The 72,089-nt window shown below is 32.7% G+C and overlaps 4 protein-coding genes and 1 long non-coding RNA gene across 6 annotated transcripts; all 5 read right to left on the reverse strand.

Annotated features, from left to right (window-relative positions):
• Window positions 1–6,063: 6,063 nt before the first annotated feature.
• On the reverse strand, window positions 6,064–10,985 carry LOC104648438 (uncharacterized). 2 transcript variants are annotated; one of them, XR_742448.3, is made up of 7 exons: window positions 10,699–10,985; window positions 9,552–10,323; window positions 9,272–9,466; window positions 9,118–9,194; window positions 8,758–8,986; window positions 7,293–7,946; window positions 6,064–7,207 (listed from the first exon to the last, which is right to left on the reverse strand). It is a non-coding gene; the product is annotated as an uncharacterized lncRNA (long non-coding RNA). The 2 variants fall into 2 exon arrangements; XR_742446.3 differs by having other exon boundaries at window positions 8,758–9,194.
• Window positions 10,986–12,214: 1,229 nt separating this feature from the next.
• LOC101244787 (uncharacterized) lies at window positions 12,215–26,337 on the reverse strand. The gene is made up of 18 exons (XM_004243639.5): window positions 25,576–26,337; window positions 24,238–24,769; window positions 23,774–24,031; window positions 23,338–23,429; window positions 19,384–19,593; window positions 18,880–19,284; window positions 17,573–17,787; window positions 17,382–17,475; window positions 17,247–17,303; window positions 16,711–16,845; window positions 16,538–16,609; window positions 15,437–15,550; window positions 15,184–15,345; window positions 14,968–15,096; window positions 14,693–14,794; window positions 14,523–14,602; window positions 13,238–13,387; window positions 12,215–13,097 (listed from the first exon to the last, which is right to left on the reverse strand). The coding sequence occupies exons 1-18, from the start codon at window positions 26,074–26,076 to the stop codon at window positions 12,530–12,532; spliced, it is 3,876 nt and encodes a 1,291-aa protein (XP_004243687.2). The 5' UTR covers window positions 26,077–26,337; the 3' UTR covers window positions 12,215–12,529.
• Window positions 26,338–31,510: 5,173 nt separating this feature from the next.
• Window positions 31,511–32,452, reverse strand: LOC101244503 (plant invertase/pectin methylesterase inhibitor superfamily protein). The gene has a single exon (NM_001346882.1). It carries the CDS (start codon window positions 32,332–32,334, stop codon window positions 31,768–31,770), a length of 567 nt encoding a protein of 188 aa, NP_001333811.1. The 5' UTR covers window positions 32,335–32,452; the 3' UTR covers window positions 31,511–31,767.
• A 9,500-nt stretch (window positions 32,453–41,952) lies between these two features.
• Window positions 41,953–42,857, reverse strand: LOC101244203 (uncharacterized). The gene has a single exon (XM_004243637.5). The coding sequence runs from the start codon at window positions 42,622–42,624 to the stop codon at window positions 42,109–42,111; it is 516 nt and encodes a 171-aa protein (XP_004243685.1). The 5' UTR covers window positions 42,625–42,857; the 3' UTR covers window positions 41,953–42,108.
• A 2,578-nt stretch (window positions 42,858–45,435) lies between these two features.
• Window positions 45,436–45,849, reverse strand: LOC109120712 (uncharacterized mitochondrial protein AtMg00240-like). Its single transcript, XM_019214727.1, has one exon. It carries the CDS (start codon window positions 45,847–45,849, stop codon window positions 45,436–45,438), a length of 414 nt encoding a protein of 137 aa, XP_019070272.1.
• Between the last annotated feature and the right edge of the window lie 26,240 nt (window positions 45,850–72,089).

Consider the following 72,089-nt stretch of genomic DNA (forward strand, 5'->3'; position numbering starts at 1 on the left):
CAGAAAGTCATTCAACTTTGAATTTTAATTCAAAAGTCACTCAACTATCCACTCTTTCCTCAGAAAGTCACTCAATTTATTAAATTATTTTTAATTAAAATTTATTGATATTAATTATTTATATAACAAATCAAAAATTTTAAAAAATAAATTAAATTATTTAGTGATCCACCCACCTAACCTGACCCATTAAAAAATATGATATGACCCATTTTATTTTATCTTTAATCCTAAATTAATTCCTCTCTTAAACCTTAAATTAGGATTAAAGACAAAATAAAATGGGTCATATCATGTTTTTAATGGATCGGGTTACATGGGTGGATCACTAAATGGTATTTTTATTTTTAAAATTTTTTGATTTGTTATATAAATAATTAATATCAACAAATGTTAGTTAAAAAATAATTTAATAGATTGAGTGATGAGGAAAGAGTGGATAGTTGAGTGTTTGAGTTAAAATTTAAAGTTGAGTGACTTTCTGAGAAAGAAGTGCATAGTTGAGTGAAAATTGAAAGTTGAGTGACTTTCTGAGAGAAGAGTGTATAGTTGAGTGACCATATGAGGTATTAACTCGTGTGATTTTAAATGGTTCCTTTTCTACTCGATCCATGGGAAGCATGAAAAAGTGCAGCTGATTGTAGCTGTTGCGTCCTTTTCTATATAATCCTTGGGAAGGGTGGAAAAGTGCAGTTGACTGTTGCATTGATATTCATATGTGTCAGTATGTTGTGGTACTTTTGGAATAAAAAAGGCAACAAAAAAAATTTCAAAAGAGTAACTCAATTGACTAGGAAATCAAAAGTGTAATAATTTATAACGCCATTTAAATTAGGTTTTCTAAAATGAGACTCGAATCCCCATGAGCCTTGTAAGGTTCAGGCCGCCGTGACCCTTACGAGGCGTTTCTCAAAAAAAAAAAAATTGTGTTTTATTTTGAGGTTTGTTATAATAATAATAATAATAATACTACATAGTTGTTGAATACTATACATACAAAAAATCGAAAAAAAAAAAGTGTTGTCCTTAAAAGGCTCGTGGGGATTTGAGCCTCATTTTAGAAAATCTAATTTAAACACCGTTGCAAAGTGTTGTCCTTTTGATTTTGTAATTAATTGAATTGTCGTTTTGGAATTTTTGAAAAATTTTGTTGCATTTTGGTTCCGGACTCCACTTTGGTGAGGGTCAAACATAAGCTCTGCAACTCAATTTCTACTTTAGATTAACAGTGCAGAATGTGCAACTTTTATTAACTCAGTAGTTCAGTTCTTTGATGAACCTTTATGATTTCTGTTGCAATGCTCCTGGTGATGTTGATGGGACTGTAATTGTTGCAGTGTATTCCCTGTTACAAAAAGATTTTTGCTATTGGGTGCTTGCTTTCCTTTAGGAAGGGCTCCAATTGTGATGTAAACTCTGTAGCAGAAAGACATTTTTTTTTATCTTTATATTGTTTGCCAAAGGACAATCCGTCAATGAAGCTGTAAAAATAGTCACATAACACTTGGGTTTCACTCCATACAAGTCTTAAATTCATGCATCCTTTTTTCTTCTGTATATAAGAAGAGTATCAAAATTTGACATCTTGTTCAACGCTGGATGAATAACAGATTATCCGCAATTTGGAGAACTAGACTAACATATAATGAGTGTAAACAACTCTAATTTTTGGCCTGCTAACTATTGTCACTCCATTTCGGATAGTTGTTAACTATTATTTCATAATATAATGTATCGTATCATATATTGTATTATAATTTAAGTAACTATAAAAAGAAATATTGTGTTTAAATTATCGAAAATGACCTAAAATACCCTTAAAGCATCAAAAAAATAATACAAAACTATCATTCATACACATATTGACTCCAAAATATCCTTCCAATCCACTTATTGGCTCCAAAATACTATTGTCATCTACCTTTTGGTTCAAAATTAACCATTTATTTAACGATTTTAAATTTAAACTATTGAAATATTTTTTCAATACATGACTCTCAACTATTTGTTATAATTTAACTTATTAATATAGTTTATAAATCAATCTACAACACACCCAATCGATAAGCCCGAGTTTTTGACCAAAATGAGCTATTTTTAAAACCAATTCACCAAAATAATACGTTTTTAAGTTTTTTCACAAAACTAGTATAAACGTACTTTATGGTAACGTTTTAGGATATTTTCATTATAAAAATTCAACGGACAAAAAGTTAACGGATTGGCAACGTTAAACGCATAACCGTAACTATGAGTAACGTTTTAGGTGTAAAACGTTACTCAAGAGTACGTTTTTGGAGAATCCAATCACGGGCCACTAACTCCAATCCTGCAAAGGCGGAGTCAAATCATTCAACTATAAAACGTTACTATGAGTAACGTTTTACACTTAAAATGTTACTTTGAGTCCCGTTTCTTAAGAATCCAATCACGGGCCTTCGACTTCTGCAAATTTAGAATATATTTAGCTATAAAACGTTACTCAGAGTGACGTTTTACCTTAAAAACGTTGCTATCAATTACAACACTCTGTTAACGTTATATTCCTCCATTTTTCAAACTGACCAAAGTGACTATAAATAAATGTTGTTGTAATATTTTGCATGTTCAAATATAATTCAGCAAAATTTTTCCTTGTGTGGTCCATTTTAAAAATAATATTCACAAAATTTCATCAGGTATGAATTAAATAAGTGAAGTTTATCCTTTGTTATGTTCTTATTATAGCTTTAAAATTATCTTTCTAATTTAATAATATTATTTTAAAAAATATTTTATCTTTATGTGTAGAATTAAAATGACGAGCTTTGAACATAATGTGATGGTTGCTTTGTATTGGGGTGGAGAAATAATTACGGATATGAACGGATTTAGGTATACTGGATGTGCTAGAACGATTATTAGCATGTCGACTTTAACTACCTACATTGAATTGGTTGGATTGTTGCATGAGAAAATGGGAACATATAGTGAAAATATTCATATGGATATTTCTGAAAAATTTCTATGTTCAATTCAAGGTAACAATACAAGGTTCATTGAGTTTAAAATTGAGAATGACCAATCTTTGTTACAATTTCTTTTCATACCTCAAAGATTTGCGGATAAGATTGATATAAATGTTTTGGAGATGTATGTAAAGACTGTATCGACAGATCAAAATGTTGCATTTCAAGTTAGTGGTCATCATGGTTATCACATGAATTTGTTGGCTCAAAATTATGGCCTTACCACGATCAATCAACCTCATTTTGTAGAACCGATTGTTCAACCACCATTTCAACAATTGTTGATGCATGATCATCGATCATTTGGTGAAGGCTCAAGTAGTCAAATGCATATTGATAATATTTACATGGAATATGAGGCTAGGTAAACAACAAATCTTTATTTTATTAAATTTTAGTCTAACAATTTAATAAGATAATGTTTATTGTCAGTATACACAAATTATCTCTTATAAATAGAAGAAATAATATTTTAGAATATTTATTATCGCTTTTAAAACAAGCTTGTATATTTATAATTTTGCTAGAATTTGACTAATATTTTTTTACAGAGATATTAATATCAACGTTGATCTATATAATGATGTAAATGCTGAAATTAGTGATGAAAGTTCGGAGGAAGATGAACCTCTGAAAGATGGTGATGAAAGTGAACCTGATGAAGATATCGATGATATTAGAGATTTTTCTCAAAATGGTGTAAATCTTCATAATCATGATCAGGATGTGTCTCATGACATACCCTATTTCAGGACATTAGAGAATGAGGAAGACATTTTCATGTCTACATGTGAATTTGAGATGGAATGTTGTTCAGTTTGGTCTGAGCAAGCAAAAAAAGATTTTAAAAAAGGTATGCTTTTTAGTAGTAAAAAAAAGTTGAAAATAGCTGTAACGATTTGGAGTTTACACAAAAATAAGGAGTTCAAGGTGGTAACATCTACCAAAAGTCTATGGGTTGTGAGATGTAAGTTTTATAATTTATTGGGTTGCATGTGGTTTCTTCGAGGACGACAAATTGGAGATAAATTTTGGAAGATAGGAAAATATGTTGAAAACCATAGATGTGAGACTGAGGGGCTTTCTAGCGGTCACGCCAACCTAAATACCAATTTGATTGCATCACTACTTCTAAATCAAATTAGAAAAAATCCCAAGTTCTTGATGGTAGATGTCATTTCAAAGGCTCATGAAAATTTTGGTCACTAAGTGACATATAGAAAAGCATGGCTTGGACGTCAACGCGCATTTGAATTGGTGTATGGTGACTTTAAGAAATCATTTAGTGACCTACCTAAATTTTTTGCAGCTTTTCAACAATTTAACCATGGAACAATTGTGGAATGGAAACACGAAGAGTCTATGAGTTCATCGGAGGTAAAAACTTTTAAATTTGTATTTTGGGCTTTCAAGCCATGCATTGATGGATTCCAAACATGTCGCCTAGTTATTTCAGTAGATGGAACTCATATTTATGGAAAATATGAGATCAAATTATTAATTGTTGTTGGAATTGATGGAAATGATAACATTCTCCCTTTAGCGTTTGCTATTGTAGACAAAGAATCAAAAGAGGCATGGAAATGGTATTTTAGAAATTTGAGTGCACATATGCTAAAAAGTAGACAAAACGTATGTGTTATATATGATAGGGCAAAAGGAATCTTGACTAGTTTGCAGGAGTTGCAGAGATTTCAAGAGCCTCGAGTCTTCCATCGATTTTGCATAAGACATCTTAAGAGTAACTTTCAATCTAAATTTCCAAACAAGGACCTCAGCAGATTGATGTGGAGGGCTGCTTCACCCCATCAAGTAAGGAAGTTTGAGTCCATGATGTGGCAAATTAAAGAAGAAAATATCGAAGCACATGCATACCTCATGGAAATTCCCTTGGATAAATGGACTGTTAGACATGATGATGGAAAAAGATGGGGAGTGTTGACAAAAAATCTTTCAGAGTCATTCAATGGAGTGTTGAAAAAAGCATGAGGTTTGCCTGTCACTGCTATGATTAGACTTTCATTGGAGCAAACTATTGAACGGTATACCCGTAGGTCTCAAATAGCACACCAATTTGCAGAGCAAAATGAATTATGAACCGGGAGATTGAAAATAAAGTGGGAGAAGAATTATGAAAGTTCAAAGAGGCACTTTATTTTTTTATTGGAATATACCCATAGGAGTATACGAGGTTAGATCTATACAAGTTGATGGTACTGGTGGTAATCCTCATTGTGTTTCACTAAATGAAAGAAAATGTGATTGTGGAAAATGGGTTAATCTGCACTTCCCGTGTTCACATGTCATGAAGGTAACTGATAGAATGGGAGGGCTAGCTAGAAATTTTGTTAGCGAGCATTTCACAATAGAGAATTATGTTGCAACATATTCTGGGTCATTCTCACCAATTGGTCATGAGTCATATTGGCCATCTCCATGTTTTACAATGAGAAGTAATGAATTCTATCGTCGTCCTAATCGGCCAAGGACAACTAGAATACATAATGAAATGGATTGTAATTCTACAGTGTATGAGCGAGCTTGTGGATTATGCAGGCAGACAGGACATGATAGGCGTCAATGTCCCAATCGTAATTAAATTTAAGTGAATAATTGTGGGTCAATGTCTAATGGTGTTAAATTTCTTTATGTTATCTAATGTAATGTGAATTTTTTCAGATTGCTAATAAAGGAAAATTATTAATGTTAATTTCCATTTATATTAATTTCCTTTCAATTATTAGTGCATAAATTTATCTACTACATAAGCTTAAATCTTAGAGGAAAAAACTAACTTAACTTAGAAATTCTCAGATTATTAACTTAGAATCTGCAGCTGAACAAAATTTCATATTTGTTGCCAACCTTGGTGATTCCCGAACAAAATTTCATATTTCATATTTCAATTATTAGTGCATAAAGTTATCTATCACTTTTCACAAACTTGAAGTTACATTAAGGAATACTTGAAAAACACAAACTAAATAGAAAATAATTGAAACATTCATGTATTCATAGAACATATTGTTTTACAAAATAATGACTAGTAGCTTCATTCTTCACAAAAAATCTCTACCATTCACCAAGGGTTATCCAGAATATCAACAAGATGCGTCAAACTAAGAAAAAATGATTAAGAAAACTTTGATGAGTTACATTCACCAAGAATCTCAATCTATACTGAAAGCACAAACTCAGTGGTACAAGTTAGCACGTCGAGTTTCATTATTTTTATATATTTCCAGAATTTACAGATGTTCATTTGGCTGCCCAAATAACTTTTGCTACTCTTTGTCGTGTCATCAGAGACTCTAAACATCTTACAAGAAAGTTGATGTACAACAACAGTTAACTGTTTGTTAGACATGAGAATTCAATATTTTTAGACATGGGAATTCAATATGATACGGAAGCTTATTCCTTTATGCATCATTTGGACAGTTTGGCAACAAAGGAACAAGAGACGTTTTCAGGGAAAGAGAAGTTGATTACAAAATTTATTTTGCTGGCATAAAAATGATACTGTAATTAGCATAGATGACATCCCAGACTGGCTAGATTAAGTTTCTGGTTAGTCTTTATACAAATCCAAATTTTTGTACTTGTCTAGGTCTTGTAGAAGACTTGATGTACAGCAGCAGTATGGATGGAAACTTGATGTACAGCAGTATGGATGGAACAATTTCTAAAACTTATATTTGCTAGCACACAAAAAGCAACAATTTCCAAGATATCTAAAAGGCTAACGACGCAAGCATTCAAATAACTTGGAAAAACTAAAGAATTTCAGTTTTCCAAAAGGCTAAAACTCGACGCAAATCAATTTTTCAATATCTATCGAGAGGTGAAACAACACAAACATTAAATTAACTTGGAACAATTGAAGCATTTCAGATTCGGAAAATCAGCACTATCCCAGGTCCAGCAGATATAAAAAAATCAACTATAAGAACGTTTCTTCTTGAAAGATCTCAAGTTTTGCAAAGTTTCAAAGCAAAAGAGAACTGTCATTGTAAGAAAATATGATTGATTCCTTAGACACACACAAAACTAAATTTCCTCATACTCCAAAACATGGAAGAAACAATAATTTAACAAGGAGTACCAAATTTGGATACCTGAAACCTTTTAATTACAGTTCTTTGTTTCTCGTTTCTTGGTTTTTTTTTTTTTGCCATGCTGGTAAAGATAGTGACTCCCTGACAAACAAGAATAATTTTCAGTTGTTCGACTAAACAGAGGAGTATTTATGTCAAAAAAATAAAATAAAGATGTTAATAGTACCAGTCCCACAACGCTTAGGAAAAATCCTACGCTTCTCCTTCACTGATGGTTCACCACATTCGTTTGCATTCTCCACTTCATCGTTGGAGTCCTCTAAATGATTAACAACGCCAGGGGTCTCAATGGACATTGGCAGCCCAGTGATGAATTAAAGTTGGGGGCATTCTCAAAATGTTGAGGTCGAGAACCACCAAATACATTCTCAAGTGATGAAAAACTAGAATTCCTTAATATTTGTGATGCCGTGTATGGAACAATATCAGTATTTGTTGGTTGATACGTCATACCTGATGCCCCGGGAGTGAATTCTTGAGTTTGGCCCCTTGAAATGGAACCAAAATCACAAGTTGTGTGATCATCTTCGAAGACTGATTCATACATTTCAATAGGCGCTCGTCCTTTCTCAACAGCACGAGCCCTCCTACCGGCAACACCACCTTTTCCTCGCCTACGAACCGGATGATGTAAATGATCATCATGTACCTCATCTCTTCTATAATCGGCTTGTACATTAATCCTAGCATCCTTGTGCACATATGTCAAGCACTTTTCTCCTTCATTTCGGACCATTGCACGAAATATGTATAAATCCTCCATTAATGGTTGATCACCAAGGGTTTTTTCTCTATCAACCATGGAATGAATATGACGCACCTACACAAAGATCAATTTTTTTTCTTACAAATATTTTCCATTCTTTTTTCTAACAGATGCTCAAACAAAGATCAAACTAAAGCACTAATTTTATATTTTTTAAGAAAAAACATAGGTAACAATTTTCCAAAGCAATATTATCCTCAAAAGATAAATCACAAACACACTAAATCTAAGTCATGGAATAAGGTATATATTCAAATGTTGCAATATCACACCATCTTTTTATGTCAAAAAAGTAAACAATCAATTTTGCACCACAAACATATTCTTAAAAAAAATGGCACATTAACTAACAAAACTGCTAGAGTGAAAGAGGTATGCCCTACCACTACACACACAAAAAAGAACAACACTTTTAAGCCCATAACAAGATGTCTACTCTGTCTTTTTCTTCTTTCCCTATTCCCAAAGCTTGAATATAAAGACTCTGTCTTTGCGTAATTTTCAGCATTGGCAGTCTACGCATTCTCAATTCCCGGGCATGTGTATCCAACATTACATTTGAAGATTCAACTATTAAGTATTCAGACAATGGTGTTAGGATCAAGACATGGCAAGGAGGATTTGGGACAGTATCCAACATTAATTTCAACAACATTAGAATGGAAAGTGTTCGAAATCCGATAATTTTAGATCAATATTACTGCAGCACAAAGAGCTGTGCAAATCAGTAGTTTAAGTTAACCATTTAAGAAGTAGCTTAATTTAACCACACACATAGGTAACAATTTTCCAAGTCACATTTTTCAAGAAGAAGCAATATTATCCTCAAAAAATAAATCACAAACACACTAAATCTAATACATACCATTGTTTCATATGCCGTTGAATTGGTCACATAACCTTCTTGTTGTTAAGGACGCTGAGTAGGATTACCAATAACAAGACGAGTAATGCGTCTAAACCAAATAAGGTAAGGGTCGTCATATCGAAGTGGTTGACGATTGACCGGAGCATCACAAACATATTGAAGTCGTTGGTTCCAAAGAGGCAACCATTGTGCATGCTCCAAGTTCCAATATATATTTCGTCTGCCCCTACGATCATGGTGAAAATGTGTGGCGTCAAATAGAAATGAAGTTGGTACCGTTTTTTTAATCCAAATTGTCTCATAACTCGATTAGGCAAGTGAACCTCAACGATATCCAAAAAAAATTGGAGCTCTTACACGCCATATGTCTCGTTCAATTCGACAATAATCAGGAAGACTCTCAATTAAGTCATCCGAATATGGTTCCAAATAAGCTACATAAAGAAAAATGTATGAGTTTCAACTACAATATATACATAATTTTTTAAAGAAAAACAGTATAACATCCTACCTGATCCTCTGTCATGGAATCAAGTGCATCCTTAAAAACTTTCAACACATGCTTAGTGGTATCAGTCCAACTAAAATGTGCAAATCATCTAGTAGCACGTGGACCCCTAGGTAAACAAGCAAGAAAATTATTTTCGATGTCCCTTTGTGCTATTACCTGAGGTCTGAGGACGATTACTCTCTCCCATGCCCAAATCTAAACATAATATATAAATATATAATTATGATATTATAAACTAGAAGAAATATTTATAAAGAATTGATGTAATTATTAAGTATACCTGAAGCAGTGGTAGAAAGCCAGCTATCTCATTTTGGTTACTCTGTGAGGCCTTACAGAGAAAGCGATACAAGCACGCTAAGGTCGCACTACCCCAACTATAAGAGCTAACTACATACATAAGCTTTAGATAGTTGCCAGATGTATCTGCCATCATCATACCAGCAATCATCCAAAACATGTAACATCTAGCCATTTGATTGATCATTTCTTGTGTTGTCAAGTCAGGTAATTGTAGTTGCTCGAGCATATGCGCATTAAGTGCAGTTACCTAGAGGCTACTACGGTTGAAGTCTTGAGGACGTGGAATAAAACCTAACAATCTTTGACAAATATTTTGTCAATCCCCTATGGTCCTTATCGACTCATCACCAAGTACTGGATCACCATTCACAGGTAAGCCATACAACACTTCTACATCTTGCAAGGTGATTGTCGCCTCACCCGTTCTAAAGTGAAATGTATGAGTCTTGAGACGCCATCTCTCTACTAGTGAAGTGATCAAGCTACGATCAATAGAAAGTCGATTTGATCTATAAACACCATATAGTCCTGATAATTCCATCATTTCTAAGACTCGTGGATGAATGGGATATTTCTTTACGAGGTCGCAAAATTTTCCATCACACCTCCTCGTATTTAAAATCATATTAACACTTCCATTCCATATATCCCGTGACCTATGGGTAAGTTGTTGAGTTAGTACCGATGGTTCAAGTGGACCGGGATCCAATCGATATGCACTATAACCAGTCATATACGTATCTATTAAACTGAAAAATCCATATGAAAGTAAATTAAATATAATTGTTAGTCCAAAATATAACAACCAAATCAAAGTAATGTACTGTCACCAAATGCTTTATTAAAATATTGAAAAATAAATTCAATTTCAGTAGAAGCGCATTGCAGGTCAACCTATTATAGTCTTCCTTCCATTTTCATGTGAACATTTTTTTTCTTTGTTTTTCTTTTCATTGTTTCTCTTTGCATCAACAAGATGCATGAATTCAAAATAAAAACAGAACATGCATATTAGAATTTCTTGAGTGATTATTCCATATAATCAAAACGATATAAATACGAGAAGGTAGAAATTCTAAAATTCAAGCATTCCATCTACTAGTTTGTAAGGGAAAAAAACATACCTCAAGGCTCTAACACAGGAAATTAACTTGATTCCAAGCTTTCCAGAAGATTGATAGCCGCAATTTATCGTGAAACTCTATATAACAAGATTTCCCCAAAATTGATTTGGAAAAACTACTGCTACCGTTTATCCACAAAATGAGGTTTTGATCCATTCATTGTCTTCCTGTGTTTTTGTTCTTTCACGCCTCCTCTTCGTCCACAAATTACCGATCGAAAATGGAATATGGAGGCTTAGAAAGTGACAATGGCGGCTGCCAATTTTTTTTTTCCAGAGAAAGGGCTGAAAGGGTGAAAGGGGTGAAAGGGTTTGGCAGCCACATAACATTTAAGTTAATAACAAAGTGACGTCGTTTAGTGAGGATATGGTGTTGTCACGTTTTAATATAAAAACGTTACCGCCAATAACGTTTATTAAGTTAACGGTGTTATTTTTTTTAAAATCAAATAAAGCCTAAAACCTTACCATAAAGTACGTTTATACTATTTTTGTAAAAAAAAAATTAAAAACGTATTAATTAGGTAAATTGTTTTTTAAAATAGCTCATTTTGGTCAAAATTTCCGATAAGCCCCATTACTAATGCAACTACGGAAAAGCTACTGCCAATGATTGTTTATAAAAATTTGAGACGAAAATGTCTATAGAAGTAGATTATCATACATTCAAGTCTTCAATCAAAATATATTATAATTCACTGTCTAACTAAAAAAACTTATAAACTTAAAAGTTTGACTATGTTCATCTTAATTATTCATTCGTCTAAATTATGTGATGTTGCTTAATAGATAACTTTTTAAAAAAGAATATATTAAAGCTTAAATATTTAAAACAAATAATAAATATATATAAAGTAATATTTAAAAAAGCGCATTAATTGATTCGGAATGTACTACTTCTTTACTTTTAGTTATAAAATTCTAATTTAAGCTTGAAAGAGAATCCTATTAAAAGTGTCCTTCTAAATAAGAAGTCTCAACCTAAATTTAATTGAGTTTCAATTCGAACTCGACTAATTTTGAATGTCATTTTCAAGAATCTGTAATTTCGTCGTGTTTCAATAGGGTTTAGGGTGATTTTGATATTAGAATTGGTTTATTAATTGGGAAGGGTTTAATTAGTAATGGGTGAGTATTGAGTTGATTTATAAATGATATTAATAAATTAAATTATATCCAATAGTTGAGCACCAAGCATTTTAAAAAAATATTCAAATGGTTTAAATTTAAAACCGTCAAAATAAGTGGTTAATTTTGAACCCAGAGGTGGATGTCTATTTTTGAGCCAATAGGTAGATAAAAAAGATATTTTGGAGCCAATAGATAGATGAAGGATAGTTTTGTATCATTTTCAATATTACGAAGGTATTTTAAACCCTTTTCCGTTTAAACTAATAATACAATACAATGGATAACAACCATCCAAACAAGGTGTAAAAAGAAACCCTCTTGATTGAAACTGCAAAATATCAAATACAATCAAAAAATTTACTGGTATAATACAGAAGACTCGGATATACTTTTAAGTCATTGCATATTGCAATAATGTTATATATTACCAATAACTCACCAATTCAAGTAGCTTGTATTGAATGCATTTGCATACGTACACTCTATTTCCTACATACAACCCTATCAAAAAAAACAAATCACCTGTTGAAGGTGATATATATGGATGAATTAAATGAAAAAGGACACGAAAGAAAACATGGGTGTACTGGATATCCAGAATCCCCAACTACAAACTATGGCACAAAAACTACCAAGCCTCTGGACAGAGCTCTCCCTCATGACGTAGTATCATCAAATCAGACTTCGACTTCATCCTCTATTTATGATCTATTTTTCTTTTTAGTCTTAGATCTCTTCACGGACAGCACAGATGATGCACTCTTGCCTTCAAGCTTCTTTGTTAGCTTCACAATGCTTGACATTCCTTTTCGTGCTGCTGCCCGATGTTCAGGCCTCCGGCTCATCATCTTGCGGTCAAGGGGCCAGTAGGCATACGGCTCAAGTCTGTCTTTCTTCTTGACATCACCACCTGCCTTCTTGCTCGCATACTCTGTTCCAGTGTAAGCCCATCCTGATTCAGATGTTCTCCTCCGTTTCTGAGTCTTCCTTGAGCTCTCTGAAAAGCGACTCCCTGCTTTGCTTCTTACATCTAAATCATCAGAAGCTGGCTTAACTCTTTTTTGCTTCTTATCTCCATCGTGAATAATCAAACGGCCTTCAGAATCTATTTCTGCTTCATCTTCTGATTCAGACTTCCTCTTGAGATTGCCAGATGCTCTAAGAGCTGACCTGGTCTTCTTCTGGTCAAGTAAGTCAAGTGGCTCATCATCTAATTGATCAAACAGATCTTCCTGCAAACTCTTGGCTGCTTTCCGTGTTTTCTTGGACCTGGAAATATGACATACACCCATTCATCTTACATGTGAAATAGTTTAAAGCTACAAAGCATCATTCATTTCCTTTAAACTAAATTACGTTTGACTTCCTACGTACTGTAGGACATAACATCTTAAAACATTCAAACTCACCGTAATAAAGATGCTTTGGAGTCTGATACTAATGTAGCCTTGCTCCTACGACCAGCAGTAGTTTTCGTGTCCATATATTCTGCATCACTGTTCTCAGATTCTCCATCATCAAACTCAGAAAATATTTTTGTATGATTCCATCTGCTTAGCCTGTAACAGGATGGAAAAGTTAATACCACAGGTACTATAACTAGTTGACAAGATACCAAGGCATTGAAATGACTTATTATCCATGTGATACAAACTACAAAAGACTGAAGACCAAAGAGTCATTGTCCATCTTAACTGGGAATGATCTGAAGATTCATCATTAACACAGAGACGGTCAAAAATAGGCAAATATTTGTTTCATGATAAAAAATTGTTCCAACCCAGCAAAGGTACATAAAATACTCCAATATGTTTTAGTCGCTTCACCATGCATTAGGCATCCAATATTCTTGTGTTCATCCAACATTTAGGGATGACAATGGGGTGGGTTGAGTTTAACCCGCAAAATTTTTAATCCACCTCGCTCCGCTCTGCATAACAACCCTTTTCATTTTCAACCCGCCCCGCATAATTATTTTAATATTTTTTCTAGAAATTTATAAAAATAAATTTCATTTTTTAATTAAGCTGTATTAATTTAATAGATAATGACGTAAAAAAATATTTGGGCACTAAGCATTAGTCTTCGTAGGATTCTGATGGAATATGATTCTGCACAAACTACACTTGTAATTCAGTTTTGTTCTCTTATCATTTACCTCCATCAATTTACAGTTGCTCTTTCATTTGTTATTCATAGCCTTGAATGGTCTTTGATTTATCTTTAAGATTGGGTAACTTGGCAAAAGCGTCAAGTTAATTCCTAAAATAGTTACTTTCTTCTTTCATGCATGATCATTTTGCTCCGAATGTTTTTAGAAGTTCATAACGTAATAATGACTTAAAAAGTTGTGTTAATTTAACAGATAATGTAACAAATTGTATTATTTTTTATTGAACCATATTCATAAACTATCTTGAATAATTTAGTAGCTTTAAAGAAATCGTCTTAATAAATAATGTTCTATCACTCTACATTTAAAAAGTTAAAATTAACTATGAACCCGCATAAAATCACAAATATCTGCAACCCACCCCGCCCCGCATAGTTTTAAAAAGAAAAATTCAACCTATCCCACATAGCCTTAAATCAACCCCGCCACACATATGCCCCGACCCATTACCATCCCTACCAATATTCTTGTGCATATTCTTCTTAACTTCAGTATGTAGGTATGGAGGAAAGGAAACCAACCTTGATGTCGTTGCTTTTGTCATACGGGATCTGCTTTCCTCAGAATTCGAGGCGAGGCTCCTCTCTCTTCGCTCTTTGATCTACATTTTCATCAGAAGAATAAATAATTCATCTGAACATTTAATATCACACTAGCATTTTCACAGGTTCTAGTCCAGATCATAACTAACCTTTCTTATGTTAGTAAGGAGTTTCATGTGCTCTTCAGGCATCACCTCTTTTACAGCATCCAATCCACACTTCTTGATAAGCATTTCAATAAGCAGTTTAACCTGTCAAACATAACATGCACCCAGCCACCTTTCAATCAACATCTAATCTTTTCATAACAGGAAAGAAATTCCACAAACAAAATTAGAGAAGACCACTGAAAATTGAGTAATTGCATACAGGAACCAAAACCAACTCAAACCACAAGTTTAGAATTTAGGAGAAAAGCAAAAACCTTGGCTTTGAAATGGTTCTTGGTACTATTTTGCCAACCAAGAAGGGCCTCTACCATGTTCCTTAAATGTGCTTGCAATCCATCGGCCGTCGATTTTGTGACCAGTACCTTCAACAGCCCTAAATTAGCCTGCATTCAAGACAAGTTTCAGCTGACATCCATAAGATGGCGGGTGAACATAATTCGAAGAGTGTCTTAATGCAGACAAAAACACACCTTAATTATTTCTTTGTTCTCTCTTTTAAGGAGAAGAAATGTTGATGGTAGGACACTGTAAGCAGCAGAAACAAGGTCTGAAAATTCATAAGCCAGTCGAGCAAGGCCTTTAACCGCTGCACTGATCATATGAGGTGTTTCCCCGGCAAGACCCCCAGCAATCTGCCAGCGGAACATCAACGACAATGAAGCTTATGTCAAACTGAAAGATCCTACTCCATTACATAAATTCATCAGATTATAATTGTCATACCATATTAAAAAACTGATGCAGGTGCTCCTTTCTGCCACCTTTGTCTTCATCTGCACAAGCATGGCCAATCTTGACAAGAATCTCGTACGCTCGGTTCCTTGTTTTCTTGTTAGCCTTATATGGAACCATCAAATAACTCAGCACATAAATCAAATAATTATGATGTAAACAATATAGCTGTCCTTCCAGTTATGCAGCCAAGACTAGTTAATGGTGAGAAATTATTGCGCTATGAACTTCTGAAAAAACTCTGACAAATATGATCATGCATGAAAGAAGAAAGTAACTATTTTGGGAATTAACTTGACGCTTTTGCAAGATACCCGATATTAAAGAGAAATTGAAGACCATTCAAGGCTATGAATGACAAATGAAAGAGCAACTGTAAATTGATGGAGGTAAATGATAAGAGCACAAAAATGAGATTACAAGTGTAGCTTGTACAATCATATTCCATCAGCATCCTACAAAAAACTAATGCTTAGCCAGTGTATTTTAGAATGTCGTTTCACATGTAAATACTAACTCACAAAGAGCACGCGTAGGTATAGGCTAGGTACTCTTAAAAGTTTGACAACATGAATAAAACCTAAAGAAAGGAAAGTAAAATTCATGATGATAACATTGATTATAGCTAGCAACTTATTGCCATAAAAATTTGCAAAGGGCTCAAAACTGATTTTGATAGAGTATGAAGTTTAGAATATTAAATAAAAGAGAGCATACAATTTCCTGTAGAGTCCTCCCATAATATGCCATTATGCAAATAAAAATTCACTGGAATTATCTTTTCATTTAATTAATAGCAGCACTCTTGGTTGAGAAATAGAATGTCAATATATTGAACTATGCACTTTCTATAGTCAAGGTCCCCCACAAAATGATTCATGAAAATTATTTCACGGCACTGTTTATTGCAAAACAAGCTTAGAGTTTCCATACGTTCCATTTAGCCAGTCACCAAACTGGTTGGTACCACTTCACAACTATGGGAGAAAATCATGGAGGACAAATTGGCAGATTAACAGCTATATAAATTAATATGGAAAAGAAAATTGGGTAAACTCTACAGTGAAACTCTATCACAATTAATAAGTATACCTCTTTGAGTGCAAGCAAAATTTCAGTCATAAAAGAAGTAATACTGTCACGCCTCCTCTGTTCTGATTCATCCTGTAGAATGCAATAAACCGTTAAAAGACTACGCGAAATTCAGTAAGAATTTGCATAAATCAGAGGCATCTTAGTATCATCCACTTGAGGAGAATCCTCACCTTCGTAACATGGACAATCAAAAAGTATAGGCAGTCAAGTCTGTGACGCTTGGCTGGAAAATGACATGCAGGTAGTGCTTCAATCATCAAATTAAGCAACTCTTCGGTCTTCGTGGAAATAAATTCATCACAGTCCTGTACACAGAAGTTGCAAAACTTATTAGCCACAAAATAAATGTGTCAAAAATATAATTAAGAATCATAAAAGAGGTGCTTTAACATTATAGTTCAGATTACTTGCTTCAGAACAAGGACAAGGGCATAAATAACTGTCATGCCAAATTCAAGTATTCAATCTTGGAATTTAATTCAATTGGGTACCATCAAATGACTGCATTAACATGAAAGGCCTAAATCGCCTTTCCTCCAAATATTCTGAACCATGATAATGATATTTTACAAAGCTTACTCAACTAAAAAGTTATCTTGAAATCATTTCTAAGTTTTGATATAACCGTCCAGTCTTAGATATGTTGAGAAGAATTCTGAGAAGAAACTTCAATAATAACTTCATGATACTTTGGGAAAAAACTTACCTGAAGGATCATGGAGAGAACTTTATATGCCTTCTTCTGGATCAAGCCTTCCTCATCCTGTGCCTCATATTAGTTAATAAACTTTCTACATGAAGAAGCTAAAAGTGCAGAAGCAAAGCCACAACTGCTACCAACCTTTAAAGCAGGCTTTAAAGCACCAAACAGCACACCAATTTCTTGAGCGTTTAAACCAGGCAAGAATGAAACTGCCAGATCAAATAACTGTGCCCTAAATGGTAGAAGCAAGAGATATGAATGGCATTAACACAAAGGAAAAAGGGCTTAACGGCAGAAGGAATGAAACAAATGTGATTTAGTCATCCTACCTCTCTGACAAAGAACTTTTACTGGATGAGTCATCAATCTGCATTGAATGCGATTTTTTGTCCTTCCCTGCCTCCCCAGCTTCTTGGGTCACCTCCAAAAGCCTCTGCATGATTTTCGTAAATAGCACTCTTACCACCCTTCTTTTTCCTTTGGTTTGGTCGAGACTCTTTTCTCTAACTTTGTCAGCAATAGAGGCCAATACACCAATTGTTCTCTGTATTAAATACACATTATCAAAAAAACTGAGCAAAGAATATTTTCAATAGTTTTTTTCTAAAAAGCAATTCAAATTTTCAGATATTAATTATTTAGAAAAAATAGAATTGCCGATTCACCAATAATGATTTCTATTCAGGCATCATCAAACAAACCACAGACAGAAAAAGAAAAATGTTTAGCACACAATCATTTGGATTCCAATAACAGACCTTGTCAACAGCTGAAAATAAAATAAAATACTATAAGATAGTATTCCTCCAATCAACCATGCGGCAATACTATTAAGGATCTTCGTCGAAACTTATGCAATGTGACAGATAATTAAAACTGCAAATTAAAAAAATTTACACGAACAAGGACAAAGGTTAGGCAGAACCTTACAGAGACCCTTCTTAAATCAATAACACCTACTACCTCCATAACAATAATGTTTTGATTTGGAGTGAAAGGATCGAATTCGCAGTCTAAACTTGGACACCGATTTAAATACTTTTTGCAAAAGAAAAAAAAGATATGGATAACATAATATTAATAATTATTTTAGTTGTAAAATAATGTTATGTTAATAATATATCAAGGTAATGTTAAATTTATTAAAATTTTAATATATTCATGGGCCGAGTCTGGGTTTACTTAAAACACAGTGTAGTAGGTTGATGCAGCTTCATCACAGTTCCCTTGGCTCAACTTCATCCTTTTTATAGGATATACATAGAACAGTTAAGAGATGTAGACTTTTGGAGCCATCACTTGATAACATCATTGGAGTAGAAAAGAAAAAAAAAGTGTGTTTCCTTTCACATCAAGTATCATATGGAAAAGCAATAAGCAAATGTCAGAGTGGTCGATAGCTGCAGACCCACAAACTATTATTGAAAGACGAAGTTCCAACAAGCTTCTTTTGTTTCTCAGATGACACTGAAATAATATGCATTTTGTTTCTCTTCTTTTTTCCCTTCTCATTGTAGTGTTTCTTTAAAGCAGTTGTGACTGTGATCCGAGAATTTATATATCAATTAAAACATCAATAAAATAATATCATCCATCACTATTAAAAAGGGGGTAATAGTATCTCTTCTAAACAAACCTGCAAAAATCCACCAGTATCTTTAGAGGATTTCAAGAAGACATCATAGAGAACAGGTAGCAGTTTCTGAGCTGAAAGGCTCAATGTGTTCAAGTTATTGTCTGCAACTTGCTGGTTGTACCGTGCAATGGCTCGTTCTCTGGGAACGTTTGTTTCAGTATCAGACAGATCAACTGTCCCTTTTAAAATGCTATCATTCTGCTGAACGAGGATCTGCAAACTGGAGCATATTATCCCACAAACATCAGGCTCTTCATGTAGAGCTTTGCGGAATACCTTCTCCAGATCCTTGAAGCTTTCAGCAGTGTCGACAGGGTAATTGCAAAATGAGGGTAACAGTGACCACAATGAGTACACAATTCCATCAATAGTTCTTGCTGAATATATCTTTCCCTCGCGCTCAAGCTGGCAGAAAACATAAGAATGAGCTCACCATGTAAATAAAAGAAAAAGTGTGTGTGTGTGTAGGGGGTGAGGGGGAGTGTGATTTAGCATCAAACATACCATTGCAGACCTCTGCTTCATAGCTCCAACCATTGGCAAAATTGAGTTGGTAAAGAAACTTAAATGCGCACCAACAATATTTTGCTTTAGAATTGGGAAAAGCCAGATGTTGGACTCTGACAGATCTTGTACATCCAGTTTAAGAGGAAGAAGAGTAAGAAAAGATTCAGGTCCCATTGCACCAACAGCTGATCCAACACATTCGTGCAGCTGTTATCAACAAAGCCGTAAATTATCAGCATATTCTATTAGATAAGAAAATGTTATAGCTAAACCTATACTCACAAATCAGATCCCTAAGAACATTAAGGAACTACAGGAAAAAAAAACTCCACAAGGGAAAAGATCCCCTGCTAAGACACAACCTATATTTCCACGGATAATGGTTAGGGACCATGGTCACTCTCTGCCAATATTTTTGAAAGCGGGAGGTTATTTGAGTAACTAGCGAAGCAGGCCACAGGCATATTTTCATGGTTCTTTTTTCCGACTGAATCTAATTTTAGGCGAGAAAGAAGATCCACATAAAGCAAGATCATACTTGTGCAAAATTCCACACATTCCATTACATGACTAATAAGATGCACAAGGTAAACCTTGGAGAATACGAGAACCATTACTGTTTCAAAAACCAGCATTACTTTAAGCCATAAACTGATCATCAAGGAAATTGTTAGCAACAACATATCCAGTGTAATCCCACAAGTGGGGTTTTGGAGAGGGCAGAATGTACACAAACTTTACCCATACCTTTGCGTGGGTAGAGAGGTTGTTTCTGATAGACCCTCGGCTCAAACGAGAAGTTTCCGAAGTATACTGAAGTAGGATCGCAAGAAAAAAAAAATGAAGCAACAAATAGTAATACACATTGAAGAATAAGATACATTATACGATTAGTAAATATTACAACTAATAAGAATGAGACGAGAGGAGGTTGGCCCGCTGCCTTTCCCATATATAGTGTGACAACACTTTTCTACCTACTAACCTTCTACCGTAATCATCAGCCTTCCTGTCATGTTGTTGTGTCATGTCTTTGTCTAATCACCTCCCCAAATTCTTCTTCGGTCTATCTCTACCTCACCTAAATACCACGCTAACACCTCCATAGATACACATCCAGACACCTCTTTTCATATGTTTGAATCATCTCAGCCTCACCTTCTTCATCTTGTCCGCAACGAGGGCCACTCCTACCATACCCAATATAACTTTGTTTCTAATCTAATCTCTTTTAGTTTGCCCACACATTGATATGACCATCTTCATCTCTCCTACATTCATCTTCTGAACTGTATCTTCTTGAATGTCCAAACACTTAGCCACATCAACACAGTTGGTCTAACCACTACCCGGTAGAACTTACTTTTAAAGCTTGGTGACACATTCTTATGGAACAATACCACAAATGCAAGCCTCTATCTCATACACCCTACTCTAATATGATGTGAGACATCATCAGTAATCTCCTTGTTTCCTTGGATTATGGTTCGAAGATACTTGAAACTTCCTTTCTTGGGTATAACTTGTGCATCAATTTTCACTAAACTTGCATTCCAGGTACTACACATAGTCCTACTTCAGCTGAAACTTTAGACTCTAAGGTTTCTCTCCAAACTTCCAACGTGTCGTTAACTCCACTGTGCGTCTCATCAATCAATATTGTATATGAGAATAAATAATCCACGATGCTTTCCCTTGAATATGTCGTGTCAATTCATCCATCACCAAGGCACATAGGAATGAACTAAGGGTGATCCCTGATGCAATCCCATCATGATTGAGAAGGATATTGAGTCACCTCCATTATTTTAACTCCATCGTACAATCTATAGTTTCCCTAATGTAGAGGTGTCCATGGTTTTTAAAAAACCATTTACTAAGTGAAATGATTATTAGGTTTCTCTTACTAAAACAAAAAAACTTTTATATAAATCTGTAGCCATACAAAATAATCGGGTAGGTTTTTTATTTTATAATATGTGGCTCTTCTTCACCAACACTTTGTCATTATCATCCTTGATGCACTTCACTTGGCCTAGGTTACATGCCCTCCTCTATCACCTTGGCAAGCTTATACAACTTTATATACCTGCCTTTGCATTCAAGCTCCTCATACATGAACTCAAAAACTGTCATTTAGTAGTTGTAACCGCTAGCTTCACATCCTTCTCAACCATCTAACCTTCTTGGATACCACTTTTCCTTAGACCCCTCCATTTCACCACTAATCCTTTTTTACTCATTTGGGCTACCCCGATACCCCTAAGTTGCTTCTTTAATCCAATCAACATGTTAGTGAAATCATCCTTACCATGACACTAATGTTGTCAAACATATTATACAAATTTGTTGCATTGAATCACATTTTTGGAAATAATGATAAGGACAATTCAAGGAATCGAGTTGGTCCCATTTGGAAATTGATGGTGTTGACAAAAGGCAAAAGATAAGGCACACCCACTAAACGAACCATCCAAAAATCAAGAGCCGTTATAACAAATGTTCAACACAATCATTGATTATATTTGTACAAATTTATGATTTTTGTAGTGTATCTCAACACTTATAAATAAATTGTGGTTTTTTAACTGTATATCACACTTAAAAATAAATACTGTTATTTCATGACACAGCAATCATCAACAAAAGGAGTTTGTTGATCCTTTCTTTGCTAGGTCTCAACTACTCTTTTTAATTCTCAAGTGTCTCTATTCTGTATTTTTCCTAGTCAATTCTCTTGTTGGTGCAAAAAGGATCAGTCCTGTTTTTTTATCAAGAGGGTATGCCATTTGCCAAATCAAATATTATGTATAAAACATCAGTCGAAGATGTCTCGGAAGAAGACTAAAATGCTACTCCATCCTTTGTCTCTACATTTTATACTTTCTGGAATTTCTGCACAAACTTTACCAACATCTACTAGAAATTACTCATCAAGTTCTATTTTTAACTCATTTACTGAATCAAGTTGATCCAGATAGAAATCCATATACTTAAAATTTTTATTCATTTCCTTTCCTTAGCTACGATCTATCAGAAAACCTGCAATGCTCTCTCATCATATTCTTGTAGTTCATTTTTAAAAAATTCCTTTCTGATCCTATTCTACATACAAAACTTTTGTGTTCATTTGCATCATTTTAAGTATCATGATCATAAAACATTGTTTATCAATTTTTGAGATCTCCATTCAACGCAAGGACTGAGCAGTAACAGTACGCTACTATTTTAATTGCAAAGACCAACTTAATCAATAAACTTCACTAAAGTGAAATGCTTCACTTGGTTAGTCATCAAAAGAGCCTGCTCAACTCAAGAAGTCCTACAGAAGAGAGGAATGCAACTAGTCCCTAGGAGTTCTCTATGCAAGTTAATATGGGAAACAAACAAACACTTTTTCCTACATTGCAAATTCACAACACAGATCTGCAAGTTGTTCCCCACATCAGAGGTTTCAAGTGGACTATGCGAGGACAAACTTCTGACCTTTTTAGTTGCTGGATCAGAAGGGGGTAGCAAGACTAAAAAGAAATGGTGGAAGCTAGTTTTGAAGATAGATCTAACTCCATTCACAAAGTAAAATGGAATTGTTTGGTATCACTACTTTTTTGGTGCAAATAGCTCTATATAGAAGATGTAGATCAAATAATAAAATTAATAGGGAGCTTGTAATTTTGGTTAGGGCTGTAAATTATTTAAGGTGGCCAGCATATCCTTAATACGGAAGAATACAATTTTATCAATGTTTAAAAAAATATTCTCATTGTCTGTCAGATACCAAATAGGAAAAACGACAAACTGTCGCCGAAAAGGTTGAATTGTAAATAGCAGCAATATAAGAATAAATAGGTGAGGGAGAAAGAAAAAGAAAAAAGGACTCCCCCAATGACATCAAGGTTAACACGACAAAAGCCATTTCCATGAATAAACAACCCCAAAAGCAAGGCTCACCTGTCTACGGAAAGGGAAGTCTTCATCTGGCAACTTTTCCATATCAGCCAAACTCTGTAGTGTTCCCTTCAGAAGGTGAGAAGAATAGCAACCTAAAAAGAAGTCAATGAAAAGTAGCACTTTGCTAGTCATTCCTTGGTTGATGTATAGGAAGAACGCAATTAAATCTAGCTCATTACATCACCAATTCCGTCCAATGATAAGTCACTTACAATAGGCATGATCAGTAGTAGAATACTAAGGAAAGAAGCAACAACAAGTACTCAGTTTTATCAAAGTGGATATCATTTTAGGAAGTCCAAATCCATGAAACCTAATTAGAGTTAGTGTAGAAAACTATATATACAAAATAATTTATAGACCATTCAACAACTTGAAACTAAATATTGAGTTTTAGAGCTTAAGATGGCTAATAGATTTTTTAACAGATAATCACCTAGCTTATCAAACATGGCAACCACCACTTGAAATGACATGTCCCAAACTGCTGCATAGTGATAGGTAAGCAAGCTCTCAATTGTGGCACAGATTTTCTCAATGATAGTTGGTCCAGATTTTTTCGCATCAGTATTCGAACTAATTATGTTATCCACACCCTGTTTGATCAAGTTTTCATCAATGCATTCATGTATTAAAATCTTGAGTGCCTCCAGCGCAGCCCTTATAGCTTCCTCATGTTCAGAACCTAGTACATCTGAAAGGCCATAAAGTAAATAAGTAATAATGAAACAAAAAATTACCAAAACCAGAATTGGACAGGAAAAGAACTAAGCTGGTAGGTGAAGTGAAAGACTTTATCCCCTTCTTTATTTTGCATGAGACAATTGAATTCTTAATATCATTATATTCAGAAGTGTGCAATCTACACAAGGTAAGAAAATAGGGGGAAAAAACACCCACCACTAAGAGAGTTGAACACCACAGGGAGCTTAACCACACATAATTGCCTGTTAATTGAATATACTTTTCTCATCCCAATGCCAAGCAAGCGAGCTGTGAATGTCAAAGTATCAGCAGATGACTCATTTGCAGAAACTGAAGTTGCAAATGAAGCCAAGAGGTCCATAAGCACTTCTGGAGATACTTCTGCTGTTGGATGGATACAAAGAGCATTCAACCCATCTGTAATGCGCCTATCAACAAGAGGTTGATGCAATTCCAGCAAAGATTTGAAGTACTTCAAAGTGCTATTCAAGTACTTTGAAGACATAAAAGGAAGACAAAGTTTCAGAGCATCCAGCACGTGTAAGACTTCTTGTGCTCCTTTGGGTCTTTCAGAGGCATTTACAGTTGTTCCTCCTGCAAGAAGAAGGGACCTTTCAAAGAGATTTGTGATTGCTTCACTAGCAGGTGCCAATAGAGGAGCAAGCACAGATGATGACTGAAAGTTTTGCAGGAGATCACGTAGACAATTATGTGACATCTTCCTCACCTATTCAATTGACCAGCCCAAAACAGAAGAAAAATCACTGACAATGCACTTGATCTTCCTGACTTTTGAGTTGAAGCATTACGTAAAGGCAAAAAATAGCAAGAATATTATCCATAATACTATAAGCCAGCAGATACCCATTTTTACATCATAGCTTCCATATTCTCTAATCTCTGCCTTTGCAGGGGATTGGCTTCTATGTAAATCTATGAGGGGGAAATCCTTCATTTGTTTTTATCGTTGAATTCTCTCATTCCTTTTTATGTTATTACACCATACACTTGTTGACAAAATAATCTCAAATCTAAAATCTTAGTTTCTCTATGGAATCCAAATAAAAGGATTAGAGTTGCTAGGCATGGCTGTACGCGTATAACTTTGGAAATACACATTGCATTGATTATTGATCTACAAGAAGATCATCCTGTTCATACACGTCTTCTATGACATAATAATCAATATAAATGTGTTAAAATCATGACTTACGAAAATGAAAATCGATCAAAATTGTAAATGACTAGATTCTGTAAACATGCATCCTATTGCTGTATCATTACATAAGAAGCTACTAAGCTTGTGCCAGCAGTCTGTTACTTAGCTGAGAAATCCATTTTGCGCTTTAAAATAATTACTTTTACTATGGTCTGCTGCTCTACCTAAGATAAAGACCGAGTCTTTTCATGTAATGAAATTTCCATAATGTTAAAGATGCGCTTGATAGGTTAACCAAAAGAAAGGCATGATACTAGAGGGGAATGCATCAAATTTCTTATCAAAGCTATTAAATAAAGAAGAAAAGTAGTGACCTTTTGCCGATCATCTGTTATATACCCAATAAACACACCATAAATTTGAGCAACATCAGACCAGTTCCCCTTGGCTCCCACAATTAGCAAATGCACAACACACTTTAAGCACGAAACAATCCCTTCAACACCAATAGACTTCAATCCAAGTAGTTGAATCATAACATCAGATAAATATTCATATTTCTTCCTCAACATAGCTTGGTTTATTCTAGGAATAACGAGAGACAAAATCGTGGAAAGAGCATCAACAAGATGGGATGGCGGTCCTTCAGGGGCAGCAGTATATAAGGTTTGGAGTGAGGAACAAGTAGCACCGAAGTAAGCAATTGGCGTGAGAGGAAAACTCTGTTCTCTAAGCTCCTGTGACATTGTACCAATGGCGGTGCAGATGTGGACGTGGTGCTCATTGTTGGAATCGCAAAATTGGGATAATACTATATTGCAGAAGTCATCTGAAGAGTTATCCGGGAAAGGCTGTTCCATTTCAATCCCCTCCATCACTGTGAGGGAGCTTGAACGGCGGCGGCAAGGAGCTTGAACGGCGGCGGCGAAACCTAAAACACTAAACCCTCAAAAATATTCAAGCCAAACAAAGCACTAAACCCTCAAAATTATTGATGTTATAGGGTATATAAAAATATATGAATTGTATACGTACATTACTAGTTAATTAGTTTTAAATAAAATTTTCTTAATAGTTTATATTTTGAAGGAAAAGAAAAATATGAATGATAAGTTGATAACTGACATTAGCCTCCCGTGCGTTATATGTTTTTACATATATATAAGTAAAGTTTTACCTTTTTTATCCAAAAAATGTTTTATCTAATTTTAATTTTTAATTGGTAAATAGTAGAGTTGTTATATGATTCAAATAACAAAAAGAATTGATATTTTAATTCATTTTAAATTGGTAAATAGTAGAGTTGTTATATGATTCAAATAAAAAAAAATGATATTTTTATTAATTTTAAATATTTAAAACATAGTAAATAATAATTTTATTTATTGAAAAGTGACAAGAAGATGAATAAGTATTTTTAAGAATCTTTCAATTTTTTATAAAAATATGATTTATACTCATAAGTTTTAAAAATTACTAAAACTAATTATAAGTTCGTATTACAAGTCAATTAATTTTCATTGCAACAATAACAAATAATATCTATGACTCTAAATCAATGTAATAATTTAAAGTCAATGCAACAAGCATCACTATATACATGTGAAGTAGACAAAGCACGTGACTTTGTCATTCTGATCTTATTGTTCATCATTTTCATCAATAACAATATTATCATTTAAAATTCACTAAATATTTATCACTATTTTGATGTTAAGGTAAAAAATTGTATAATACAATTCAAATAACTACTATAGCTTTTTTTTGTAAAAGATAAAAATATGGGGCAAAATTTTAATTTTCAAAAAATCCCAAATAATAAGATTTGACCCGAATACTAAAAAAAAACTAGTATTTGAAAATTTGAGATATTTATCAAAAATATTTTTCAAATAATAACAAACTGTATAGATAAACGCTATTTATCAAACTTTTTTAAATATTATTTGTCAAATATATGGTCAAACGAGCTCTTACTCTAACTAGTTAAGTTTACTTGTTTTACCATGTAGGTCGCATTAGTTAATAAGTATATATATATATATATATTTACAAATTGTTATATGTTATATTAATAATAAAAAAATTTAGAAGAATAACGAAATTTTGTAAAGATAAAAAGTGTACTCAAAAGATAAAAAGCCTCCGGTAATTCTCAATGGCCCACTGCGTTAAAGCCACCTCGCTGCTTATATATTTAATGGCCAAAATTAATTTATGTTATACTATTTAGTTATCCCTTCTATTTGTCTGTTCGAGCAAAACCTTCAATTTAATTTTGATATTTTTTTTTCCATTCTTTGTGGCTCAGATCAATTTCAACTGAGATATCAATTATTATCAATGCCACTATTTACTTAAAGGTTAAAAGGTAATTGAAATTTTATATAAAAATCGAATCGATTAAATGAATTCTCTCTCAAAATACAAAATAAGATATTCTAAATTAAATAAAAAAAAATAAATTCAACCTAAAAAATACTTTAAAGGAAGTAAAATGAAGTTAAAAAACGATCTATACTTCCAAATCTCAAGTCTGATAGATAGTTACATGAACAAGAGAATAACTGAAAAAGTAAACTAGCATCTCAATTTTGAAGCATAGGGATTAAATTGTTATTGGGATAAGAAGTAAAACATGAAAAGTCTATCAAAGAGAAAAAAAACAGTAGAGAGAGAATAATAATCTGGTTTTTGGGATAAATTAAAAGGCTAGGTGGGGTTTTCTTTACTGAATTTTATGATTATTCATGACAAATATATCTGAATCATTAAACGTATAAGTAGCTAAGTGGCTTTTATCTTGTATAACATTGAAAATTATCAAATAATTTATTACTGAATTGAATCCTTGGCTTTAATAATTTATTACTCGATTGAATCTTTTCCCTTAAAAGATGAATATGAAAACTCAGCACTGATAATTTATTACTCGATTGAATCCTTTCCCTTAAAAGGATGAATATGAAAATTCACCACTGCACAAACAATTAAGGGATAATATTTTGCCATTAATATCACAATTTAAATTGTGTTGGTATACATACACAACAAAGCATAAGTTTTAAAAAAAATACATTATATATAAGTGTAATAATGTGATTCAATTTAAAGACTTTTATCTTTAAAAATCATTCAACTACATTTATGGGGAATTGAATATAAATAAAATAGATTTTATAATGTTGCTTATTTGTGGATTTTTTATTACATGGCTTAAAAATAAATTGATTAACCATATCAAATTTATTCTAATGATAATTGTAGTTGATTAATTTTTGAAAATGAAATTCTTATGACTTTATTAATTATTAGATAATTTTCTAAAGTTAATTGACCTTTTAACGAAAACAAAAAAGATTATGATGAAGAACAAGATGATAACTTAATAGAATAAAATTAAAAGTCACCTAATGAAACACTAACAATATGATATATATTTGGGATAATCCACAAGTATCCCCTAAATCTATGTTCGAAATTTCAGAGACAGATTTATACCATACTAATTAGGAGTGTGCAAAAATCGAACAGAAAAAATATGATTGGGTTGTTGTTATTGGGTAATTGGGTTATTGAATTTTTAATAGATTTATAAAAAAAAAAGTTATTGGGTTATTGTTTCGGTATCGGGTTTTACTGTTGGGTTATTGAGTAAATCGATAATCCAATAAGATAGTAATAATTTACTATTTTACCCTCCCTAATAATTTAGTATATAACTAGACACTATAACTATATCAAATTATTAATACTCTATCTAATGCACACTAGGCCGCTTTACTATTTTTTATTGTTTACTAAAAACTAATGTAAGGTTTCGCAATTGTAGCTTTTGATTTTAGTTTTAGTTTTAGTTTTAGTCTTGTTGAACTAGTTGATTTTAGTTTTAGTTTGTAATTGTAGGTTGTAGTTTTTGCAAGTTTGTAAAGGTCCGTACTATGTTTTGGCGGTGACATGTAATTATAACATTCGTACTATACTTAGCTAAGTAAGAAGTCATATAATATTTTGCAGATATTTTCTTATTGGGTAAATCGAAAACCAAACCGATAACTATCAAAAATCGATAAACCAAAAAATGATAAATAGTATCTTATTGGTTTGTTATCGGGTTAGCTTATTTAATAATCGAAAATCGATAAATCGAACCGAACCGATCGATGCACACCCGTAATACTAAGGTCCTATTATCCTCGTGAATTTATTTATTAATAATTTTCTACCCATTTTCGGCCTACGTGGCCCTATCTTGTGGGTTCAACGCTGTTTAACTTTTTTTTTCAAGCTAGTGCCACGTAGGTCAAAAAGGGGTAGAAAATTACTTATAAGTTCAGGGGGTAATAGGATCTTAGTATAGTATAAGTGTGTCTCTAAAATTTTGGGTATAGATTTAGGGGTACTTGTGCATTTTCCCTATATATTTTGTACAGTCTTGAGTCTTTATTTTTTGTGGTAAACGCCAACCCAAAGTTCACATGCCGGGACATTAAGGAGGGGTTTGGGGATCGATACCATATTACGAATATGAAAATCGTGAAATGAAATCGATGTTTGTACACATGATTTTACGTTGATTTCGTCTCATAATTTCATACATGAAATTCATATTCTTCAAAAATCATGATTTGAGATATTTGAAATATAAAATTGATCCACGAATTTATATTTTAGTAAAACAACCCAATATTTGTTTATACTAATCATTTATTTCATATGCAAATAAAATTTATAATAATATCATTACTTTTTAAAATTTATTATTTTCACCAACATAAAATTTACTGTTACTTTAAATCTATTTTTATTTTTACCATTTATATTAACTAAATCTATTATTCTTTAAAAAATTTATTTATCAACCAAATTTATTATTACTACTTTAATGTTTGATTAAAAAAATTGATTTTTGAGGGACCAAGACTAATCACAATTATGCTAATTGAAAATATATTTATTAGCGGCCAACAACTTCAACATTTATTTCACACATTATACAATCATAAATATACTAATAGCCACTTTATCATTACTCGCGCAAATCTTATTTGGTACATATTTTCAACCTATATATCAACACTCAATTTAATATTTACGACTAAGTGAATTCCTTTTATTGGTGTGCCAAAATCTAAAACATCAGTTATCTTGGACTAGCCAGAGTAATACTCTATTTGTTCAAATTAATGTAACACTTTTTATTTTTTGATATTTGAACTTTGGTAATTTTGATCAATATTATAAAATTTTATTTTTATCATTTTAACACAAGAAAGATGCAATTTAATAGTAAAATTTATTTTTTAATTTAGTTGAACTGAACTGAACTTCAAGTTCTAGTCAACTTTTTTTATTCCCAAGAATATTTGAAAAAAATTTGAGAAGTGGTGTTTGGTCATATAACTTAACAAATATATTTGTCAAGCATCCCAAATTTTCAAATACAAGAAAAAACCAGCATTTGGGGAAGTTCTAATATTTGAAAATTTAAAAAATTCAAAAATTACCCCAAATTTTATATTTTATAAAAAAATACTCGTTATTTATTAATTTTAACTAATATTTGTTGCTACCCTTTTTGAAAAAATTTAAGTTGTAATTCGAGTGATAAATTGAGAGAAAGGAACAATTTGTGTTTAGTGAATTATAATTATAATTGAATCAACGACAATTTTAAGTATGTGATTAATGTATTGTTATTGTTGATTGTCATCAATATAAGATTATTTTTAAACATTCATTATAAAATGATAATATAATTTTATGAATACTTTTAATTATTTTTAAAATTTATAAATATAAATCATATTTTTTGGAACAGTCCAAATATATTTAATAAAATTTAAGACCAAACAAATAATAAAATTTCACTCGCACATTAATTATACCACGTATATTTGAGAACTTGAATCAAATGCTATCTAAAAAATGCACGTAAATTAAGAAAAAAGTAGTAGGTACTCCTGTATTATTTGACGAATGTAAGAATTTTTTTCACATGTGGTTCGGTATGAACTAATCTGGCATTTTAAGGCTTCGTCTAATTTTCTGGTATAAACATTTAAATTATTTACACCGACACCATATCTATTCTACATCCATAAAATGGTCCATAATTTTTGTCATCAATTAAATCTCACCTGCCCATCCCATCTTACAACCGGTCAAAAAAAGGTATTTCGAAATTAATTATTTTAAAATAAATTATTTCACCCTTATTTTAATAGTATCCTACCAAGCCAAAATAAAATAATTTTTGCATTTTATTTCTAAAATTATTATATTTTATATTTTGCAGCAAATGAATCCAAGCTAAAAGTGTCGAAAAGCAACATTATTGGAGCTATGGATCATAAACGCTGACAAAAACTGAGATAAGTTTGTCTCGTAAAATCGGCCAAATTGGAATTTAGATAATTCTTACCTTATAAATATTGCACCATTAATAATACTGGTTTCTAACCAATAAAATGCATAGTTACCGCAGAAAAAGAAGAAAGAACAACCAAATGCATTAAGCTCTCGCTATTATTTCTCCCGGTAATGTTAATTAACCGAATTAATGATCAAGGATGAGTAATTTTGTTTGCAGAATCATCCAGTCGATTGATAAGGTAAAGTGCATTACTAGTAACTCTAGCAACATTCGTAATCTTTCGTTTCACATCAGACCTGATTTTGCCATCAATTTCCTTGAATCCATCAAGACATGTATCTTCATTTGTCAAAGCAGCACTTACCCACGTCTCCAAATTGCTCATTTGCCACTTAAATGCATTTCCCCTGCGTACATGTTTAAGCTCTGACAAACTCTTCCTCAGCTCCTCCATCGAGTCACCCATCTGTTCGATACAATCACTCAATGCCCCTTTCTCTCTTTTGCTTTCCACTTTCACCCGAGACAGGAACCCAGACGCTTTACCTGCTCGAGAAAGGGTAATTTTCACCGCGGCTTGAGCTAAATCCTGCGGGGTGTTAATGGGTGTGTCCGAGTATGAAGAGAGTGTTCTGACGCAAATTGTGGGATAGCTGGCGTGCACGCAGGAAGAGCGGACAATGTCACTAGCAGAAGAAGATGATGATGTAGTCACTGATGAAATTAGAAACAGAGAAACAAGTAGAGTTTTCATCATTTTTGTGAATGTATGTGTTGGTAGGAAGCAAAGTATTGTATTGTATTATGATTTATGTGGGAGACAAAAAAAAGAGAGAGGGGGGCAAGGATTAGCTGTGATTTATTTAATTGCAGGGGTTGGTGAATTGATGAGAATGCATTTATTTATACGCCTTCAAATATTAGCTTGGCTTGTTTCCCATCCTCATTTTAGTCCTACACGTATTTAAACCAAGATATTTATTATCATGTGAGATTTCACTCTTATAATTAGACAATTATGGAAAAACATTTACGTTTGAGGTATCACATAGTTGGGACCTTCACAGATAATGGGCAAGAAGTGAATGCACCGCCCCTCAAAGTGTGACGAAACTGTTTTTTCCTAAATCAGATTTTAATAAAATTTAAGATAAAGTGTGTTACCTTTAAATAAATATATGAATTTAAAATAGTAAATTTTTAAAAAAATAAAAATACCAGAAAGCACTAAATTACTGTTCTCTCTTTTGTTTATATACAGCAGTGGCAGGTTGGCACTTGTCTATTATTTGTTATTATCTCTTAGATGTACCAGCCAATTGGAGGAAAATGGGGACAATGGAAGCAATTATTTATCATGTAGGGTCCAAGTGTTCAGTTTATTTAGTATTATTTTATATTTTAAGACGAACAATATTTAGTTAGATTTTGACCATTTAACCCCACAACACACAAGGTGCAATATTTGACATGGCTGCCAGGTGTCGATTGATCACATGAACGACAAGTTGCAAAAATCTTTACTTTCTATTTTACATAAACACACATACACATAGTGCTGTTTAATTAATTTGTAATGATAAGTTTCTAGTATATTTCATAAGCTATTTATATTTTATACTTACCATGATTTTATAAATATTTATTCACATCATTTGTTCATACATCTTAGATCCTTGGTAATATCCATGACATATCTACATTGATGAAGGGTATGTGTTTACCCTTAAAATGATACAGTTGAATTTGTAGGCATAAGGTTAAAACTCATGAGTTGAATTGGCCTCATAATAAGAACACTGGTTGAACTCGGACAACCCTGGTCCGTCAAATAGGGGGTTTACAGCGCTGAGGCCCATCGCATGGGAAGAGGGTCTACAACACGGGGTTCATTTCCTTCTTCGTGCGTTACAAGTTCATTGCATAAAATGTGGGTTTCACAATCTCATTTCTCAAAAGGTATGGTTGTGAAAAATAAAGATGATTTTTAAAGGCACAAAATATATTTTAGATACTTAGTAGAATTTTCTAGAATTTTGTAGAGTAAATATCAAATAAGTATCTTAGATGTTATAGACAATTAGATATCTATAGTAAAGTATAGAAATATCTAGATTTTTGTTATATAATTAGAACATAAGGATATCTAGATATTTCTCGTAGATGTAACTAGAATAGTTTCTAGAAACATATCTATACGAGTATAAATAAGGGTGACATTAGATATTTGTAATAAACCTAAGAACAAGCTAATAAAAGATTCTTAAACAAGAATTCGGAGCCAAAACAGTACCTTTTCTCCTCAAACAAACATAAACGGCATATTAAAAAAAAGTTAAATTAAAAGGGCAAAATCGCTTTTGAGAGAGCGGTGTCTTTCGAACAAAATTAACAACTGTTAACGCGCTGATCAAAATTGTTGTCTGGGACAACTATTTTGCCAAAAAAACATTTTTTTTAAAAAAAATACGAGCTGCCAATGCAGTTTTACCTCAATTTTTTTTTTTTAAAAAAAATTGAAATCTCTTCAAACTTTTAATTTTATTTTTGAAAGACTATAATCACTATCAGCTATTTCCCTCATTTTTTTTAATTGTTGCTTATTACTCCATTCGTCTCATTTTATGTGGCACTATTTCTTTTTTGGTCAGTTTCGAAAAGAATGTCACATTTCCTTATATAGTAAGTATTTAAATGTAAATTTTTTTTTTATCCTTATTGATCCACTTAATTTTAAAAATAGTACTCAAATATATTTATGAGGAGAGAGAAAAATGAGTCTATTTTTGAAGGGTAATTTAATAAACATTTCAAAGTCTTTATTTATTTCTTAAACTTTATGCCCGATTAAATATTGCCACGTAAAATGAGACAGAGAAAATAATTTATAAAAAAAAAACTTCAAATAAATTTGACATTATTTTCCCCTCCTTTGTAATGAATCTCATTGTATTTTTTCACCTAGTTGATCCATGAGAATTGCAAATTGTCAACTATACAGGCACAATTAAAAAGAAAATAAATTGAGGAAAATCGACATCGATTTTGTTTTATTTTTTTGAAAAAAGAAATTGAAAAAAAATGCTGCTCATGCAATGATTTCTATTCTTTTTTTGATAAAATTGCCTTGTTCGAAAGACATCGCTCTCTCGAGAGCGATTTTGTCTTTTTTATTTAAATTTTTTTGATATACTGCTTATGTCTTTTTTAGGAAAAAATTACCATTTTGACTTTGGACTCTCTTAAACAAGCTAGTTCTCCTTACTAGTTTCATCTTCTTATCTTAGTTAATAATCTTAGACTAGTAAAAAAAAATTTCTGATTATACTTTTCTTTATGTTATTCTTTACTGGGTCCCCTCTTTCTCTCCCATAAATGTTCATTTACATGAAAAAGTAGTGCACCTGCCTAATGCCACCGATTTCTTTTCCAGGCCAAAAATGTTAACAAGTCATTTTAAAATGCTAAATTTGCTCTTCATGTTCACCAAATGATTATTTGACATGACTCTAATTGATTCTCATTTGAGAATTACTGTCCAACTGATACACAACAACAACTAATGAGTGATGTTAATTATAATATGCATGCAGAGCACATAAATGTTCATGAATAGCTAAGCAACACTTATTGGTGTTGTGCATTACCAGATCCAAATAACAACGACTTCATCTACCATGGAATCCTCTGAGACTATTAGAGCATTATTTCTTTGCGTAATCCGTTGAAAAGATATAATTATTAGGATAAGTCAAAGTTAATTGACATTAGAGATAGCGATATCGCAAAGCAATTCCAATTTTAACCTGCAGCCCCCATAACAAAATTTCATGCCTCAATCACGGAATAATATCTGATGCATATTTGTTTTGCGGAACTTACTAATTTCCCCTCAAATAGTGGCCTGACATTATTAAAACTTGTGTTGTTGTTTGGGATCTATATATACTATTAAACCATATGTTTAAATATAATATTTATTATAGAATAATTATAGTTTTAGTAGATTATGAAGAAAACTATCCCCTAGAATAAAAACCAGGTTCTTGTAAGTTGGTTTTAAGTTAGAACACGAACACTTATTAAATTAAAAACCTTCCTCAATCAAGGAAGGAAAAATCCCGTTTTATTAATTCAACTAGATGATTTTATGATTACAACTCAATAATAAAAAACCTCACCACTACAACAATTCTCGATTAACTATAATCGACTACTTCTACACTCCAAAAGGCCAAACCCACCTTTTGTTACAAACCTCACCAAAACTCAACTCTACAAGAAGGCAAACCCACTTCTTGTACAAAGAATCGTAACTAACTCTCAAGAATGAAACAAGAAAATAGTTTTACACGTTCAAGACTTTCTAACTCAAGAACTTCTTGAACTTAGCAAACCTATCGATCTTGAGGACTTTTACTTGATGAATAATTCTCACTTTTCTCTCTATGTGAAGTCGTGCGCTAATTCTACAAGGATATAAAATTGGTGTTTTGATGATAGACAAGAAATGCGAATAATGAGTCGTAGCAAGCAGCAAATTGACGCAGCCACATGTTGGATTAATTGTCACGTAACAAATTGAAGTAGCAGATTGACATAGCCAAAATTAATGCTAAAGATACAAGTTGATTCAAATAAGGAAACCTTAATTGCTAAAGATACAAGTTGATACAAATAAGGAAACCTTAATATATTTTATTAAGGAAGGAAGTTGTATATAAAAAGGATTGTACAATATAAGGTAAAATCAGTAATCATTGTTTAAATACAATTACAATTTCCTTACCTTATTTAATAAGGATTCAAGGCAGAAGAAAACTCTATAAGAAGAGGACAAACGCAGATTTAAATTATTAATCTACTTATATTCTTAATCCCGATATAATTATTTTGATATGTATATATTAATTATCGTTTTGATTTTATTAAAATGTGAGATTCTGATATGAGTAAATATGTTTGGTAGTTTGGATGATATTAATAATAATATATATTGGTGAAATAATAAGTTAGTTGATGAAATCCATGTCTCGTTATAGAGATTGATTTATATGCCTTTTGAGAAACTTATAAGTTCTCATCGTATCAAACCTTGCAAGTGAAATTATGAATCCGACATGTGAAATAAGTTAAATAGTACTTTAAAAGAAATTAATCATTGAACTAAATTCGTCGGTAATTTAATTTATTGATTAGTATTTATAATCTTAACATGGAGAATTACATAAGTGTTTAATGGTAAATTTTGAAATAACATTAAAGAAATATATTTTTGAATTTCTAGTGAAATAATTTATAATTTATTATAATAAAAATAAATTCGAATTAATTAATTAACATAGGGTGTATATATTAGGGATCAGATTAGGGTGAGAGAGGATATTGAATTAGATGATGGGAATCGTGCATGAAGATACAAATTGGTACCACAAAATGTATTTGGGGTTGATAATGTTTGGTGCACGTAATTAAGGGAAAAACTCAATATTGAAATGGACCAATATGCCAACTACAATCACGTGTTGAATGTGTCGCCAAAGTATCTCAATTCTGCGCCATCTCAATCCCTATTAGTGCCTTATACAGAGGAAAGTATCAAAATAGTCCCTTTACTTTTGGTTAAGGCTCAAAATGATTTTTGAGTTTCATATAAAACATTAATAATTCCTCATGTTAGTGACATTTGTGTATTTTTTGTCCTCCTTCAAAATTTTATCTATTTTTTTCATTAATTTATTCATAGCCTATGTATGAAATGTTCAATCGTCATTTTATATATTTAGTAGAAATAACAACTCCATGTCAAAGAATGAGAGAAGAAAAACACTTTATTTTGTTTAGTAGAAATTGTATTGTACGTACAGTCGAGAGGTTTATCACGATAATTTCACGCGCAATAGTATAATTTTTTCTTTTCCTGCAAAGTCATATGTAGGGGTGTTCTTAGTTTAGCTGCAGTAATATTTTAATGAACAAAACAATTTGTTTTTCTTATAACCTTCTCTCAGATGGAATTATTATTTCTATTAAATATATAAAAAGACGACTGGACATTTCTTATATGAAATTTTAGACAAAATTAATGTTAAAAAATAGGCAACATTTTAGGATTAAACAAAAGTACACCAATATTATAAACATAAGGGACTATTAGTACTCCATATAAAAACTCAAAAATCACTTTAAACCTAAAGATGAGGGATTATTTTGAGCATTTCATCCCATAAGTTATTCCCTTTAACATTTGGCCAATCTTATATTTAGTGCGCTCAATACAATTTTTTGGCATGCACGTTATTTTGGTCTTTTTTTTTCACACATCATTTATTCATATTACTTCGTTCATTATTAATTATCATATTTTCCTTTTTTAAAGTCAAATAAAAATAAATTTGAATGGCATTTTGTAATTATTTTGTCATCATAGTGATATATAATATGAGATTTTATAGTATTTTCGTACCATTACTATTAAATTTTTTGTTTAAAATATCGAATTAATATTATCTAATTTAACTTTAAAATTAACCAAATTGACCGACTTTCAAAAATTGTAACATGACAATTAAATAATTGTAAACTATTTAAGCTTCTATCTTGAGAATCGAACATAACTTTGAGAGAATCAAATAGAAAGTACTCCCGGTCCAACAATAATTGTTCATCATTGACTTGACACATTTCTTAAGAAACTATAAACAGAAAGATAATTTTACTATATCACCTTTTGAATATAATAAATATAATATATTGAAAAGTGTAATAGAAAAATGACTATAATTAATGATAAGTTAAACTAAGAACTAAATATAGAATTATCTATAAATTTTATAAAGTGGACAAGTATTATTGAACATTTAGTTTTTGTATAGTGAACAAATATTGTTAGAACAAGGAAGCAGCACGATGATTCATTATTTAGGCCCGAAGGAAAAAATCAATGAATTCTGAATTGACTTATTGATTTTTGAGTCTACCGTTTGTTTCATGATAAACTTTATTTTATATATTATACGATTAATATTAATTATGCAAGATTTTGTAAGGGAAAATTGTGTATTAGGGCAAATTATTAATTTAATATAAAGGGATAAGGGTCTGAAAATATTTTAATTTAGGTTAAATTTGTTTTTCCGATACTAAACTTTTATGAGGACTATTACCTCCCTAGACTATGTTATATCGTATTTTAAACATATATATTTGTCCACGTACACATAAAAATAATGCAAAATTATAAAGGGAAAATTGTATATAATAGCAAACTAATAACCTAAGATAAATGGAGTAGTTAGAGTTTGACTTAATTGTGCTCCATAGCAAACATTTGCAAAAAATTGTCAGGCGTCTCTCTCCCAAATATCTCGCTCGCCACTCTCCTCCAATCTCTCACTCGTTCCTCACTTTTTATACAAACACAAGTGTAAAAAAATTGTTTCTAATTGTATAAAGCAGAGAAAATTATATAAATACATATATTTTTGTTCCCCTCTCTCCCCTCTTCCAGATCTCTCTCGCCACTCTCCCAAATCGTGCTCGCCACCCTCACCTTTCTCACTTATACAAACAGAAGCGAAATGTATAAATTGCGTTTCTGTTTGTATAAAGTGTGAGAAAATTGTATATACACATGTAAATACATATATTTTCGTCCTATACACTTATAATTATACAATAAAAATACTCCTCTGCCCAGTTTTTTTTGTCTTTCTCTCTTTCTCGTTTTATACAATTTTCAAATCGTATCTAATTTCTCTCTTTCTCGTTTTATACAATTCGATTCAATTGTATATTCCTTGTCAAGTTTCTTTTGTCTTTCTTTCTTTCTCATTTTATACAAATTTAAATTGTATATAATCGTTCTATACACTTATAATAATACAATTCGTTATATACACTTCGTTTTTATACAGTTCTCTGCCCAATTGTCTTTCTCTTTCTTGTTTTATAAACTTCATTTTATACAATTTGCTTCACTGTATATGTATAGCGAATTATATACTTTTTATGTTTGCTATGAAGCGCAATTATGCAAACTTTGCTATAACATACAAATATGAAAATTTTATTTGCTATATGTGAAAGTTGCCCAAATATAAATAGTAAAGTGTCCACTTGGGCACATATATACCTTTAAAATACACTATTAAGTAGTTTATGGTATAAAAAATACACTATGAAATAGTTAAGGGAGGTAATAGGTCCTCATGAAAGTTTAATATCACAATCGCAAAATCGGCCAAAGTTGTGATAGTTTTCAAACCCTTGTCCCTAAAATAAACACAATAGCTACAATTTCATTTAATACAATTCACAACAATTTTTCGTCATTCTCCCCTGAATCTCGCTCACCACTCTTTGGCTCGCCCTCTCTCACTGTATACAAACACAAATGTATAAATTATGTTTGTGTAAAGTGTGTGAGAGAGTTGTATACAAAGACAAATATATATCTCTTCGCCTGATACACTTGTAATTGTACAAATACAAGTCTTCCCGTGCCCAACTCTCTTTTTGTCTTTCTTCTTACTTGCTATATACAAACATAATTACTGATACATATACATATTAGTTACATATATATAATTATCTAATTGATATACATACATATATAATCTCTGCAATTTTAGAGAAATGAGATGCAGACAATTTATACAAATCAGATGCTCAAGGCGAATAGCAAAACTATAATAACGCTAATATGATTTTTATGTTTGATAAAACTTAAAATTTACTCATATTTTTAATCACACAAGTTTGACTTATGAGATAGTTAAAAAAGAAGTTAGTTATGTAACACACAAAATAAAGTTTTTTCGTCTTGTATACATAAGATGATACGTAACATAGAATAGATGACATGCACCACAACTCACAAGTCTGTGGTGAGAAATGTTTGAATATCTAATTTGGCTTCTTTAATTGGATATTCGCATATCTACTCTTGGATTTATTTAACAAACTCCAATTCTTTAATATTTTCTAATATATAATTGTTACCCTACCATCATTACTAATATTGTAATAACCAAAATAGTACTGTTGTAATATAAATCTATGTAGGCGACTGCATATTTGATTAAAGTCGAAAAAAGAATATTTAAAAGTAATTTTAAAACGATGTTTAAAACTTATTTACACTATTTGTATTGTATTTACTTACATTTATATATATATAATAACGGAGCCAGTAATTTCAGAAAAAATATCTAAATTTGGATAGTAAATTATGAAAATAAATTAACTCTATAGAATCTGTGCTACTGTGGTCTGTGCACTTCACATGAATTTTTTATTATCTTACAGAGCCACAACTTTTCTCTTTCAATTTTTTTGAGCATTTTGCATATACAACAGTAACAAAAGAGCATTGGGTCTAATCTCATAATAGCCTTTACAGATATTTTCAAAAAAATGTTAATTGTCCCTAAAAAGTATATTTAGAGTAATTTAGTTATCGTCGCTAAAGATAAATTAATTTTGATGTGGTGGTATCTAATTCTGTTCTCAGCTGATTTCATTTCGATCCAACTATCTTGAAGTATTGTTTGACAGCAGTTCCTATCACACTACAAAAAGAAGAACCAAAAAATAATTAATTTTCATGGCTGCCATTTGTGGATATAATTTTCATCATTTAAAAAATTTATTTTATCACCTTGAATAGCCACAAAAGATATTAGAAAATGAAAGCAGACAGAGATGGGAATGAAAGCAGACAGAGATGGGGCGGATCCATCTTATACCAATGGTTCTTTAGGCGAAAAATTATATTCTTTATATATAACTAAAATAACTTTTATGTATATATAATAGATATCAAACCTCATCAGTTATTCACGTATCTATTCTACGAATTTCTTATTAAAAATCCTGACTCTGCAACGGTTACTATTTTGCAGTGCACCTTAGCCGCAATTTGTACTTCAATCACAATATGGTTCATTTTCCGTAGTTAATACTCTATTCATTTAAAAAAATTGATCCCCTTTTCTTTTAGTTTGTTTCGAAAAAAATGATTTTTTTGGTAATATTTTAATTTCAACTTTCTACATATTTAAGACCGCAAGATTAAATGACAATTTTGTACATTTGATATAACTTTAATTCACGACTATTAGATTCAATTTTTTTTTATATCAAGTCAAACTAGATTATTCTTTTTAATGAAATGAGTGTAGTAATTAAAAATCTATACATTTAAACGCATAAAGATGAAGTTGCCAATTTTGATTCAACAATTTACAACCACAACTAACCGATATTACCTGTTTTAACACGTTATTCATTGTGAGTTTTAACATGAACAGATGTAGAAAACAAACTCAATGCGAAATACCAACCAATATTTCCATAAAATATAGAAGATGAATGAATATCGAAAAATCGCCCAAAAATGCAGTTTTTTTTTATCATCAATACTTAGATATTAATACTACAAAACATGGGAAAAGAGTAGAATAATATTCACATGCTATGAATTTGAGTACTGTTATTACTATCTAAGTTTTTTCAATACTACAAAACACTAACAGAGATAATAACTATTTTTTGAGCCGTCCCACAATCTAACTATGCTGCCGTTAATTAGCTTCATATCCTGGTAACAATACCATCCCCTTTCCCCTTTTCTCAATTTCAACAATTTCTCCCAATTCTCAAACCACTCTACGCCGTCGTTTTTGTCCTCCTCTCCTAATTCCTGATCATCGCCGTTACATTCATCCTCATCCTCTGGATTAAAATACACCGTGACTTTCCCTTTTGTTCCTTCCTCTTTCACCAAAAAAGCATCATCGAACAGCATCACAGCACTAGCCGGCGTTGAACAAGTTCTCTCTGTTGATAGTCGCATTAATTCTACCTGCGATGAAGCTAGTGTTAGCAATGCTGGTTCTGGTGTGGGCAACGTTGAAGAAGATGATTTGATCTTCCAGAAGGTAATCGCGGCGGTAACAACGGCAGCAATCCACGTCCAAACAACATCGAAGCTCCAGTAATTGAAAGCAAGAGCTTCAACCGGAGATTCGAGTATTCCGTTCATCTTTAATTTGTTATAATTAGAATGCGTATTGTCTTTCCATTTCTCAATGAAATGTATATAAAGGAATAGAAGGATCAATGTGAGCCGTAGGATAAGAGAATTTAGAGAAGCATCTGAGATTAGATGCTGGGAATCGTCACTGAAGATGCTAAGGTAGATCCATTATATTCCAATTATATATACTCCATCCATTTTATATGATTTTTTTTTAAAAAAAATATATTTCTTTATCAAGTAACAATTCAACTTTAATATGTTTATCTTTTAAAAATTATACAAAAATCTATGACTTATTTCGGATTATAAAATTTTTATCATTTTTTAAAATTTTATATTAAATCAAACTAATTCATATAAAAAAGAGAACGTATTATTATAGTATTATACAACATCATATTTGGTAACACGTGCAAGGCAACAACTTTTAGTTAATGAAAAAAAAGGAGTACTTGTCCTCTAATCACTTTTATTGTTCACTATATCAAAAATAAAACTAATCCTTTTATGATCTCGTCACACGGAAAAGGGCTTAAAATATCCTTAAAGTATTGAAAATGATATAAAATTACCCTTCATCCACCTATTGGCTCCAAAAATATCATTTTCATCCACCTATTGACTCCAAAACACCCTTATCAACCACCTTTTGGTTTAAAATTAACCACTTATTTAACGATTTTAAATTTAAACTATTTAAATATTTTTTTAAATACGTGGCGCTAAACTATTTGTTATAATTTAACTTATTAGTATAATTTATAAATTAATCCTCTATCCACCCATTACTAATTAAACCCCTTCAAATTAATAAACCCGTCACATTATTAATGCAACAACAAAAAAGCTACTGCCAATTGAGTGTTTTTAAAAATTTGAGGTAAAAATATCTATAGAAGTAAATTATCATACATTTAAGTCTCTAAATAAAAATTACCGATAAACTTAAAAGTCTGACTATGTTCATCTTAATTACTCTTACGTCTCAATTATGTGATGTTACTTCATAGGTCAGTTTTCTTCAAAATAATATATTAAATGTTTCAAAACAAATCATAAATATTTATAAAAATATATTTTAAAAAAAGTGCATGAATTAATTCGGGATGTATTACTTCTTTACCTTTAATCATAAATTTCTAATTAAATCTTGAAAGAGAATTCTATTGAAAGTGTCCTCCTAAATAAGCGGCTCAACCTAAATTTAATTGGGGTTTTGGTTTGGACTCAAATAATTTTGGATGTCATTTTTCAGGAATCTATAATTTCATTGTGTTTTAGTAGTGTTTATGATGATTTTGATATTATAATTGGATTATTAATTGAGCGGAGTTTAGTTAGTAATGAGTGAGTAGTGGGTTCGTTTATGAATTATATTAATAAATTAAACTATAACCAATAGTTAAAAGCCAAATATTTTAAAAAATATTTAAAGAGTTTAATTTTTTAAAAATTTAAATAAGTGGTCAATTTTGAACTCAAAGGTGAATGACAAGGGTATTTTGGAGCCAATAGGTAGATGAGAAGGGCATTTTGGAGCCAATAGGTGGATGAAGGGTAATTTTGTATCATTTTCAATAATTCAAGGATATTTTAGACCCTTTTCCGTAGTATACATATGTTTGTGTTGATACATTATTCTAGGTAAAATGTCATATTTCTATAAATAAATAAAATGATTTATAACTTTATAAATAGTAAATATATATTTTTTATTTAAAAAAGAATGGTCTAGCTTGATTTAATAAAAGTAAAAAAGAGAAAGCCTTTTCAATTTTGTAACTCTATATTAAAATTATATCGAATATGTCAAACCTTTATTTTTATTATCTTAAAAATGTCACATGAAAAACTAAAATTAAAATATTGCCAAACTTAGGAAATGAATCATTCTTTTTGAACCAATCTCCTAAATGATCACTCAAATTTAGGAAATTGTCTTTAAATATCATTTTTGTTTATTTTAGAACTAAAATATCACACAACTTTTACTATTTTCCTCTAAATATACTTAACACTTCAAAAACCGCATTATCTCTAAAGTTGCATGCCATATCATTAAAACCTCATTTTTTTAAATAATAGACTTTTTTTAATCCATCAAACTAACCCAAATCCTCCATTGAAGCCTATCAACTAGTTCAAATAATGTTGAAACAATAGAATTGAACACTTGAACATAATGAAGAAGATTCTAGAAAAAAATCATCTTCAATTTTCTCTCACTAGAAAAGATTACAATTAATTGAATGAATACAAATACTAACTAATCTTCTACTTTATATAGGGTTTACAACTTTAATCATATGGACAACTGTCAATTAATTGAAGTATTAGCAACTAACTAATCTAACAGATTTTCCTAACTGTTATTTGTTATAACTAACTCGAGTCACTTAAGTAACAGCTCCTTTCTCATTACTCTCCCTCAAGCTGGTGGGTGTGAATACATTCAAAACTCCCAACTTGGAAACCAAATGTTCATGTTGTGCTCTTGCCAACCCCTTTGTCATAATGTCTGCTTGCTGATCTTGTGTCCTCAGACATAGTGTCTGAACCAACACCATTTTGTATCTTTTCTCTGATGAAATGGCTGTCAACTTCAATATGTTTTGTTCTTTCGTGATAAACTGGATTTGCTGCTATCTGTAAAGCTGCTTTGCTATCACACAAGAGTTTTACATGTAGATGTATTTCTTCCCTTAACTCTTTGTATAATGCAATGATCGAAACCAATTTTGATATAGTAGAAGCCATGCTTCTATACTCTGATCCGGCTGAACTCCTTGATACAGTCGTTTGTTTCTTTGACTTTCAAGAAATCAAAGACTCTCCATGTTTGATTAAAAACCCTGTCACTGATCTTCTTGTATTTGGACATGCAGCCCAATCTGCACCACAGAAGGCTATTAATTCCCTGTCTTTCTTGCTGCTCATCAAAACTCCCATTACAGGTTCTCTTTTTATGTATCTTACCACCTTGAGGGTTGCTTTCATGTGTGATTTCTTTGGACACTGCAAAATCTGACTTAAAGTTTGTACTGCAAACCCAGTGTCAGGCCTAGTTAGTGTCAAATATGATAATCTTCCAATCAATATTTGGTATGTACCTTTGTCTGCCAACAGATGATCATCTGTAACATTCATAACTTCATCTAGCAATGTATTTGTTAACTTCAAGTTGATGTCCAGTGGTGTCCAAGATGATTTAGCTCCAGTCAATCCCATCTCTTTTATCAATTCCAAAGAATATTTCCTTTGGTTCATTAGTATGCCTTTATCTTATCTGCTGAACTCTATGCCAAGGAAATATCTCAAAATTTCAAGATCCTTAATCTTGAATCTAGCAGGTAACTCTTGTTTGGTGTGCTCTATTAACACTAAATCATTACCAGCTATCAACATATCATCTACATGTACCAAAATCACTACAATTTGTGTATGATGTCTCTTTATGAATAATGAATGATCTAGGCTGGTCTGAATAAAACTAAGATCAAATAATGCATCAGTCAATTTGACATTCCATTGTCTACTTGTTTGTTTCAATCCATATAATGATTTTACTAGCCTATATACCATTCCTGAAGTCTCCCCCTGGCTAGAAAAACCTTCAGGCAAAGACATATAAACTTCTTCATTCAAATTACCTTGTAAAAAAGCATTATACACATCTATATGATGTATATGCCAATGAGAGGCTGCAACAATTGATAAAACACTTCTCACTGTGACCATCTTCACAACAGGTGAGAATGCATCTTGATAATCAAGACCTTCCCTCTGATTGTAACCTTTGGCAACCAATCTAGCCTTATATCTCTCCACTGTACCATCAGCCTTAAACTTTACCTTATAAACCCATTTACAACCAATAGGTTTCTTGTGAGAAGGTAAGGGTACTATAAGCCATGTTTTATTTGCCTCAAGTGCTTGGATCTCTTCTTACATAGCTGAAATCCATCTAGGATCTGAGTGTTTACATCCCTACTCTGTTAAAATAGGGCGAAACGTCGCGGCAACTCGAAAATAATTAATTGATTCAATTTTAACAAAGTTTTAATAATAAACGAATTTTGAAAAGAGTCGCCGCCTAATTTTAGGAAAACTAGGAAACCAATTATTAATCTACGAAACCAAATTGATTCTAGATAAGGGGTTCAAGTTATTCCGAAGGGAAGGGGTTAGGCACCCTTCGGAATCCACAAATGTGGTTCCCGGCTGAATTCATTTTTTTTTCAAATTGAGGAAGAATATAAAATAATGTACAAGTATAATAAACATTCAATATGCACAATAAAATAAAATAATAATTATCGGCCTAAGGTTTGCCTAACGTCAATATTTACAATAATGAAATAAAAGGAAAAGCACCTCCGGGTACCTGTAAACACACTTAGTAAAAGTGTTAGTAAAGAATAAATATAATTAAAATTGAATAAACCAAATAATAACTAAAAATAAAAATCCGTCTTATTAACATGGAAGGCCTTGGAAATCGACGGTGATTTCTTCATCGGCCAATTTCAATAACTAAAAATATATATAAACTTGAATTAGATTTCCGTCTTTTAAAATGGGGAGGCCTCTAAACCCGGCGGATAGATTTTTCATCGGCCCATTTAACACTATTTCAACACAAAATCATACGAGATTATCAAAATAAAGTTTTAAAAAAAATATAATATGCAACCACTAACAAACAATATTCAAAATAATTAAAAAAACAGAGACTAGCAAGATAATTGATAGAAATAGAGCAACAACTCATATAATAAATAAAACATAAGTAAAATTGAAGTAAACAAAGGACAAAAATGAAAAATAAGAAAAAGAACAAGAATAAAATAAAACTAAAATACAATACTAACATATTCTAGAAATTTACAGTAGCATCTTTACAAATGTTACAGTAAGTATTTCTATAGAAATCGCTTACAAAACAAAAGCAAATAAAAGAACCAAACCTAATTGACATACTCAAAAAAAAAAATTTAGCAAAACAAAGTATAAAATAAATAAAACAAATATAAGAAGCTCACTAGAATAAGTATTCAAACAAGGTTGCACACGTAACAAAAACACTACTAAATATCAGTAATAACAAAAATTGATAAAGAAAACAATAATAGTAAATAATGAAATAAAAAGGAATAATGGAAACAAACAGTGAGGTTTCGCCGGAGTTTTGCATTTCCAACTGTTGTAAATGGCTTCCACCGTTGTGGGTTCGTTGAGATCAATGCAGCACGACTTGGAAATTTTAGTGTTGTTCCATCTTGAAGCTGTCTAAGATCTGGCGTCCGTTCGGAGCTTCGCCGGAGCTTGGAGCTCATTTGAATGGCAGCAGGTTACCTGCAAAAAAAATAAGAGAAAAATCGTGAAAGGGGAGAGGGGAAGGGACTGGACATTTGAGGTTGTTTCCGGTGATTCTTTCACCGGAAAAAGGGGAAAAACGAAAGAGTGTTGTGATTGTTTTGCCAGAGCTTTCGAAGCTCGTCGACTTTGTTATTGTTTGGTGGAGGAAACTCGTGGGTTTGTTGGCTGTTTGCTGGAAATCGAGGGGGGTTTTGGTTGCTGGAAATGGTTGGAGAGAGTAGAAGAGGCGAGGGGAGGAGGAGAGGTGGCTGACGGAAAGAAGGAGAGGAGGAAGGGAGAGAGAAGCGGCTGCCGGGAGAGGGAAGAAGGGGGCTATGAGGGAGAAGGAAGAAGGAGAGAGGAAGGCGGCTGGGTGGTGTTTGGAGGAAGAGAGAAGAGGAAGAGGGAAGGAAGAGGGAGAGGGAATGTCGGCTGGAAGGAAAGGGGAAGAGGGGAGGGGCTGGCGGCTAGGAGATGGAGAGAAGAAGGGAGAAGGGGCTCGGCTGGGAGCAACTGGGAGGAGAAAGAGAGGAGAGGGGGCTGCGGCTCCCTTTCTTTTTTTCTCAAAATCCCCCCCCCCTTTTTGACCTAGTTAACAAGCTAAATAAAACTCGAAATAGGCTCAAATGACGGGGTTAACGTTGTGGCCCAAAATTATGAATTTTTTAAAAATGTTAGGCCAAAATTGGGTGTCAACAGCTGTCCCTTTCGTTGTGTATGATTGATGAAAGAAATCGTGGACAACGAAAATTGACAAACCCAATTTTGACGGAAAACATGACCTTTGTAGAGAAGTGCGGTTCCATGTGGTGGAAGTCAATTCCAAACCTGTCTCCAAAAGGTTCTATGATGCGTTGCGTGTTTGTTGAAGTAGTTTGCACCTGTTTTTTTTGTTTTTTTTTTGAAGAAACTTTTTTTTTTGATTTTTTTTTTGAAGAAACTCATCCTTTCGAATGCTTTTGACAAAGACCAAGCTAAAGCTCGTCAGCTTAAAAATACAATTTAAATGGGAGACAGCGTCTTCCACCGTGTCGACACTTAATCTCTCTCCTCCACATTTTACGTCAGTTGAGGTTGAGGGATAAAAATTTCCTTTGAGATGCACGATTCTTTTTCTGGCAGTGCATGATTGCTTGTAGGGCATGAATATCTTCCCGCGATGCGCCAATTTTGCGAGGGATGGAATCTTTTCGCGATGCATAAAATTTTGCGAGGGATGGGATCTTCTCGCGATGCATGAATTTTCTGCGAGGTATGGAATCTTCTCGCGATGCATGAATTATCTGCGAGGTATGAAATCTTCTCGCGATGCAGGAATATTGACTCGCAATGCATGAATATTAACTCGCAATGCATGAATTAACTCTCGATGCATGAATTGACTCTCGATGCATGAATATGAACTCGCTATGCATGAATTTTCTGCGAGGTATGAAATCTTCTCGCGATGCATGAATTTTCTGCGAGGTATGGAATCTTCTCGCGATGCATGAATTATCTGCGAGGTATGAAATCTTCTCGCGATGCAGGAATATTGACTCGCAATGCATGAATATTAACTCGCAATGCATGAATTAACTCTCGATGCATGAATTGAGTCTCAATGCATGAATATGAACTCGCAATGCATGAATTTTCTGCGAGGCATGAAATCTTCTCGCGATGCATGAAATCTTCTCGCGATGCATGAATTTTCTGCGAGGTATAGAATCTTCTCGCGATGCATGAATTATCTGCGAGGTATGAAATCTTCTCGCGATACAGGAATATTGACTCGCAATGCATGAATATTAACTCGCAATGCATGAATTAACTCTCGATGCATGAATTGACTCTCGATGCATGAATATGAACTCACAATGCATGAATTTTCTGCGAGGCATGAAATCTTCTCGCGATGCATGAATTTTCTGCGAGGCATAGAATCTTCTCGCGATGCATGAATTATCTGCGAGGTATGAAATCTTCTCACGATGCAGGAATATTGACTCGCAATGCATGAATATTAACTCGCAATGAATAAATTAACTCTCGATGCATGAATTGACTCTCTATGCATGAATATGAACTCGTAATGCATGAATTTTTTGCGAGGTATGGAATCTTCTCGCGATGCATGAATTATCTGCGAGGTATGAAATCTTCTCGCGATGCAGGAATATTGACTCGCAATGCATGAATATTAACTCGCAATGCATGAATTAACTCTCGATGCATGAATTGACTCTCAATGCATGAATATTAACTCTCGATGCATGATCTTCTGCGGGGCATGTATATCTTCCCGCGATGCATGATTTTCGTGATGCATGATTTTTAACGAGGCTTGGATGGATCGATAATGTTCCAACTGTAACGAGGTGGATGGCTCGATAATGTTCCAACTGTAACGAGGTGGATGTCTCGATAATGTTCCAACTGTAACGAGGTGGATGGCTCGATAATGTTCCAACTGTAACGAGGTGGACGGCTCGATAATGTTCCACTGTAACGAGGTGGATGTCTCGATAATGTTCCACTTCAAATGAATTTTTGAGATCCTCTCAAAAATTCTGTCCCAATTTTAATTATGAAGAGAAATGAAAATCTTACTGGGTATATGACCGAGCCGTTGTGGCGCCTACGTATCCCGTTGGAGCAGGAATCAGGTCAAACGTAGTTCCCCTTGTGGATGATGAGTGCTGCAAAGAATCTGAAAGATTATCAGTAGAAAATGCACAATATGAACATGATGGAATATGCAAATGGTATTCCTTGCTATATTCAAAGCCTAAAACAAGACATATCACATTTTGGGTATGGACAACTCAATGAAGTAAAATAGACGTCTCACACATATAAGATCAACTTAATGACACCTCTTAAAATGAACAGCTCAAAAGACAATTTTTTTTTTCAAAATAAAAAAAATGTGAGGAGATAGTCAAATCTTCACCACGATTGGTACCAACAGTTAAGATTGCAGGTAATTTTTTTTTTTAAGATTGAATTAAGGTAATTCCTACAGCTTCAAGTTGTTCCTCAAATATACTTAAGGATCAACAAGATCCGTTCATCTTGTTTCAAACAAAGATTTTGAATTGTATCAATCCTCATGTTTCAAGTGCCCTCACGACAAAGGCTAGTCCTATTTCACACATAATTGAAACATTTGATTATAAGACATTTTTCAAAGTGCACTCACACTCACAAGAATGTTCAATGTACACAACTGTGATGCCATATGCTTGACCCTTATGTAAATCTCCGCTAATGTGAGAACATTTGGAATGAGATCATGTAGGGCTTGTAATTGGCTTGTAACGTAGGCTTAGGGATGGGTAGGATATTTATTTGAGATAAAAGTGACTGAATTCCTCCTTGAGCATCACACAAAATGTGTGCTCTTAATGATTGGTACTCCTTTGGCGTTAGATCCTCTTCATTGTTTTCCGCCATCTCAAACTCTTTTGAATTCTCATTTTTAATGCATTTTCCTTCTTTATTTTTTTTTCTGAGCTCTTTTTTTTTTAGCTTTTTTCCTTTTTTTTTTGAGTCCTTATTCCTTGGAGCTTTTCTTTTATTCAATTCTTCATTATAATAATTTTCCTTTTTGTTGGAATATTTTCCTTCCAACCTTTCACTGATCCTGTAAAGAAATTTTTTGCCTCTCTTTATTTCTTCCACTTTTTTTTTCTTTTTCTCTAGAATCTTTGCTTCCTTGATTTTGAGAGACTCAATATCTTTGCTTTTTGAAATTTGAAACATTGATCTACTTTTATAATTTGCACATTCATTGTATACTCAAGAAGGTTGGGCCAAGAGAGGATAGTGCTCGTAAGCACTCAAAAGGGTAGTGGTTAAAATGTGGTTGTTCAAATGAAGGTTTCAGGCTCAAAATGGGAAAACTAGGGATTAGTGTAATTTGGTAGGCTTTGAAAGGCACAATCGGGTCAAAAAAGGCCTACAATCCTTCCTCAAACCAAACCTTACTCATGATTTCACCTCGAAAAACATTCAGGTCAAGTTCTAGATCAACAGTGTAACACAATTGAACTTTGATCAAAATCTCACCACACAATGCGCATGAAACATAAGGGTAGTTTTATTCTTATCTTGATTGAATGCAAGAGAATTTTCAAGCATCACAAAAGTACAGATAAGAGGTACCATGAGAATCTGTAGTTTACCGTAAAGTCAATCTTTTCAACCATATCGAATGTATTTACACGCTCTTAACTGCATAGGTTCCGACCGAGTTGAAGACATGACCTTACAGTATGTACAATTTTTTTTTTGAAAAATAATTATACCGAACCCAAGAAGGGTTGCCTACATATCTCACCAAAATGAGAATCAAGTATGCGTAGTTCGTGCAGATATGAGTTGAAAAATATGCATGAAAAATATGCACAAACTTTTTTTTTTCCAGAAAAAGATAATACCGAACCCAAGAAGGGTTGCCTACGTATCTCACCGAAATGAGAATCAGGTACGCGTAGTTCGTGCATATAAGGCATATAATAATTTAAAGATTTAGACTACTCAAAGAAATTCCTGGGTCTAACGCCACTGAAATTTGTAGTCATGAATTTATTTATTTTTTATTTTCACCAATATATTTTATAGCCTCTTAATCGTCAATATTTATACTGTCTGTTGAATGTATCCTGTGAATTTATACAGTAACGATTTGTTGTACTCTTTTTGGATGTTTTCTTGAATCTTTGTCTCCTTCTAATTTTCACGAGATCCAAACATTGTTATGACCATCCCCGACTGATGTGGGGATGATATCCCTACAAAAATATGAGAAATATGTGAGAGGAGAACCGACATGCAAAATAATAATAAAAATAAGTGGATCCGACCTCATAGTCAAAGACTCCCCTAATTTATTGTTTTGACTTGATATTAATGTCTTGTGAAATACAGGGACTCGAATTTCGTAAATCCTCTTGTCTCTTGCGGCTTCGGACAAATAATGATTTCTTGATTTGAACATAAATTAATTTTTTGCTGTAAAGAAGAACAACTCAAAATGTAAAAAGTGTTAGTTCATGTACATAATGAATAATGTCAAATATCACACAAATAATGAATAAAACACATAAATACTGTTCTAATTAAAGACAAACTAAATATATTACATAGTATACAAACAATTATTGCGCGTTCTATACAAATATGTGACCCTTTTATACCTAGGGTAGGCCTATCGATTTGAAGGATGTATAAGTCATTTCAAAATATTTCATTGCCCTTAAACTCAAAATTATACAAACTTTATAAATAAAACTTAATGGGGATACATAATAGGGGAAATGTATACAAAATAATATGTCTCACACATGGGTACGACCCTAAACTATGCCTCCGCGAAATATCCTTCTGCTTTCTTGATTTGTTGTCATATCCGGGTGCTAAGATCTTCGAATAGGCTTGCAGCTGATGAAGCTCTTTCTTTAACCTAAACAAACTATAATCTAATATTTATCCTATGAGACAATGATTTTCTCAAACAACATATACATCCTTCAAATTTAAACACACAAGTATGAACGTCCATTTAAGCCGTGGGCCGTTTTGGACTCAAGGTGGTCTTCTAATGGACCTAACACGCCTTGGGTATTGGGTCATCTTAGTTCAAATGCGCTATTTTTTGGGATTTTGCTCGACTCTACACTAGTTTACAAGGAGTGAGTTGTATTTATAGTGGAAAAGTTAACCCAAGCGGACTACTTGAGCTGAGACAGTTAACGATCGTTGACTATCAAGTAGCCAACTACACTCGTCAGGGTGCCCCGAGAAAATCTTTGGTTAATGAACGACTGCGAACCCACATAATCGTCCTTTAGTGGAAATGAAATAATTGTCGTTTGACGGAAAATATTATGCCATGAATGCAATGATAATATACCCACAACAGGATAAATAATGAATAAATACAATATACAAATAATCAGCGAAATATAAAAATACAAAGTATAACATAATAATAAAGCAAAAATTTCCTCAATTTGAAAAAATAAATAAATTCATATTAGTTAAAACCTCTAAAACTCCCCAGCGTAGTCGCCATTCTGTTTACATCCCTACTGTGTTAAAATAGGGCGAAACGTCGCGGCAACTCGAAAATAATTAATTGATTCAATTTTAACAAAGTTTTAATAATAAACGAATTTTGAAAAGAGTCGCCACCTAATTTTAGGAAAACTAGGAAACCAATTATTAATCTACGAAACCAAATTGATTCTAGATAAGGGGTTCAAGTTATTCCGAAGGGAAGGGGTTAGGCACCCTTCGGAATCCACAAATGTTGTTCCCGGCTGAATTCATTTTTTTTTCAAATTGAGGAAGAATATAAAATAATGTACAAGTATAATAAACATTCAATATGCACAATAAAATAAAATAAAATAATAATTATCGGCCTAAGGTTTGCCTAACGTCAATATTTACAATAATGAAATAAAAGGAAAAGCACCTCCGGGTACCTGTAAACACACTTAGTAAAAGTGTTAGTAAAGAATAAATATAATTAAAATTGAATAAACCAAATAATAACTAAAAAGAAAAATCCGTCTTATTAACATGGAAGGCCTTGGAAATCGACGGTGATTTCTTCATCGGCCAATTTCAATAACTAAAAATATATATAAACTTGAATTAGATTTCCGTCTTTTAAAATGGGGAGGCCTCTAAACCCGACAGATAGATTTTTTATCGGCCCATTTAACACTATTTCAACACAAAATCATACGAGATTATCAAAATAAAGTTTTAAAATAATATAATATGCAACCACTAACAAACAATATTCAAAATAATTAAAAAAACAGAGACTAGCAAGATAATTGATAGAAATAGAGCAACAACTCATATAATAAATAAAACATAAGTAAAATTGAAGTCAACAGAGGACAAAAATAAAAAATAAGAAAAAGAACAAGAATAAAATAAAACTAAAATACAATACTAACATATTCTAGAAATTTACAGTAGCATCTTTACAAATGTTACAGTAAGTATTTCTATAGAAATCGCTTACAAAACAAAAGCAAATGAAAGAACCAAACCTAATTGACATACTCAAAAAAAAAATTTAGCAAAACAAAGTATAAAATATATAAAACAAATATAAGAAGCTCACTAGAATAAGTATTCAAACAAGGTTGCACACGTAACAAAAACACTACTAAATATCAGTAATAACAAAAATTGATAAAGAAAACAATAATAGTAAATAATGAAATAAAAAGGAATAATGGAAACAAACAGTGAGGTTTCGCCGGAGTTTTGCATTTCCAACTGTTGTAAATGGCTTCCACCGTTGTGGGTTCTTTGAGATCAATGCAGCACGACTTGGGAATTTTAGTGTTGTTCCATCTTGAAGCTGTCTAAGATCTGGCGTCCGTTCGGAGCTTCGCCGTAGCTTGGAGCTCATTTGAATGGCAGCAGGTTACCTGCAAAAAAAAAAAGAGAAAAATCGTGAAAGGGGAGAGGGGAAGGGACTGGCCATTTGAGGTTGTTTCCGGTGATTCTTTCACCGGAAAAAGGGGGAAAACTAAAGAGTGTTGTGATTGTTTTGCCAGAGCTTTCGAAGCTCGTCGACTTTGTTGTTGTTTGGTGGAGGAAACTCGTGGGTTTGTTGGCTGTTTGATGGAAATCGAGGGCGGGTTTGGTTGCTGGAAATGGTTGGAGAGAGTAGAAGAGGCGAGGGGAGGAGGAGAGGTGGCTGACGGAAAGAAGGAGAGGAAGAAGGGAGAGAGAGGCAGCTGTCGGGAGAGGGAAGAAGGGGGCTGTGAGGGAGAAGGAAGAAGGAGAGAGGAAGGCGGCTGGGTGGTGTTTGGAGGAAGAGAGAAGAGGAAGAGGGAAGGAAGAGGGAGAGGGAAGGTCGGCTGGAAGGAAAGGGGAAGAGGGGAGGGGCTGGCGGCTAGGAGATGGAGAGAAGAAGGGAGAGGGGGCTCGGCTGGGAGCAACTGGGAGGAGAAAGAGAGGAGAGGGGGCTGCGGCTCCCTTTCTTTTTTTCTCAAAATTTTCCCCCTCTTTTTGACCTAGTTAACAAGCTAAATAAAACTCGAAATGGGCTCAAATGACGGGCTTAACGTTGTGGCCCAAAATTACGAATTTTTTAAAAATGTTAGGCCAAAATTGGGTGTCAACACTGAGCATGCTTCCTTGTAAGACTGAGGCTTAGTGACAATAGAGAAAGCACACAAATAGGAATGGTATTGTAAGGAGATTAGTATAACGCAAACAATGAAATAAAGAATGATGTAATGAAGTAGAAGCAGCATGTGTAACAAAGTCAATCATCCATGTAGGTTGCTTCCTAACTCTGTGAGACTGCCTCAAAGGCCTAGGTTCAATATCAGCAGGCATAGTAGGAATTTCAACATCACCAACCACAATATCAGGAATAATGTCTGGGATAGCAGGAACAACATCATGTTGAGGAGATAAACGTGAGTCATTAATAGGAGGATCATTAGTATCTGCAGATATGTCTAGGAAAACAGTAGGAGAGGAAGATGTAGTCTGGAAAGGAAAAGAATCCTCTCTAAAACTAACATTCCTAGATATGAAAAAATTGTGAGTAACTAGATTATACAACACATAACCTTTTGTAACTTCAGAATAACCCATATATACTGCAGGAACAACTTTTGCTTCAAGCTTATCACCAAGAGGTAAACACTTAGCATAACATAAACAACCCATTGTTCTGAGGTGTGTTAAGGACCCTTTAACACCATGAAAGACTTCAAAAGGAGACTTGTTGTTGAGTGCTGTAGATGGCAACCTATTCATCATGTAAACAACTCCAAGCACACAACGACCCCAGTATTTAATAGGTATAGTTACCTGGAATCTGATAGCCCTAGCCAGTTTTAAAATGTATCTGCGTTTTTTCTCTACCACCCCATTTTTTTGTGGTGTGTAAACACATATTTTTTGATATATAATACCAAGAGATTTAAACAAAGCATGACAATTATAATTGACAAATTCAGTGCCATTATCTGATCTCAATACTTTGACTCTTTTTCTAAATTGTGTACTGACTAGCTGAAAAAAGTTTCTCAATACTACCACCATATCACTCTTTAATTTCAACAAAAATATCCAAAGTCTTACGAGAATGATCATCCACAATAGTCAGAAACATTTTATAACCATCAAAGGTAGAAACATGAAATGGTCCCCATAAATCCAAGGGCAACAAATCAAAAATACAAGAAGACAGATTCTCACTATTAGGGAAAGATCCACCTATTGGCTCCCCAAATACCTTAACATCCACCTATCGGCTCCCAAATACCCTCCATCCTCCTTTGGGTCCAATATTGACCACTTTTATAACAGATAATCATTTAAATAATTTTTTTAAATACGCGGCGAACATATATTGGTTACAATTTAAATACTTATATTAACGTTTGAACTCATGCATTACTAATACCCAACCCGAATTGACTACATTCGACTCAAGTTAATCATACCCGATCAAAATTAGCTACACATGTCTCAAATTATATTTAGCCCACCGATTAAAATAAATACCCTCCATTCCCAACATCTCGCTTCCTCTTCCAACCTTACTTCCCCAATATATTCACCTAGAATCTCAAAAAATAATACCTAAATACACTTATGTATCACCATAAAATATCATAAGTGTTTTTGGTGATTTTATATGGTGATACATGTGTGTATTTAGGTAGTGTTTTTTTGAGATTGTAGACGAATAAATTGAGTAAGAAGGTTGGAAGATGAATTAAAATGTTGGGAATGAAGGATATAGTTATTTGTTTTAATCGGTGTTCTAAATGTACTTTAAAACAGGTGTAATAATTAATTTGAATTGAGTGTAGTTAATTAGGATTGGGTATAATGAGTGATTTTTAAATTAATTTAAGTAATTAAATTGCATCTAATAGATGACCGCCACATATTTTTTAAAAAATACTTAAATGATAATCCATTATAAAAGTGGTCATTATTAGACCCAAAGATGGATGACAAGTGCTTGGGGGACAATATTTGTATAAATATGTGAGAGTCAATAAATGATTGAAGGGTAGTTTTTTTACCATTTTCAATAATTTAAAAATGTTTTAAGCCCTTTATCATTTTTAATATAAAGGACAATCGTTGTTAGATGAAGAGAGTGATTACTACTTATGAATCGTGAATTTATAATAAGGTAAGAATATATATTGATGTTTAATGGTAGAGAATTTGGTGGAAAGTTAGTTAGTCGTTGAACGGAGAAATTGGTTCGAACCTAAGATTATCGGATAACACATGTTTACTGTGCTAAAGCACGAAAATCGTTATCTCTCCCAACTTCATCATTAATCAATTTTAATCATATTTTTAATCTTTTGTATGAAATTAACAAAAAGAAAGAGGAACACATCACTTGCCTTCTAAGGTGTCATTTGTTTTTATTAAGATTAAGAATCTGAATACATGTCTAAATGATTAAGATGTTGTGTCTAGATTTGAATACTATGATTAAAGATGATTTATCTTTTAGTATCTAAATGCACGTCAAGATTCATAGTAAGTGATATTTTTTTTTGCATGTCTAAATATCTAAGTCCTCTTATTATAACATGGTATTAGACTACTAATTTTATTGAGACATTTTTGACATAAATGTTAGGATCGAATTCACGCACACACACTAGATGAATGAAGAACACAAGAACTTTCAAGAGAAAAGAGATGAGAAGTCTAGAGAGAGAGAGAGAGAGAAATCAAATATTTCGTGGTAAAACCCCGTGAGTAAACTTCCACAGCGGTGAGGTATATTTATATTAATAAATCAGAGTATTTTTGGTTACAGAGAATAAATAGGAAAACCTAAAATAGAGAATAAATAGGAAAACCTAAAATAGAGAATAAATAGGAAAACCTTAAATTAATCAGGCTCCACTACCTAACAATTCTCCCACTTGGAGATTGACTCAGTCATCCAAAAAATACATTCTCAAAAAAAAAATCTCTTTATCATCGACATCTTTACCGCACCGCAACATCTGTAGCAAAAAAAACAGAAGACCAACCGAGGTTTTACATAACCTCAGTTTCCCAACATCAACACATTTCGTCGACATGTTTGTCGGGTTCTTTGCACCCTCTATATTCTCCAAGCACATATCACCATCCTCCACTGCCCTGCGAGTGAAATGGTATCGCCTTCTGATGTGCTTTGTCTTTGAATGATAGACTGGATTTTTCACCAACTGTATGGCACTCTGGCTATCTGAGTAAAGAATCTTCTCGCTCTGCTTCTTGCCCAATTCCTCAAGATAATCTGTCAGCCATATCATCTCTTTCCCAACTTCAGCTATTGCCACATACTCAGCTTCAGTAGATGAAAGAGAAACACACTTCTGAAGCCTGGACATCCAACTCACTGTTGTTCCACCTATGGTGTAAATGTACCCGGATGTACTCTTGCTCGATTCAACATCCCCACCAAGATCAGCATCCACAAAACCCTGTAGAGTCACCTTGTCTTTGCCAAAACAAAGTGAAGTACTGGATGTACCGCTCAGATATCTCAGAAGCCACTTCACAGCTTCCCAATGCTCTTTCCCAGGGTTCGCCAAGTACCTGCTAACTACTCCACTGCATGTGCTATATCAGGTCTAGTGCAGACCATAACATACATCAAACTACCAACTGCTGAAGCATATGGAACATGTGCCATGTGATCAAGCTCCTCGGCAGTCTTGGGTGACTGCTCCTTTGACAATTTAAAGTGATTTGCCAATGGAGTAGTCCTGGGTTTAGCATCATTAACCCTGAATCTGCTCGGCATCTTCTCAATGTACAACTCCTGAGATAGATTTAAAGTGTCAGCAGATCTATCCCGAGAAATCTTCATCCCCAAAATCTGCTTTGCTGGACCCAAATCTTTCATCTCAAACGCTGCAGACAACTTTGTCTTCAGATTGTTAATCTCCCTCATACTAGATCCTGCAATCAACATATCATCCACATACAAGAGTAGAAAGACATATGAATCAGTGTATTTCTTGAAGTAACAACAAGGATCCTTTTCAGCTTTGCAGAATCCACTCTTGGTCATGAAGGAGTCAAACTTCTTGTATTACTGCCTTGGTGCTTGCTTTAGTCCATACAAGCTCCTGGTGAGCTTGCACACCATGTGTTCCTTTCCTGGAACCACAAATCCTTCCGGTTGCTGCATATTGATCTCTTTGTCTAGATCTCCATGTAAAAACGCTGTTTTTACATCCATTTGCTCTAGATGCAAATTTTCCGATGCAACAATACTCAACAGAATTCGAATAGAGGTTAACTTCACAACAGGAGAAAATATTTCAGCATAATCAATACCTTTCCTTTGTGAATATCTTCAACCACTAAACGAGCCTTGAACCTTCTTTTGCCATCTGGTTCAGTCTTGATTCTGAACACTCACTTGTTCAGCAAAGCTCTCTTCTCTGCAGGTAACTCAGTCAACACTCATGTGTCATTCTTCTCAAGTGACCTCATCTCATCATCGATGGCTTGCTCCCACTTGATCGAATCCTCCACCTGTAGGGCCTCATCAAAAGACTCTGGTTTCCCCTCATCAGTCAGCAATAGATAGTGTAATGAAGGTGAATACCTATCTGGTGCCCTGATGGATCTGGATGATCTCCTTAACACTTGCTCAGGTGTAACTTGCTCCACTTCAGATTCTTCAGTAGGATTTGGTTGAGTATCTGCTTCGACATCTCTGGGGTTACTTTTCTCCAACTCAACCTCAACTCCCACTTACTTTGTAATCTCTAGAACCTTCTACTCTCTGTCCTTGTACAGGACAGACTCATCAAATGTCACGTCATAATGTCTCAGGATCTTTCTGTTCTTATCATCCCAAAACCTGTAACCAAACAAATCAGAACCATATCCTATGAAGTAACACTCACAGCCTTAACATCAAGTTTGTCTCTCTTTTCTGGATCAACATGAACATAAGCAGTGCAACCAAAAGTCCTCAAATGTGAGTACTTGAGTTCTTTTCCTGTCCACACCTCCTCTGGAATCTTGAACCCTAAAGGAACTGATGGTCCCCTGTTGATTAGGTATGCAGCTGTGCTCACAGCATCTGCCCAAAGTGTTTTGGGCAGCCCACAGTGTATCCTCATACTTCTTGCACGCTCATTCAATGTTCTGTTCTCATCAATCTGATTCCCTCAGCTGCACAGAATGCCTTGAACTCTGATTTGTCATACTCTCCTCCATTGTCAGACCTTAGGCATTTGACTTTCAAACCGGTATGATTCTCAACTTCAGCTTTCCACTTCTTGAAAGTTTCAAACATATCTGACTTATGCTTCAAGAAGTAAACCCATACCTTCATGCTGAAATCATCAATGAAGGTAACATAGAATCTGGATCCTCCAAGTGATGATACTGGTGATGGTCCCCAAACATCTGTATGGACCATTTCCAACCACACTTTCTTTGGCTCTCTAGGAGTCTTTGTGAAGCTTACTCTTTTCTGTTTGCCCATAACGCAAAGACCCATATCAACAGACTTCAGACCCTCTAATGCTCTTTTTGCAACCAGCATCTTCATTCCTTTAGTACTCATGTGTCCAAGTCTATTGTGCCACAGACATGAACCGGAAGCACCTTTAGCAACAGCGGCCATGTTTATACACCCTGCAGTGGTGTACAAGGTTCCAGATTTGGTGCCACGAGCTACTACCATAGCACCTTTCACGATCTTCCACGAACCTTTCCCACACTCTGCTGCATATCCCGTGCTATCCAACTGACCAACAGAGATCAGATTTTTCTTGATCCCAGGAATATATCTGACATCCTCCAATGTCCACTGGTTTCACGAGGTGGTCTTTATGCAAACATCCCCCTTTCCTTCAATCTCTAAGGCTTTATTGTCAGCAAGATATACTTTTTCAAAATTTCCAGATTTAAAATTTTGGAACAACTCCTTGCTTGGAGACGAATGTAAAGATGCACCAGAATCCAAAATCCATGATTCAACCGGGCTGTTTACACTAAGGATTAGAGCATCCCCAATGTCCTCAGCTGAATTTACAGAATCATTGTCATCTCCAAATTTCTGATTCTGTTTCTTCTTTGGCTTTATACAGTTCGTCCGAAAGTGTCCTTTTTCTCCACAGTTTCAACAAGTCACGTTTGATTTGTTCAGTGATTTTCCTCGATTCTTTGATTTTGATCGACCATGTTGATTTTGGCCTTTCGTCTTACTTCTCCCCCTTCGATCAACGCTGAGAGCACTGCCCGATGAATCTCCCACTTCTCGTTTGCGAATACTTTTGCTAAGAACAACACCACGGATTTCATCAAACTTCAGTTTCTCAGATCCACGGGAACTGCTAATCGCAGCAACAACAGTATCCCAAGACTCGGGCAGAGATGACATCAAAATCAATGCCTTAATTTCATCTTCGAAATTAATATCCACAGAATTGAGTTGACTTACAATCATACTGAACTCGTTTATATGATCAGAAACGGATCCATTCTCAGATATCTGTAAATTGAACAATCTACGCATTAAATATACCTTGTTCATAGCCGATGGTTTTTCATACATGTTTGACAGTGCCTTCAACAGACCGGACATAGTCTTCTCCTTCACGATGTTGAAAGCCACGTTTCTTGACAAAGTCAGCCGGATCAACCCTAGAGCCTGGCGATCCTTGAGTTTCCACTTCTCCTCCGTCATGGATTCCGGCTTCACCCCGGTCAACGGTTCGTGAAGATCTTTCTGGTACAGATAATCTTCGATCTGCATCTTCCAAAAACTGAAATCGGATCCATCAAACTTCTCGATTCCAAGCTTTGAACTATCCATCTTCAGTGATCGTGTTGAATCTCCTTAGCTCTGATACCAGTTGTTAGTATTGAATTCACGCACACACACTAGATGAATGAAGAACACAAGAACTTTCAAGAGAAAAGAGATGAGAAATCTAGAGAGAGAACCCAATATTTCGTGGTAAAACCCCATGAGTAAACTTCCACGGCGGTGAGGTATATTCATATTAATAAATCAGAGTATTTTTGGTTACAGAGAATAAATAGGAAAACCTAAAATAGAGAATAAATAGGAAAACCTAAAATAGAGAATAAATAGGAAAATCTAAAATTAATCAGGCTCCACTACCTAACAATAAATTCAAAAACATATAAGAACAAAAACGCAACCCAAACAAATATCTAACCTCTTAGTAACTGCAACTAGTTCTTAGTTTTATAAATAATAATATTAGAAGTTAAATGCTTAATGTCTTTTGAGAATATAATTAAAAAAGAAAAAGTATTATCTTAGAATAAAAAGGCAACCCTAACAATAATTTTTTTGCGCATGTATACAAATATTAGGCCTCTTGTTATGATTTGGTGTTAGACTACTAATTTTATTGAGACATACGTTTCAAAAAACATGTAAGAATAAAAAAGGCAAAACAAACAAATCTATACTTGTTAACTAGAAGAAGTTAGTTTTACTATATGAAGTTAAACACTTGGTGCCTTTTGAGAATATAAATAAAAAATTAAACAAGTAGTATGTAAAAATAAAAAAAATAACCCTAAATCAATAATATTTTTTTGTGCATGTGTGTAAATATTTAAGGCATCTCGTTATAATTTGGTGTTAGACTTCTAATTTAATTGAGACGTTTTTTGCACCACATTTTTTTAGAAAAAAAGAAAGAAAAACATTATACCTAAATCTTTTAGCCTCTACTTTTTAATTATTGAATAAGCACACATGAGATCTCTAATTTTATAAACAAATCTAAAACTGCAAGTAAAATTTCAGAATTCTTGAGAGGCAAATATTAGTAAATAAAGTATTTGTAAAAAGTTCTTTAGAAACGTACATGTTCACGAGGAGAAAATTCAACATCCTGGAGAGAGGCAATGCATATAAGAGAAACAACAACAATCTATACTTATAATGGAGAAAGTAGGAGAGAGGGCAACATATATACGGAGAAAAAATAATGATGTTTATAGTTTACGGAAAAATAAATTAGCATAATCTGAATAGAAATATATAGGTCTCTCGTATATCTGAGCGACTTAGATGCTTTCAAATCCATTAAGTGATTTTTTTTAAAAAAAAACAAAAGCAATTAATGATCCATTGTTTGAACTATTCAGATTCAGATGTATATTAAGTGCAAAAAAATGAAGCCTAAGACCTATTATCATATTCATTAAACTACGAGTATCATTGTACATTATAAAAATATTATTTATATATATATATATATATATATATATATATATATGTTTTACATTTTCGAAAAATAATTTTATAAGTTTTCAACTTTTTAGAGTTGCCACTTAATTTTTAAAGAAAAATCAAGAAAACTTGATTTTCAAAAGATTTAAACAGGAAATGTAGTGAAAACTTTAAAGGGTTTGGGGGATTCTTATTTATATTTTAGAAAGGTTTTTTACGGCATCCAAAATATTCACTAACTTGTGATTATCCGGCAACTAACTTATTTGGCTAACAATTTAACTCTATCTAAATTAAATATTTAATTGGAATTTGCTATAATGAAACATTAGCCTACTATCTAAGTGAGCTCCTTTTAACTCATAAAATTTATTTATTTAGATCCACTTAATTATAACAACAAAAATAACAAAACATATAAGCAATAAAGTAAAGAGGGAGAGAGAGACTGAGTTGGGTTCATATTCAATTTCTGTCCGCTTGGATCGATATTTGAATTCATTTTTCGCTTTTGAGCCTTAGGATCATTGTACATGTCCTAAGAACTAGCGGAATAATAATAATAAGTGAATTTACAAGGCTTAGGGCTAAAAATAACAAAATACAATAGTTTCAAAATAAAAATTTTGGACTCTTTGGCCCAATTTCTTCGACCCCTTTAATCCTCGAGACTTGTACGTCATTTTATGGCTTGACTCGATAGAAAACAAAGAAATGAGGGAAGAAGGAACCTTGAAAGACTCGGTGAAGGGTTCATGCATGGAAAAGAATAAAGCAAGCAAGATGAAAATAATAAATGGAACACACTTTAAAATTTTGTGATATAACTAAAGCATATAAGAGTAAAACAATGTAAAGTTACATAAAATCAATTGGCTACACCAATATTAAAAGAGTTTTTTTCACGATCAAGCTTTACATGACAAGATAAGGTTAAATGAAGGTGACATCAAAATAACAAAAATAAGCGAAGGAAGGGGGAGGGGGGTAGTAGTCAGTCACATAGGATACACATTTGATGATTGACAAGAATGGACAAATAACAATTTAAACAAACACGAGCCACTGGAAAAAGATGACAAATGATTCTTAACAGCTCGAGAGGTAAATGCAATGCGACTCTTGATAAACACAATTTTTGAATCACTTAGCTTAGCATTAGAGTGTAGAGACCATGGATAAACTATTGGGGCATGTTAAAGGAAAGAAGGAACGAACAAGATCACTAGATTCAACCTTGATAATGCAAACAATGAGTATAGTTAAACCAAATAATATCACTGGGATTTGATAAAGGACAGGAGGAAGAAAACAAAACAATTTCGTTGTTTCATCTTCGCCGTTTAGATTAGGAGGAAAAGAAAAGGGTGGGTCGAGTCCATCGATCTAGTTAACAAATAATTTCACTTGTAACCAAGTCGAATTTGGTTAGAGCTTAGATGAAACGAATCAACATTAATTAATTACCAAATTTCTTAATTTTAATCCTAAACTAATGACTCAAAATGTAAACTAACAATTTAATAAAGTACTAAGTTAACTCAAAATCTTTTGAGATGATTTTTGGATATTTCACAAAATAAACTAATTATACAAAAAACCTATAAAAATATATATCGCTTCAAAAGCTACTTTAAAATGTCTTGAAAAACATTTGAATCTTATAAAGTCGACTATTTCAACTCATTTGGAATTTAAAAAACTCATGAATTAATTTGCGTCAGACAAGGCCAACATTGGATGTCCAACATATATATATATATATTTATATATTAGATAGATAGATAGACGGACATTGTTATACAATATTTATATATTGTTATATAATGTATATTTAATGTATTTATATTGTACACTGTTATACAATATCTATACATTGTTATATAGTGTATAAGTAATGTCTATATTGTATAAATAATTTATAATCGATGTATATATGATATGTAATTGTGCATAATAATGTAGATACACCTATTATACACATTAATATTATTAAAACATCGTTCATACCCATTTAACACCATAATCACCAGCATACTTAAGAAAGAAAAAAAAATGAAGAGTGATGAGCTATGAGTTTACAACTCATTAGGCACCAACGTCATAGACGTTAAATTTCCTAAATGCATGAATGGATAAAATATTTTGTATTTTATTTGATTTCAATCAAATATCCAAAGAAACCACAAAAAAGCAAAATAAAATAATATATATATATATATATATATATATATATATATATATATATATATATATATATATATATATATATATATGAGAAGAAGCAAAACTTGCCTCAAAATAAAAAAGACACAAAGACCAAAGTGTGTGTATTACATTTGGAGAATTACTTACTCTTGCTTCTTTCATAGCTCCAATGTTCTTATTGAGGCCGTAGATATTGTTATGAATGGGCCATGATCAGTATTGATTAAACAGTCCAACACCAAATCAAGTGATTATGTCATATGTGTGGGATTCAGGTAGATAAATAGGGAACTTTTGAGAACAAAATAGGTTTATGCAAGCTATTGACTAAAGAGTCTGCTTTCTCTCATCTCCATTCCGTTGTTATCTTGTATTTCAAACATATTTAGAATAAAATTTTTGAACATCTTTGTAGGACAACAAAGTTTAAGAACATTTTCACAACTAGAAGATTAGAACTAGTAGCGAAACTAGAATCAGAAACAAATTTTAAAAAAATATACGAAATATTTTTCTTAAAGAAGAATTGTTGTTAATATGAGTCTAAAGAATCTTACTGATTCCAACAAACTTTGCAAAAACACGAAGTTACCAAGTTTAATGAACTAGTGAAGAACAAAAGAATAGAAGAACTGAAATTAATTCACAAATCTAAAATTTTTAAAACACGTATCAGAATCTGGAAAAATTTTAATAGGAAAAAGATCAAGTCCACTGAACTCACAGTGTCCCCTTAAGGAAATTATTTCCCTTTAGTATCCAAGGTTTGATTTGGAATATGACCTCCCAGGGTAAAATAATCTCAATCACCAGAGTATAAATATCAAAAACTTCGGTGTCAGCGAACCACTCAATGGCAGTAAAATACACTTAGAATACTAAATTTAGTAGTTGAAGAAGAAGTCCATGAATTCTATTTTTTTTTAACAAAAAAAGAGGAAATCCTTCAATTTATAGAAAACAAAGGGTGGTGCGAAAATGTTCTTGTGCCTTACCGGAAAGGTCACAAACCTTTGGAAAAAGTCACAATCTTTCATAAGGGTCGTCACCTTTCATAAAAGTCACAACTTTCCATAAAAAGTCGCAACTTTCCATATGAATCGCAACTTTTCATAAAAATCACAACTTTTCATAAAAATTGCAACATTTCCTAAAAGTCACAACTCTTCATAAAAGTCGCAGCTGTTCATTTCCATTCACACCATTTTAAACCCAACACGTTCTACAGAACTTCGCATTCCCATTCTTATTTATCCTTTAGTTACTTGTAATTTCAATATTTACATAGTAAATTCATAGTTTATGTATTACAATTATAAAGCTGTAATTGTGTTTCAAATTTTTATGATAGTCAAATCTATTATTTTAAACATGCTTGATTTGAGAAAAATATTATTTTGTGATACATGTCTTAATATACTCGATATTCACAAACACTAGTTGTTCAAAATTGCTTTTTCCATGTGTCAAACGCTCTCAGTCATTCAATTCAATGATTCTCAAGGCTAATTACATTTGTTGGGTCCATCTTAATGATCTAGATTTTAGTTAAAATCAAACTCTACCTAAAAGTTCAATTACTGGCCAACGTAGTCAACTAAATATATTACATGAGTAATTTACCCATGGACTACTCTCCCTATTCAATTTTGTTTATCCATCGCTTCAAAAATATATTCAGAAATTAAAGATACATGTTTTTTCATATTTTATATTTAATACTAATAAATTATTTTTTCAATTATTTGTCTAGACCTAATACTAAATACTCCTCCATTTAAAAAAAAGACTCTAGGAAACTCTATTTCCTTTTTCGTGTGTTTATAAAAAATGATTCTTTTTTTTTGGCAATATTTTAACTTTAACTTTCTGCATGACATGTTTCAAATCACAATATTAAACAACATTTTGGTAAATTTCACATAATATTAATTTAGTACCACAAGATTAATTTTTTTCTTCTTTTTTTAGACTCCATTTCAAGTCAAATTAGGTTATCTTTTTTTAAACGGAAGAAGTAATTAATAGGTAAATAATGTGATAAAATGATTATGTCAATCATTATTTTCTTAATAAATGTGTCAAATCCAAATATGATAATTAAAAATGAATTGACGGAGTAGAAAAATCAAATGTTGTTGGGTTTTCAAATTAAACAATATACTTTCCCTGCTTTGATTTTTTTTTTGGTTATCTAGAACAACTTGTGTATAACTCTAAAAAAAGTTCTTATCATTTAGATAGACTATAAAATAAAGTGATAGGAAACAAATAGACTATGTATAAGCAAAATTCAATCTTAACATAATAATTTATCAGTCAAATCATAATTAAGGTATAATTTGACAAACATACGATTGAATTCAAACTTGAAAATACATGGTTTTAATTTTAAAAATTTTAAGAGAAATTACGCGAAAACTCAAGGTAATTACTCTTCAAAAAAAAAAAGATGAAATCCCATAGCATAGAACTCCCAAAACTTCAAAAAGAAATGTGATTCTAGAAAAAATTGTTACCTTAAATTTTATGGTATATCGCAATTGCAACCCTAACACCTTATCGCGTTGGCTATGCATACTTTCCTTCTCTATTGCAATCCAAAAGTGTGATGGCGTTGACCAATTTTTGGTGGTTTTCTAAGGAACTATCATGAATAGCTATCGCGATCATGTTTAAATGGTCACACTTATTTTAATCGCGGTCCAGGTATAAACCTAAACCATCGTGATTGAGCATGATGCACAAGATATTAACAAAAATATATGCACAAGATATTAACAAAAATATATGTACCATCCAATTGGTTCAAACTAGTTTGGATTTCACCATAAGCCCTCCGATTTAACCCAAACCATCCCTACAAGTCCCAAATAATAAAAAATAACTTGTACAAAGTATCAAAATATATGTGTAAATTATCAAAAATTGAGGGGTTGAATTGTTACATAAATTAAAGCATTCTAGGTAAATTGAAATCAAAGGAATAGATAATGATTATGACATTTCTGATTCATTAGCACAAATATTAGCGTCAAGAAATAAATATTTTCATTATTACTTTGCCTACAAAATTAAATGTTTTTTTTTAAATGAAGATAATCAAGGTATGAAGATAAAATATGTTAACGTAGGTAGTATTTGATCATTGGAAAGAGGCACGATAGCAATTCCAATACTTCTTTTAAAATTTTGTTTATATCAATCCTCATTCTGTTTCTATTATATATTATATACCTTATTTTTATGGGCAATTTTTTTTCAATAAATAATTTAAATTACTTTTAGTTAAAGTATAGTTTTTCTTTATTTGATAACACAATATTGATTTATATTTGAGTATAATATAATTTACGCAGTATAGACTTTTGAAAAAAGTTATTAGCTTGCATGATTAATAGACAGTTCATATAATTCTCAAAGAATTAAAATTTGGAGTCACTGCTTTGCGAAGGATGGCCATACACTGACATTTAAGATTGAATATATTACTAAAAAATTATTGAAGGTAAAAATAAAGCTAGTAAAAGTGTAAAACAAAGACTTATATAATAATTAAGCTACTTTTAAAGAGAATTATCTAAATGAAAGTGCACTTTCGTGATTTTTTTCTAGTTTCTTTCTGAAATAGAATTTAATCATAGCGTGAAAAAACAAAACTGAAATACCAAACTTGAACCTATCAAATGGTAAGGAAATTTATCTGAGGGCTGATTCAACCCTCAGAGCTAGCTCACAAGGAGAGGATAAAATTGTTCAAATTTATACACCAAAATTACTCATCTTTTTTTTATTCAATGTTAGACTTTTCATTAATTGGAATGGATCCTCTAATTCTAATACCGTATAAAAAAATTGAATTTTGAATCTAACTCATACCCTCAAAAATTATCTCACGAAAAGAAAGATATTGTTCCACAAGGAGACCACATTTCTCTTTTTCATCCAATGTTCTTCAACGCAAATTAGTCAAAAATTGACCAAACCAATCCATTCACATCGAATGTTTGTGGTTGTTAGCTATACTCATATTACATATATACTTAAAGTAGAGTAATATCTAACACCTTCAAACTTTGATTTCGCCTCTAATCAAGTACGTAGTTTATTACAATAATAAAAGATATTTATTATTTTAGTGGTAATAATAAGAGTAAATTTTAGGAAAAATAAACATAAAAATCATATTAGCGCTCTATAGCTACAATTTTGTTATTCATGTTCTATAGACAAATTATGTTTGCTATGGAGCATCTAATTTGTATAAAGCGTGACAATTTGTATGAAAATTATATTTGTATTTGTATATGTTCTCTGTGTTAGGCTAGAGTAGTGAGCGAGATTGGTAGAGAGAGGAGAGAGACGAGCGAGAGAAGACAGAGAGTGGAGCAAGGTGAATTATATATGTTATCAGTTAGATAATTGTATATATGTAACTACTATGTATATGTATCAATGATTGTATTTGTATATCTATATTAACTTTGAATTTGTATACAATGTTCGAGTTAAAATATTTGTATATCAAATTTCTCTCGCGCTTTATACAAACACAAATTATACATTGTAGTTTGTATTATTTGTGTTTGTATAAACCGAGGTAGAGAGAAAGACAAAAGAGAACTGGATAGTGAAAGATTTGTATTTGTTCATTATAAGTGTATACGACAGAGAGATATGTATATTTATTTGTATATACGGTCTCTCTCGCTTTATGTAAACACAAATTATATGTATATATAAAGTGAGAGAAGCGAGCGAGAGAGGGCTGAACAATAGGAGAGTGGCGACCGAGATTCCACAGAGAGGGAATGACAAGAAGTTTTTGCTGCAATTTGGAATTAAATAAAAACTATAGCTATAACATTTATTTTGCATTAATAATTTGCTATAATGTACAATTTTCCTTAATAATAAATATAGATATTTATAACCAACACTTTATATCGATGCCACCAAAAACTTTAGCAACTCTAAACACAAGAGCATTAACTCAATCATTGCTAAATATTTTTACGGCAATAAATATAATCTCTAAAATGAAAATATCTTGCCACTTGTAAAATTAGGTCTTACACTTAACTCACACCCCAAAAGCTAGCTCAAAGGGAGGAATATTGTCCAAGCCTACCTCATGCCCAGTGCTTAGCATTTGGTGCGTGGACAATTTTGATTTTGGGAAGCCCCAAGCCTTATAAGGAGTCCACTCATCTCATTAATCACCGATGTGGGACTTTTGTCATTCTTTAACACCATTAAATATATTGGAGTGGGTGAGAAGAAAATATTTGAGTTATTAAAGTAGCATGGGGATCCATTTCAGAGTTCACACGGGAACTTTTAGGCGAATAATACTAAAAAAAAAATTAGGTGACTGCCATCTGGGAATTATATTAATGTAATGTAATTATTCATATGTCAATGGAGGAGCCTAATGTCTAATTAGCTAGTCTTATCAACTAACACAAATGAAACAGTTTTCTTATATTGAAAATAAATATACATTTTGACCATTTAGTTAACTAGCTAGTCTTAACAACCAATAAACACTTGTATGAAGCAGTCCTCTTTTTGAATATAAATAATACATTTGACCATTTTATCTTAGTTATTAGTAGTTGCATGTGTGTTCATGGTCATTGTT

This window comes from Solanum lycopersicum, chromosome 7, assembly GCF_036512215.1.
Source record: "Solanum lycopersicum chromosome 7, SLM_r2.1".
Lineage (NCBI taxonomy): Eukaryota > Viridiplantae > Streptophyta > Magnoliopsida > Solanales > Solanaceae > Solanum > Solanum lycopersicum.

Coding starts and splice junctions, on each gene's coding strand:
- LOC101244503 (NM_001346882.1), bottom strand. CDS start 32,334: ATGATGAAAACTCTACTTGTTTCTCTGTTTCTAATTTCATCAGTGACT.
- LOC101244787 (XM_004243639.5), bottom strand. CDS start 26,076: ATGGAGGGGATTGAAATGGAACAGCCTTTCCCGGATAACTCTTCAGAT. Junction 14,795..14,967: donor AGAACCATTTCAAAGCCAAG/GTTTTTGCTTTT, acceptor TATGTTTGACAG/GTTAAACTGCTTATTGAAAT. Junction 13,098..13,237: donor TCCAAAGCATCTTTATTACG/GTGAGTTTGAAT, acceptor TCATATTTCCAG/GTCCAAGAAAACACGGAAAG.
- LOC101244203 (XM_004243637.5), bottom strand. CDS start 42,624: ATGAACGGAATACTCGAATCTCCGGTTGAAGCTCTTGCTTTCAATTAC.
- LOC109120712 (XM_019214727.1), bottom strand. CDS start 45,849: ATGGGATTGACTGGAGCTAAATCATCTTGGACACCACTGGACATCAAC.